The 53,435-nt window shown below is 41.7% G+C and overlaps 1 protein-coding gene across 2 annotated transcripts; it reads right to left on the bottom strand.

Moving 5' to 3' along the window:
* Window positions 1-25,352: 25,352 nt before the first annotated feature.
* Window positions 25,353-48,778, bottom strand: CRK (CRK proto-oncogene, adaptor protein). 2 transcript variants are annotated; one of them, XM_036767009.1, is made up of 3 exons: window positions 48,432-48,778; window positions 39,513-40,048; window positions 25,353-28,272 (listed from the first exon to the last, which is right to left on the bottom strand). In XM_036767009.1, exons 1-3 carry the CDS (start codon window positions 48,697-48,699, stop codon window positions 28,135-28,137), a joined length of 942 nt encoding a protein of 313 aa, XP_036622904.1. In that variant the 5' UTR covers window positions 48,700-48,778; the 3' UTR covers window positions 25,353-28,134. The 2 variants fall into 2 exon arrangements, with proteins under 2 accessions (XP_036622904.1, XP_036622905.1); XM_036767010.1 differs by having other exon boundaries at window positions 28,179-28,272; window positions 39,683-40,048.
* Window positions 48,779-53,435: the final 4,657 nt, after the last annotated feature.

The raw sequence follows: 53,435 nt of genomic DNA, 5'->3' as shown, positions 1-53,435 counted from the left end.
TTTGTAATTTGTTTGCATTTTGTTTTGAAGTTCAGGGTGCTGGCTTTTTCCCCTGAACTAACTGAATGATATTGGTATGCTGAATTAAAAGTAAGCTTGTCAACCCCTTCACCTTGCTTTCCTTAATTAAGCAGATCAAAAGAACCTGTGCTGTTGGCAGCTTTCTGGGTGCTGGCTGTGGGTGAATCTTATACCCCCACAGAAGCTGCTAGCCAGATTGTTGAAACAACAGTACGGGAAGGTTTGCAAAAATGCTTTACAAATCTAATCTCATTTGATCCTCCTAAGGACCCTGGGAGGTGTGTGCTATTATTATTCCACTAAATGTAGTTCCCATTACCCTCCTTCACACCTTCTACGTTCCAGCCAAACCAACCTATGGGCCTATGAAAATGATTGTGAAAGGGGCATCTAGGTGGCACGATGGATAGGGCACCAGCCCTGGAGTCGGGAGGACCTGAGTTCAAATCCAACTTCAGACACTTGACATTTAACTAGCTGTGTGACCCTGGGCAAGTCACTTAACCCTGATTGCCTTACTAAGAAAAAAAATGATCGTGAAAATTCATAAAATTCACCATTAAAATTCATTCCAAATCTGCACGCTTTTACACGGTTCTGTCTCCAAGGCCTGGAATGCATTCCTTCGTTATAATCAGTCTGTTTCCTTCAAAACTCAGCTCAAGCACCTACCTCTCTATAAGGCCTTTCCTCATCTCTCTGGCTGCTAGTGACTTCCTCAGACTTCAGATCTCCAAATTACCTTGTACCTTACATATGTGTCCACATTACCTCCCCTATATGTAATATAAGCTCTTGGAGGGCAGGCACTTTCATTTTTGTCTTTGTATCCCCAGCACCTAGCCCGTGCCTGGCACATAGTAGATGTTTATTGATCTTGTCCCCAAAGAAGAGATAAGAAAATTCACCTCCTTCTCTTCTTTGCAGTTCAGTGAACTCTATGTGTGTGTGTGTGTGTGTGTGTGTGTGTGTGTGTGCAGTGTTGCATAGACTGTCAGACTTCCTTCTTTCTTTCTTCTTTGTTCCAAGGATAGCTTGCTGGGTGGCGATGAGGGGAAAGAAGATGATACAATAGCAAGATGTATAAATGTATAGATGGATAAATAAATTGAAATAAAAATAAAAACAAAACCTTTTTTTATTTAAAAAAAAATGCTTGTTGATAGATTAGGCTAGGAGATAATACTCTATGTGTCTCAGAGAGGAGATTCATGTCTTAAACTGTATTAAACCAGATTATCTCTAAACAGGATTACCAACTCACGGCCCACCACTGCCTCCCTCAGCTCCGCACTCCCTCCAGCCTCTTAAGACCAAGGCACTTCAGATCAGGCACTGATACCTGCTGGATTTAGACTTCATTCACCTCCTTCAGTCTCTCAGTGAGCCAACAACTTCTCAATGATGATCATGCCATCTTCTTCAAGACGATAGAAGCCACCCAACCACTGATGTGCCTGGGTCCCTAGACCAAACTTCATAAGTCCCTGTAACCAGCCTTCAATTCCTTAGTACCAGTTACTCTCTGCAAAGACCCTTAGGTCTTTGGCCAGAGGAGGACAGGAAAACTCCTTTTGTGGGCCCCCAAGTCCCAGAGGAAGTGTCAAAATTCCATGCCTTATCTCTAGGCCAAAGCTCTTCCTGTTCATTGATCTGATTGTCAAATTGTCAGTTTATATACTTGTGACTGAAATTAGATCAATACCCCCCGCCCCGCCCAAAAGGCTCCTTTCTGGTCTTCCGTTGTCATTGTCTCTCCATTCCCCATGGTATAATTACATCTCTAGGTCACATTTATCCTTAAGAAATTGAAATGGAATCCATCTCCTACTTTTTGCTGTCTTTCAGTCGTTTCAGCCTTATCCAAATCATTGTGACCCCATGCATTGGTAACTAAGGTGGGCCTTTCTTACTGTTTTAGAAGGATAAATTCACTAAGTCTCTTTGATTGATTCTAACTAGATGCCAAACCCCTAATTACTAGGCGCTAAGCTGATGTGGGCATGAAGTGCTCAGGGCCCTAAGGGGAGTTGTTAAGACCAGAGCCAATAGTAGGCACCTAAGTTCTGGTCACTCAGATGATGTTTGATGATGTCCAAAGACTGTACAAAAAGAGAGAACAGAGCTATTTGCTTGAGGCTCTCACTCCTGGAGGAGTATTGGCAGAGGACTCTAGACAGCTGCTGTGAGAGCCTCCCAGCTCTTCTACCCACATATTGATGGTTTCTTGGTAACTATGAATTGTATTTGGTCTGTTTATGATGTATGTTTGTAATTTGTTTGTATTTGCTCTGAAGTTCAGGGTGTTGGTTTTTTCCCCTGAATTAAGTGAATGATAATTGTATGTTGGATTGAAATAAGATTGTTAATCCCTTAACGTTGCTTTCCTTAGTAAAGCAGATCAAAAGAACATGTGCTGGCAGGGTTCTTATTGTTGGGCTTGTGTTGGTCTTTCACCCCCATAGCAGCTGCTGGCCAAATTGTTGCAACACCCCATTTGCGGTTTTCTTGGCAAAGATTCTACAGTGGTTTGCCATTTCCTTCTCCAGCTCATTTTACAGATGAGGAAACTGAGGCAAACAGGGTTAAGCAACTTACCCAATGTTACACAGCTAGTAAACATCTGAGGCCAGATTTGAACTCAGGAAGATAAGTCTTCCTGATTCTAACCCCAGTACTCCATCCACTGTACCACCTAGAGGCTCTTATTTTTACCCCATCTCTTTTCTCTAATTTCCTCCTTTCACTTATCAGTGACACCATAATATGTGTTTCTATTGTACTAGCTTCCTTACAGACGACTCATTCCCACTTATGTCAGGGCTATCTATTGTAGACCACAAGCCTTTGAGAGCAAGGACGGCATTCAGTATTCTGGGTGAAGGTACAAATTCAATAAATTTATTTTTAATGATATACCATACTTGATGAGGGTTGACTCATCTACCACTTCCAGCTTCTCCTTTAAAGATAAAGTGTTCCATCTACATACCTCCCTTTCAAGAACCAACGTTGATGACTGGCAGGGAGGGCTTTAAATCCTTGCTTTATAGAATTCTTTTCTATTTATTCCATCATCATCTAATCACCCAAAGTCATAGATCATAGATAGGATCATGAATTTAGAACTGCAAGGACCTCAAACCAAGTACAGCCCAGGGAGGTGACTTTAATTGACCATAGTTCTGTTGCTGTTTGTCCTTAGTTCTTGAAGAGGACCAATGACAGCAGGAGGGAGATGACTTCTAAGTGAATTGGATTTAAGTGAGGCAGGGCTGTGCAAAGTCATCAGCCTCACTCTCTCCTCCAGAGTCATGGGAATCCAGTGGTAAGACATAGATCAGGACCACTGGTGATGACCCCGATCATGGCTCCAGAGCTGGAAGGGACATCAGAAGTCATCTACGGGGGCAGTTAGGTGGCACAATGAGTAGAGCCCTGGCCCTGGAGCCAGGAGGACCTGAGTTCAAATCTGGCCTAAGACACTTGACACGTGTACTAGCTGTGTGACCTTGGGCAAGTCACTTAACCCCAATTGCCCTGCCAAAAACCAAAAACAACAACAACAAAAAAGTCATCTACGCCAATGCTCTCATTTTACAGAAGAGCCCATAAAAATGGATTTGTCCAAGGTTGCCCAGGTGGTCAAAAACAGAAGTCTTCATCTATTATTTCCCCCACATTTTCACAGACACAAAAGTATCTGGCACTGGGTGTAGTGCCTGGAACATAGTAGGTATTCATTCAATATTTAATCTATCTGTGCAGCCTCTCAGCATGCAATGGAAAAAAAATGTGCAGAATCTCTCAGCAGGGAATCCAGAGAAGGTCAGGAATAGCAGATGTGCTGGGTTCACTTAATCGTGTAGAAAGATGCTGAGCAGGTTCCTGTAGCAAGGGTGGCAGACGGTAAATAGACGGCCCGCTCAGCTACCAGACTGGATCCCACAAGACCACACAGACCTGACAAAGATGGCCCCAGAAGTCAACGGCACAGGCCAGTGCTTCAGCCATTTGGACAAAAATTGAAACAATGAGCAGTGAGCTGATTCTGGAACTCTGATTAACACAAAGAGATCTGAGTATGATAATAACCTTGTCCCTGCTTAGCGCCTGCTCTTCTCACCATGATGCCTTATAAGAAGCGAGGTGTCTCAGCATCTGTGAAACAAGCAGGCCATGCCAGTCCATCTTCCTTAAAAACGCTGGTTTGCAAGACTCACAGACAGCAGAAAGGATGGCTTTGAAAGTTATATGTTAACTGTATCAATTTGAAAAAGAAAAGCAAATTCTACCTAATAGAGGCTCACAGTTTCACATACAATCCTCTTTTAATCTGTTCTCCTATGTATATGGAAATTCACATTTTATTCGGTGTTTAAGTTCAGAATAAAAAAGAATTTAATAAATGAATTAAATGTGTGGAGAAAAAGAAATCACCATTTTCAAACTTGGAACTAGCTATAAAATGAGACAATAAAATATCAAAGATTTACAACTAGATTAACTCCTTTATTGCCCTGTCTCACACCAAACTCTTGGCCAAAAAGGGCAGTTGAACTGAAAAATAAAATTCGCATCAAAATTAAACAGAATAGGTTTCATAATAAAAAAAACAAAATAAAATAAAACAGAAATTCATATTCTTTATACCGAGAAGTTACCAGTGCCATAATGAACCTACTGTGTTCCAGGCACTGAAAGGGAAAATTTTCCAACTACTCCCTTTCAAGAGAAACCCAACATCAACAATGTATAAAAGCCTTTATCCACTACATTCAAAATGGTCAAAAACCTCCCTCAGGGTACTAAAGTATTTGTTTTCAGTCATGCCATTTGGTGTTCTCTTGGCAGAGGTACTGGAGTGGTTTACCATTTCCTTCTCCAGCTCACTTTACAGATGAAGAAACTGAAGCAAACAGGGTTGAGTGACTTGCCCAGGGTCACTCTTAGGAAGGTGAGTCTTCTTGACTTCAGACCCACTGCTCTATCCACTGTACTACCTAGCTGCCCTAAATATGCCAGGTGCAAAACTGTAACACTTGCTCAATTTCAGCATCCCTGTAACAAGAATGCCTTTGCCACCGCCCCCCCCCAACTTCAACTCAATTTGCTTTTATTATATTGTATTATTTTCACATCATGCATCACAAAATCGATTAGAGGACCTATCTGTGCTGCCAAAATCACCAGTCACACTTCTGAAGGCTTTTTGTTTGTTTGTCTTTTGTTTTTTCTATGGCTATGTGTGGTTTTCTAGGTCCTCACGTGCGGCCCTTTGACTGAGTCCAAACTTCACAGAACAAATCCCTTTAAGAAAAGGATTTAAGGATTTGTTCTGTGAAGTTTGGATTCAGTCAAAAGGCTGCACCCGAGGACCTAGAGGGCTAAATGTGGCCTCGACGCTGCAGGATCCACCCACCCCTGCTCTAAGTCTTAGAGACTACCTTGGGTCAGAGAAGTTCAGTGATACCAAGGTCTCCCAATCAGAGTGGAGCAGAAGTGGGTTCTCTATCCATATCTCCCTCCTCTGGGCCTTTAATAGATCCATCTGGTTCCTAAAGAAGAGGTTCTTAAGCTTTTTCTGTGCGTCGTGTACCCCTTTGGCAGTCAGTCTCATGAAGTCTATGGTCCCTTCTGTCAGAAGAATGTTTTTAAATGCATAAAATAAACTACATAGGATTACCAAGGAAGCCAATTATAGGGAAACACAATTATTGAAAAAAAATTTTTTTTTAAGTTCAGGAACCTCAGATTAAGAACTTTTGTCTTCAGTATATTTTTGACTGCTAAGCAATCTCACAACTAAACTGAATATTTCAGAACTTTGCTTTGCTTTGTCTGAGTTAATTTCAATTTGTCTCCCAAGGTCCTGACAGTGTTACTCAATTGATTTGCAGTCAAAATTCTCAACGTGCTTTCAGTTCTGCCTTCCCAGGTCATTCAAATCAATTACCTTTTTTTTCTAAAAAAATACATTTTTATTATTTTCTTTTTATATCATCAAATTCTTCCTTTTCCTTCTCCTCACTCCCAAAAAACTATCCTTTATAATTAAAAAAAATTAAAGAAAAAGAGGAAGAAGCACAAAATGCATCAATACATTGTGCCACATTCATGGACACTCACTCCTGCAAAGGAGCGAAGCAAGCATCTTCCCCTATCTCTTCTTTGGGGGTGGTGCTCATTCTTTGTAACTTTGCAACATTCAAAGTCAATAACCTTTTACCAGTCACCAACAATGTAAAAGACTTACAGGGACCCAAAAAGCAATGGAGAAAAACATGATGGGCACAAATGGGTTACAGCACACATTAAGAAGGACAGCTGGCATTCGTACTGTGCTTTAAGGTTTGCTCATCTCTTTACAGATATTCTCTCATTTTAATCTCACAACTTTATAAAGTAGGTGTTATGTTATCTCCATTTTGCAGGTGAAGAAACTGAGGCAGTCACATGTTAAATGACTCAGAGTCACACAGCTAGGAAGTGTCTGAAATAGCATTTGAACTCAGATCTTCCTGACTCCAGGCCCTGTGCTCTAGCCATGGTACCACCTCATAATATATGCATTAATACATTTTTCTTCATAATGAATGAAAAAATTTGCATTAAGCAGCAACTAGAAACTCAAAGAAGTAACTAAGTTACTACTAGAAGCCTATTTTCTAAAAGGGGAATAAGGGAATCACAGAATTTGGAAGTTGGTTAGACATCTTCCATTTATCGATCATTTCAGTTTCTCTTCTGCGTATCTTATCTGTACATAGTTGTTTGTGTGTTGTCTCCCTCTTAGAGTGTGAATTCCTAGAGGGCAGAGATTCTTTTGACTTTCTTTGTATCCCCGGTGCTTAGCATAGTGCCTGGCACATATTAGGTTTTAGATTGGGAATGTGCTTTCAAATTTTTAAGTTGTTTTTATTTTAATTTTTTTTAATTTAATTTAATTTATTTAATATACTTAGTTTTCAGCATTGATTTTCACAAGAGTTCAAATTACAAATTTTCTCCCCATTTCTACCCTCTCCCCCACTCCAAGATGGCATATTATTTTAATTTTTAAATTCTATTTTATTTTATTTTTAGTTTCAGATTGTTTCCCTCCCACCTCCTCCACACATAGTAGGTTCTATTTTTTAAAATGATATTTTATTTTTCCCCAATTACCTGAAAAAACAATTTTCAACCTTTTTAAAGTTATTTTTTAAGTTTTGAGTGCTAAATTCTATTCCTCCCTAACATTTATCATTTTCCTTTTCTGTCATATTAGCGAATCTGATAGGTGTGAGGTGGTAATAACAGATTCTTAACGAATGTTTTTTGACTTACTGACTGGCTGAGTTCAGGAGCCACCTAGTCCAACTCACACAAAAAACATTCCCACCTTCCATATGAGGGCTGGGAGGGGGAAGGCTGGGGGAAGTAGTTTATATAGGTATGTCAGAGAGACAGTGACTGACATCATCTCTTCCAGGAATGGTAGTATTGATCTGATTGCTGGTATGAGAGCTAGAACTAGAAATGGGAGGTTCAGAGAGGGTGGGCACACACCAGGCATACATGGTATAGTACCAGTAGTCACTGGCCCACAAGAAACAGCATAAAAGCTAACATGAAGGGTAAAGGAGGCAGGCCAGCCAAACAGTAAGAGCCTCCGGGCGACACTGGTACACTCAGAGGCAGCTGATGGTGCAATGTATAGAGCCTGATGGATAGACCTGGAATTGAGAAGACCTGAGTTCAAATCTGAACTCAGACTCTCACTAGCTGTGTCACCCTGAGCAAGCCACTTAGTCTCTGTCTACCTCAGTTTCCTCACCTGCAAAATGGGGTAATAAATAGCACCTACTTCAGAGAATTGTTCTGAGGAGACAAAAATTTGTAAAAGTGCTTAACACAGTGCCCAGTAATAAATGCTTATTCCCTTCCCTTTCCCTTGACATGCTACAGTGTCCACATAATGTGGAAAAGTCTCCTTGAGGAAGGCCTTCAGCATGTTGGTTGGGTAGACTGTCAGATGTGAATAAGAATCACCCAGGACAAGAAGACAAGGATAGGTCGTGATCAGTGCTCTTGGAAGAAGAACAAGGATCTACTTGGATGAACTTGGGGTGCTGGAAAGATAGCCTATATCTTTTGATAGTTAAAAAGATATCTATTGATAGTTTAAAATGTGGAAATGAAGCTCAGGAAAAAAAGCTCAGAGCTGAATACTGGGGTTTGGGAGACAAGATCCAGATTTAGAGCTAGAAGAGACCTGGCAGATCCTTTAATTCAACTTCCCTATTTTATACACGGGAGAAACTGGGGCCCACTTGGACCTCTCCAAGGTCATCCAAGTGCTGAATAGTGTTGCTTTGAACCTAGGCACATTAATTCCAGACCAAAATACTTACCACTGTATCAGGCTGCTTGTCCACCCACAGTGATAATGCCATGAAAATGGATGAGATTGCCGAGGAAAGGAGAGGAAGTGATTAAAAAAAACGCAAACAAACAAAAAATGAAAAAATATTGGGCTACAACTGGCACCCCAATCAGCACATTCCCACCAAGTCAAAACTGACCTATTGATTTATAACTGTCCTTTGGATGTGGTTGTCCAGCACACCTAATGGTCATTTTAATCTAAATAATAATGATAATAATAACACATTACAAGAGAGGCAAAAAGAACAGAGAACAAACCTCGGGAGTCAGGACAACTGGGATTGAGTCCAGCCTCTGACGCAATCTGGAGGGGAGACCCTGGGCAAATCACTTTTTGGTAGCCCAAGCAACTCTTAGATTGAAAAGTGCAGAGAAGATGCTGACTCACATTGGCAGAGGGAGTTTCCTCACTGAGATGTCCCCACACCAATGAAGTCCCAGGTCCAACCAAAAACAGAAGACATTGCAGTTTCGATCCACGTTATTCTATTTAATTCTCAGAACCATATTGCACAATTATGATGATCCCCATTTTACATATGGGGAAACTGAGGCCCACATAGGGGAAATGACTTAGCTAAAGTCACACCACTAAGTGTTGGAACTTCAATTTGAAACTTGGTCATCTGACAAATCCCGGCCCTATAAAAGATGTCTGAAGATCTAGCAAAGCAGCTGGCTAGCTACAAGGCTCAGCTTCAACAAGTTGAGGCAGCATTATCTGGGAATGGAGAAAATGAAGACTTGCTAAAATTGAAAAAAGATTTGCAAGAAGTTATAGAACTTTTCCTCTCACTCGTCCATATTCCTAACTTGTTAATGAGATTATTAAATATGGTTGCTGATTGGTGGTTGCCTCAGTTTCGTGCTGCACTTAGGTCTGGGTCACTCCCAGGCTATCTTCCCAGCCATCATGCCTCCCTCTGTTTATCCCGCTAAAGGCACCCCAGTCACTCTTTCCAGTTTTCTAACCACAATCGAATCAACTCAGTCATTGTTCCTTAATGGAATGGGTCATTCTTTTCTCCCATGGATAGATTGGCCATCCCTGTAACATTCCAAACCAAGATGCTTCCATTAAAATGTAAGCTTCTTGCAAAGGGAGACTCTCTTACTTTGGTATTTCTAACCCTAGAGATTAGTAAATGCTTTATCACTCATTAATTCATATGGAATGAGTTGTTATTAAGTCATTTTCTACTCTTAGTGACCTCGTTTGGGGTTTTCTTGGCAAAAATACCAGGGGGATTTGCCATTTCCTTCTCCAGCTCATTTGACAGATGAGGAAACTGAGGCAAACAGGGTTAAATGACTTGCCCAGGGTCACATAGCTAGTCTAAGGCATGCTCTACCTAGCTGTCCATATGGAATGAGCAGGCATGGGAAATTCCTGGGGTAGATTCTCTCTCCAACCCTTCAGTGACTTAGTAGATAAGTCTTAGACAGTGGCCTGAGGTCAGAAAGATTGAGCCACTTATGCAGAATTACCCAGCTTCTAAGTTCAGAGCTTGAATTTGAACTTAGGACTTTCTGATTCCAAGCCTTCTACTCCACCCACCACCCGAGCTGCCTCTAGGTCTGTGAACTGGATTTTTTAAAAAATTTGTTTCAGCAACTATATTTCAATAGAACCATTTTTTGTGTGTAATCCTAAACATTTTATTTTATACATTTAAAAATGTTCTTCTGAGAAGGGGTCCAAGACACAAAGGAGGTTTGAGAATCCCTGCTCTAGAGAAGATTACCCAGGAGAAAAGTAAAGGTTTTACTAAAGTAGGCCAGGCCTATCGTACCTGCTGTCATCCCCTCCACCCACACTGTTTTTATGCTCAAATCTGGTACAGGTCATAGCTATTCCCTTAAGAAGATTGAAAGGAATTTATGTGCAGATCCCTACACATAAAATAAAGATTAAATAACACCTAGACCTGACTGGACCTAGCTCACAATCTAGGAGGTATGATCCCACCCAGAATGAAGTGTAGACCAGACCTTGAGGAGCCTTTCCTCTTGGCCCAGGCTGCCCCTTCCCAGATTGAACCAGGATTTTGCCTTTCGCCTGATCTTTCTGACAATTAACCCTTCCCCTATCCCACTCCCAGCTGGATGCCCATGCCTGAGGAAGGACTCCCAATGCCCTGCTCTATTCCCAAGCAGCCCCATTCCTCCCTTTCCAATGATTGTAGGCCTGGACCTCCAGTATCCTCCCTCTCCCAGAGATCCTTGCCCCCTTGGATCAGAGTACAAACTCTTTGCAAGGGGGGAATCATCTCTTGTTTTGTATTTGTATTTCCAATACCTAGCAATGCGTAGCATAGAATAGGCAAGGATCAATTAATTGATACTTAAGAAAGCATGCTCGTTGACAAATGAGCAGAAAGTTCCCGATTACAAGCCTTCTAGTTCAAGTCTTATCAACTATCCTGAAACTGAACCCTAAGGACCACAAGACCTTGCCACCTGTCCTGATTCTGCATGCTTGGGCATACAGGGCCTTGCTATGCCATTGTGCCCTCCAGAGGCCCTGGCATTACCATAAGTCTTGTAGATGTGCCTAGGCCTTGTCTAAGGACCACCTTTCTAAATGTGTTGTCTCTTCCTATTAGAATAGACCATCTCAATTGTCTATTTGTGCCCTATTTATAGATAGGAAATGTTTAATACTTTTTTCATTCATTCCTAATGCCAAATGACCCATAAAAAAGGTCTCTTCCCCCCCAACCCTTAAACCTTCTCCTCTTCCAAACTCACCTAATTCTGTCAAGGCCATTACCATACATGCTCTCAATTTCCCAGGAAATTGAAGGAAGTAACAAAAACACAGAATTTAGAGTCAAAAGCCCTGGGTTCAAATCAGTCCATCAATCAATAAACATTCATCAAACACCTACTATGTGTCAAGATTGCTAAGCCCTGGGGACACAAAAAGAGGCAAAAGAGACAAAAAGAGCCTTCAAGGGATCACAGTTTAATGGTGGGGATAACAAGCAAACAAATGTGTACAAACAAGCCCTATATAGGATAAAGAGAAAATAATTCAGAGAGGAAAGGCACTAGAAGGAAGAGAGCTTGAGCAAAAGCTAGAGTTTTGGCTGAGACGTGAAGGAAGCAGGGAAAGCCCATAAGTGGAAATGAAGAGGGAGAGCCTGGAATCAGGCCTGGGGACAGCCAGAGAAAGGGCCCAGAGATGGAGGGTCCGGTCCCTGGGTCCTTGGAACAGCTGGGAGGCCATGTCACTGGTCCAAGAGCACCCATCTCACTCTCTGTCTTACCTGGGGGCTCAAGAAAGGTTTTATTACTAAATGGGACCTAAAGGAAAGAACAAAAGCACAGACCAGAAGAAGTCCAATTTGGCTGAAGCACGTGTAGAGTAGCAGCAGCAGCAGTAGTAGTAGTATGAGAGAAAGCTGGAAAGCAAGGTTGGTGTGAGATTGTAAAGGGCCATGAATGCCAGGATAAAAAGTCGCTGAAGGATTCTGAACAGAATGCTATGTGTTTGTGAATAAGGAAGATCAATCCAGCAGAACGGGCTTCCAGATGGATTGGAAGGGGGTGAGATAGAAGGACCAGTTAGAAGGCTATTACAGCAGGCTAGCTAGTTGGTAATTTTGCTGGGTTGGTAATTACTAACTTGGTTGTTGTTTGTCCCTCGTTCTCGAAGAGGACCAATGATATCAGGAGGGTGCTGTCTTGACTTGCAAATGAATTGGATTTAAGGGAGGCAGAGCTGCCCAAAGTCCCCAGTCTCACTCTGTCCTCCACAGTCATTGGAGTCCAGCAGTAAGACATAGGTCAGGACAGCTGGCATGGCTCTCTACTAACATCAGGAACAGAGAGGATGGGGTGGATGCAAGAGAGACTGATGGTAGAATCAGATTGAGCATTTGGTTGAGTATAAAGACAAAATGGATATTTTAGACATAAAGACAAAAATAGGAAAGTCTTTGCCCTGTGGGCACTTAACACGTGTTTGAATGTGGAGGACCAAGAGGAGTGGAAACAAACAAGTCCTTGACTATTGCCACTGACAGAAACAGAAAAATTGAGGAGGGAAGGGGGTAAGATATATGGGGAAGAAAAGTTCAATTTGGGATGTGTTGAGAGAATTCAAGTGTGGAAATGCAGGCTGAAAAGCAAGCTCAGAAAAGGTCTTTTTTTTAAAAAAAAAAATTCTATCACTAATTCAGATCAAATACTTCATTTTTCCAGATTTTGTCCATTAGTTTCTTATGCAATATAACAAAACTCCAATCCTTAGTTTTACACTTAATGAAAATTATAATGGCACTGGTTAGTCATGTCATTAATCTAATCTCATAGTCATGTCTAAAAAGGTGGGGGAGGGTAGTTTTCCTTAAAAGGAAAGAGGAAAAAAAGTGGGAACACCTGATTTTGGCAGGAAAAAAGGATATGTTGAAAAAAATTGGCACTGCTCTCCCTAGGAATCCACCATCTTGAATATTACTGCATCTATGGCCTATGTATTGAAAAGAGCCAAGAGAAGAACAATCAGAATAAAGGATGCTTATTTTTTATTCTTTGGTAAACAGATGTTAAGCAATATTCATTACAACAAAATTCCATTACAGCAAAAGAACTTGACCAATGCAGCTTGTTGCAAGAGGATTTGACCTACAGAACTTTCTGGAATTATGGTTGGAATTATTTACTTTCCATGAAAACAGAAAATCAAAATTAGATTGCCCCCCTACAAAATCCTTCCATTATCGGCACATGCTTCCATTGCAAGAGGCATCTAGTCAACTCTTTGATCTGTTAGTTCTCTGTGTAAATAGACAGCAGTAGAGACAGATAAGCCCAAACAGTAAGGAATCCAAAATCCTCTCTGGTTTTGGAATGTTCTACATTCCAAACTGCAGCAAAGCTACCTTCCTAATTATGTTCTGTTTAGGCTACTAGCAAAATGAGTTTACATTCTTGTATGGCAGTGGAAGGAGGAGCCCAGAAATATCGTGGAAAACTGGGAAGGCAGCCTGATAATTAGGAACCGATGGCCTGTGTTGGACAGCTTGAGTACGTATAAACATAAGCAATACCATCAACATAAGTTTGTCTGGGGAATTATTTTTGAGCTTTTTCCTCACTCAAATTTATGTGTAGAAAGCAGGGGTTCCTGTTATGTTATTAGGGAAAAACACCAATAGCTGACATTTATATGGCATTTTACTTTTTAAATGGCTAGACAGGAGTAAGTGCTTGCTGGACCTGGAGTAGGAAAACTCGGAGCTGAGATAATATATATAAAGAGCTACATAAATATATATTATGATTGGGGCAGCTAGGTGGCTCAGTGAGTAGAGCACTGGTCCTGGAGTGAGGAGGACCTGAGTTCAAATCTGGCCTCAGACACTTGATGCATGTACTAGCTGTGTGACCTTGGGCAAGTCACTTAACCCCAACTGCCCTGCCAAAAAAGCAAAAAAAAAAAAAAAATATATATATATATATTATGATGACAATGATGATGATCATTGCTTGTATGATCCTCAGAACAGACCACTGAGGCAAATACTTGAGGTATTTTCATCCCCATTTTATAGATGAGACAACTGAGGCAACTTGAGTTAAGTCACTGAACACTTATTGAGCACCTACTATATGCCAGGCACTGCACTAAATGCATCCTTACCCTCCAGAAGTTCACATTCTAACAGGGGAGAAAGCATGCAAACACCTCTGCCTATATATTGGTGACTTGGGTGGGGTCACAGGCCTGGTATCACAGGAGAATTCAAACCTAGTTCTTGCTGATTCCCATAGTTGGGGCCCTTGCTGCTTTGCCCAACTACTCCATAGCAGTTCTCATTATTCCCCCAACTCTTCTCAGAAATATACGGATAAACAACAGCCAGTCCAATAAGTAAGCCCGGTGGATGTGTGACTTTGGCTTTTGCCATTAGAGCATCAGGTTGCTGAAGGCAGGCACCTCGTCTTATGTTTGGGCCTAGCTAGAATACACAGAAGAATTATACAAGAAAAGATCTGAATGTCACTGACAATCATGATGGGGTGGTTACTGATCTAGAACCAGACGTCCTGGGGAATGAAGCCAAGTGGGCCTTAGGAAGTATCAATAACAAGGCTAGTTGAGCTATTTAAAAATCCTAAATGATGCTGTTAAAGTGCTGCACACAATACACCAGCTAGGTGGCATAAGGCATAAAGCACCTGATCTGCAGTCAGGAAGATCTGAGTTCAAATCCAGACTCAGAGATATTTATTAGCTGTGTGATCCTCACTTCACCCTATTTGCCTCAGTTTCCTCATCAATAAAATGAGCTGGAGAAGAACATGGCAAGTCATTCCAGTATCTTTGCCAAGAAACCCCAAATGGGGTCACTAAGAGTTGGGAACAATTGAAACAACTGAATAGTACAGTGGAAGGGATGTAACTCTAATTGAGGTATTTAAAATCTTAAAAGATAATGCTGTTAAAGTGCTGCACTCAATATGCCAGCAAATTTGGAAAATTCAACTGTGGCCATTGTATTGGAAAAGACTTTTTTACATTCCAATCCTAAAGAATGACAAAGCGTGTTCAAATTACTAAACAATGGCACCCATTTCACACATCAGCAAGATTATGCTTGCAAGCTAGGTTTCAGCAATATATGAATCGAATTACCAGAAGTGCAGGCTGATTTCGAAGAGGCAGAGAAACTAGAGACCAAATTGCCAACATTTGGTGGATTACAGAGAAAGCAAGAGTTTCAGAAAAAAAAAATCTACTTCTGTTCCATTGACTACACTAAAACTGCTATGATACCAGTGTGGTTGCAGAGGTGGGGAATCCTGCTGGCTGTGGGGGTACTTGTAGAATCCTCGGTTTTGGTTCCAGGGCAGAGAGGTGAGCAGAAACTTGCAGCTGGAGGGACCAAAGGGAACAAGAGCCCTTGGTTTGTAGAGACAGCATTGCTGGGGGCCCTGGTCATGGCTCAGGGGCAGAGAGAAATACCTGAAGTCAGGTCCCCAGTGGAGCTCAGAAAACAACATCACAAAAAACCTGAAGCTAGATATCATCCCCCACATCTCTTGACTAGAGCTCGACTCTAACACAGTTAACTGACAAGAAATAAGCAGCTAATGATAATGATAATAAGTAAGCAAAAGAGAAAGAACCCAACCATAGATAGCTCTATGGTGACAGAGAAGATTGTGGCCCAAAGTCAGAAGATAGTGAAGTTAAAACAGCTATTTTTATCTCAAAGAAAAAAGCAAAGTGGCCACAAGCCCAAAAAGAATTTTTGGAAAAGCTTAAAAAGGACTTTAAAAATAAAATAAGAGAGGTTGAGGGGAAAAATTAGAAAAAAAAATAAGAGCAATGCAAGAAAATCAAGAAAATTATGAACAGAGAGTTAACCAATTGGAAAAAGAGATCCAAAAACTTATGGAAGAAAATAATTCCTTAAAAATTAGAATTGGGAAGGAAAAGCTAACAACTTTATAAGACACTGATAAAAAATGAAACAAAATCAAAACAATGAAAAAGTAGCAGAGAGTGTGAAACATCCCGTTAGAAAAACAATTGACCTGGAGGTTTGAGGAGAGACAATACAAGAATTGTTGGACTATCTGAAAGTTATGACCAAGAAAATAGTGTAGATGCTATACCTCATGAAATTATTAAGGAAAATTGCTCTCAACTTCTAGAATGAGAGGAGAAAACAGAAAAAGAAAAAACCCACCAACCACCACCTGAAAGAGATCCCAAGGTGAAAACTCACAGGCACTTCATAGCTAAGTTTCAAAGCTCCAAGGTCAAGGAAAAAATAATACAGGCAACCAGAAAAAAAAATTTTTTTAATACTGTGGAACTACAGTTAGGATAACACAAGATTTAGCAGCTTCTACATTAAAAGATCAAAGGTCATGAAATAATACATTCTGAAGTGCAAAGGAACTGGACTTGGAATCAAGAATAATTTATCCAGCAAATCTATGTGTTATCCTAAATGGGGGTAGTGGTGGTGGTGGTGAAATGGACATTTAATGAACTAAAATGCTTTCAGGTATTTGTGAAGAAAAAACCAGAACTGAATGGCAAGTCTGACCTACTTGACTCAGGAGAAACACCAGAAGGTGAACATTAAAGACCAACTATAACAGAACTTAAGGAAGGTCAAAATTTGGGGGCACATAGGTGGCACAGTGAGTAGAGCACCGGCCCTGGAGTCAGGAGGACCCGAGTTCACATTTGGCCTCAGCCACTTGACACATTTACTAGCTGTGTGACATTGGGCAAGTCACCTAACCCCAATTGCCCTGCACCCCCCCAAAAAAAAGAAGGTCAAAATCTTTACTTCTTATATAGTATCTGTAACTCTTAAGAATGTTATCATTACTTGGGTAGTTTGAAAGAGCCTCCATAGATAAAAAGCTTCGGGTTGAATATGATGGGATGATGCTAAATAAAACTGGATAGGGAGAGATAAAATGGAGCAATTATCTCATACATAACAGGTGTGAATGGGTAAACTGCTAGAATAGAGGCAGGAAGGGGTGGAGGGTTGGTAGTGGGGGAAATTTATTCTCATCAGAAAAGTCTTCTTAACTTACAGAGAAGTAGGAGGTCTAGGAAACAGGATAAGAGGGGGAACTTTTGGAAGAGTGGGTAAATTAAGGAAGAGGAGGGTAAGGGGAGAGCATAAGAGAGGGATTCTTAGAAGGGGTACAGATCAAGGAGGCAGTGGTTATCAGTCAACTAGATGTTTCAGGAGGGATAGGGAAAAAAGAGAGGAACAGAAGGACAGAAAGTGACAAAGAATAGGATGGAGGGAAATGCACAACTAGTAATTATAACTTTGAATGTGAATGGGATGAACTCACCCATAAAATGGAAATGGATAGCAGAATGAATTAAAAACCAGAATCTGATAATATGTTGTTTACAAGAAACACATTTTAAAATGAGAGATACATATAGAGTAAAATTAAAGGCTGAAAAATTTATTACGCTTCAGCTGATGCAAAAAAAAAAGCAGGGGTAGCAATCATGATCTCAAAGTTAAAGTTAAAAAAGATTTAATTAAAAATTAAAAATAGGGGGGCAACTAGGTGGCACAGTGAGTAGAGCACTGGCCCTGGAGTCAGGAGTACCTGAGTTCAAATCCAGCCTCAGACACTTGACACATTTACTAGCTGTGTGACCTTGGGCAAGTGACTTAACCCCAATTCCCTGCCTTCCCCTTGCAAATAAAAAAAAAATGAAAAAAAATAAAAATAGGGAAACTATGTCATGACAAAAGGTACCATAGATAATGAAGTAATAATAATACTAAGCCTATCAGTACCAAACAATATAGCATCCAAATTTTTAAAGGAAAAGCAAAACGAACTACAGATGCATGAACTACAGATATCTCTCTTTGCAGATGATATGATATATTTGGAAAATCCTAGAGATTCAACTAAAAAGTCAGCTGAAACAATTAATAATTTTAGCAAAGTAGCAGGATATAAAACAAACCCACATAAATCATCAGCATTTCTATGTATCACTGTTGAGGGTTGAGATAAAGTCCAGAAACCCCAAGACTAGAGTTCCCAGACAGGGTGGTTGAGGAGGGGGTACCCTTCAAGGACCAGAGTACTAGAGAGGGTCGGGACATTTGAAAAGAATTCACAATCTCAAGTATTCTTTAAATCAAGGTAGCAAAGATTTATTGTGCTTTTCAGCAGGCAAGAGTTCTTAGGGAACCTGCAACCTTACAGGGGTACAGGTAAAGTTTATATAGTTTATTCTATAGTAAAACATGTGCCAAATACGTTAATTAGGTGATTCAGGGTGCGATTAGGGAGTCGTTAAGGAGTGGTCAGTTCTTAAAGGAACACGTACTTTTTATATCTACTGCACAGGCATTTTACCCAGAGTTCACTGGGAAATAGCCCAAAGCAGGGCTATATGGGGGTGTGGTTTTAGGCCTGAAACATCACTAAGCCAACTAATGATCAGGGCTGACTGGGAAATACCCAGGCTGCTCCCATCAATGTCTTGTTAGGCAAGATAAATGTAAGGGAGTATACATATGTCTATGTCTAGCATGCGTATGATAGGTCAGATAGTAAATGTCTCTATGACCCAGTACACAGCCCGTTCAACCAATACACAGCTGGTTTGAACTAATAAATTCTATAGGTACAGCTGGCCACTGTATCAGGAAGAGAGATAAGTGTTTTGCTAGGGCATGCTGTCCTATTTTCCTAGAGAGAAACTACCAGGGACAGTGTTTTGAGGCTATGGAGAGATGTGACTTTGGAACTGGATGTGATTTTGGAACTGGGGTCCAAGCACAGGCACCCAAGCACCCCATCATCACTAACAAAACCCTACAGGAAGAGATAGTAAGAGATACCCCCATTTAAAATAACTGTAGATTGTATAAAATACCTGAGAGTATACCTACCAATACAAACCCTGGAACTACATGACCATAATTATAAAACACTTTTTATACAAATAAAGTCAGATTTTAAAAGTTGGAGAAATATTAATTGTTCATGGGTAGGCAGAACCAATACAATAAAAATGACAACTCTACCTAAACTAATCTACTTATTCAATGCCATCTCAATTAAACTACCAAAAATTATTTTATCAAGCTATAAAAAATAATAATAAAGTTCATTTGTAAGAGCAAAAGTATAAAAATTACAAAAGAATTAATGGAAAAAACATAAAGGAAGGAGGTTTAACAGTGCCAGATCTTAAACTATAAGACAGTAATGATCAAAACTATCCGATGCTGGCTAAGAAATAGAAAAGTGGAACAGAGTAAACATACAATACACAATAATAAATGATTATAGTAACCTTGTGTTTGACAAATGTAAAGAGCTGAGGTTTTGGGATAAGAATGCACTATTTGGTAAAAGTTGTTGGTAAAACTGGAAAGCGATCTGGCAGAAATAGAGTATAAATCAATATATTACACCATTTAACAAAACAAGGTCAAAATGGATACATGACTTAGGTATAATGGGAGATATCATAAGAAAACTAGAAGAACATGGAACATATTACCTATTAGACTTATGGATAGGATAAGAATTTATGAATATACAAGAAATAGAGAGCATGGCAAGATATAAAATGGATAATTTTGATTACATCAAATTAAAAAATTTTGTACAAATAAAATCAACATAGCCAAGATTAGAAGGTAAGCAGAAAATTGGAGGGGGGGGATTTTATAGATAGTTTATATAGAGAGTTTTGTCAAATTTACAAGAATATGAGTCATTTCCCAATTGATAAATGATCAAAGGATATAAATAAGCAATTTTTCAATAAAGAAATCAAAACTACATATAGTCATATGAAAAAATGCTCTAAATTATTATTGACTAGAGAAATGTAAATTAAAACAACTTAGAGATATCATCTCACATCTATCAGATTGGCTAAATGATAGGAGAGGAAAATGACAAATGTTGGAGGGAATATGGAAAAAATGGAACATTAATACACTGGTGGTGGAATTGTGAAATGATTCAACCATTTTGGAGAATAATCTGGATAATGCCCAAAAGGGTTATAAAACTGTGATCCAGCAAGGCCACTATTAAATAGTCTGTTTCCCAAGGTGATCAGTGAAAAAGGAAGAGAACTCATATGTTATAATTTACAGCAGCTTTCTTTGTGGTGGCAATTGGGCAATAGCTAAACAAGTTGTGGTATATAATTGTACACCACATTGTAAAAAACTATGAGCTCACTGATTTTAGAGAAATGTAGAAAGACTTGCATAAAATAATGAAAAGTGAAGTGAGCAGAACCAAGAAAATGTTATATAAGGTAGCAGCAATGTTGTTCGAAAAATTGTGAACAACCAAGTTATTCTAAGAACTATAAATACTCAAACCAACTATAAAGAACCTATGATGCTACACACCTCCAGAACTGAAAAATTTATAAATCTACATCAAATAGATAGCCTTCTCTAGTGCAGAGGAGGAGAGAGGGAGACAGTTTGGGGCTTTAAATGTAACCAAAAATAAATAAAATTTTGAAAAAATAAAAAAGTGTTCCATTATTTTTTTTTAAAAAAAGAATTAAGAAGCCTTGGTGAGAGTGAAAGAGGAGAGTGTAAAAGCTGTCTTGAAGCTTAACATAAAAAGTAAAATAAAATCTTGGCAACTGGTCCCATCACTTTCTGGCAAATAGAGGGAGAAGAAATGTCAGATTTTAATATTCTTGGGCTCAAAGACCACTGCAGATGGTGCCTGCAGCCATGAAATTAAAAGACGCTTGCTCCTTGGAAGGAGAGCTATGGCAAATCTGGACAGCTCACTAAGAAGCAGAGACATCACCTTCCCAACAAAGGTTCACATATTCAAAGCTATGGTAGCTGTGTATGGTTGTGAGAGTTCGGACTATAAGGAAAGCTGAGCACTGCAGAATTGGCACTTTCACATTAAAAGTCCCTTGGATAGCAAGGAGAACAAATTAGTCAATATTTAAATTAATTCAGGCTATTCACTGGAAGGTCAGATACTGATGCTGAAGCTTAAGTATTTTGGCCACACAGTGAGAAGATGGGACTCATTGGAAAAGACCCTGATGTTGAGGAAGATTGAAGGCAAAAGGAAAAGGGGACGGCAGAGGAAGACACGGACAGTGTCATGAAAGCAATCAACAAGAAGTTGGACAGACTTACAGAGATAGTGGAGGATAGAAGGGCCTGGCTTGCTTGGTTCATGGGGTCATGAAGAATCAGACATGACTGGTCAATTGACCAACTAGAGGGCTTTTGTAATATGGTTATCTGTTGTACAGAGGACACCCAGAACACACACTATAACCATCAATATGAAGTAAGTAAGTTTAGAAGGAAAAGACCTCCCTCTAGTGATACCAGACAAATACTTCAGATTTGTAACCCACTCTTGTAGAGTCATGTTGTGATTTAACATACTGCCCCTCCATTAAGGCCTTACCTTGATGCACCTGGGTGACATGCAGTTGACCCTGGATCCTTGAGGACTATGGCAGTAGAGTGTGGGCTCTCTAGAAGGTCCTACCAAGTTGGAAAGGCTTTGACTGAAGGTTGGCTGGTGATGAGTACTCATTGTCCAAGAATTAACCTAAGTTTAGAGAGGCACCCTGAGGTTAGCCACAGGGTGAAGCAAGCATATTTTGGCCACAGTAACTTTTGAAGACAGTTTAGTCAGTCACAAAGGGGTCACCTGTATTGGTGAAGGGAAAACTCAAACTGACAATATCTTTTGAAGTAGGAATCTTCTGCAATAAAACATTACTCAACAAAAGAAATCAAAAGGACATTATAAGTACTGATTGAATGTAGACATCCCAAACACCCAGCACACTCTGGAAGGCTAGTTATTTTCTGTTAATCCTGTCTATACATCTTGCATTATATATATTTGTTGACATGTGGTTTCCCCCATTAGATGGTAAGCTCCTTGAGGGCAGGGATTGTCTTTTGCCTCTTTTTTGCCCCAGGGTTTTAGCACAGTGCCTGGTGAGTAGACACTTAAAAATGTTACTTCATTGATTCCTCTCACCCAAGCTACACCCCTGCCATTCCCTCTTGCCATCCAATGGTTGTTCTAGCTAAACATCCACAAAAGCACTGAAGTCTTCAGGAACTCCCTAATTAGGAATACTGATGGTGATAATGATAGATACTAACATTTATTAAGCACTTACTGTGTGCCAGACACTGTGCTAAGTGCTCTAGAGTTACCTCATTTGATCACCATAACCCTGGGAGGTAGGTGCTGTTATGATCTCCATTTTACAGATGCAGTAACTGAGGCAAACAGATTGACTTGCCTAGGGTTACTAAGTGTTTGGGGCTAGCTTTGAATTGAGGTCTTCCTGTGCACTCAGGCAACACCCAGCTGCTCTAACAGCGGTGGGTTCAGGCAGGCCACTCCCATGCATAGCTTGCTTTGGCTCAGGCCCCGCTTCAGGGAGATGCCTTAACAATTTGGGAGTCTGAGAAATCTGGATAGGGACCTTCTCCTTTCATTCCCACTTTGGCTGCAGATTGGCTGCCTGATCAACACCAGGTTGGGGCTTTGGGCTGGAAGGTCTTGGGAATTCCTACTGCCCTACCTATACACCCTATACTACTTTGTAGGAGCAACAGCCAGCCACCCCTCACTTCCAGAAGCCAATGCAAACACTGATTTGTGAGTTCATGTGTGCCTAGTAGGGGTAAGGGTACAGATTCTCTGTAACCATTACTGCCTGTAAGATATTTAAGGGGAAGACTTACTATATGGCCCAATGGCCATACCTAGCCCACCCTATGCTCAGTATCTGCTCAATCCCCGCTTTAACTTGACAAGGATATTCATTCATGTCACCCCACCTCTCACCTTAGCACTGCTCAGAATTTAAAAGGTTGGGTTTGGTTTTTGGTTTTTGGGGGAGGGGGCATGAAATTCAGGTGTCTGGATTTCTCTAGTTTTCCTGCCATACAGGACAAGGACTTTACATGAGTATTAGGGTATAGAATAGAAAGCAGTTCCTTCATTCCTCCCTAGTTTTTTCTGCAACATCAGTAACTCCAATTGACTCCTAGAGTTGGATCCACTGGTCCAATTTCAAGGCCATCCCGAAAACCTAAGGTAAAAAGGTAAAGCCTTTCTGTTCCACCTTTTATTATCAGAAATGTTTCCTCTGGGTACTTGAAGTGCCCCCTCCAAAAAAATAAATGTGTGTGGAGATGTCAGGGGTTGCCATTTCATCCAAGGTTTCTGTGTTCTAGTTTCCTACTGGTTTCCATGGAAAGGCAGAGCATCAAAGGTCACTGAGCCAACAGTACTTCTAGGCTAGGTTAAGGGGTTCCGTACAGTCCATCAATGATTCCCCCTATAGAAAAAAAGCTTGGGCTAGAAGCCAGGAGACCGGGGTCCTAGACCTTGTTATGATGAATAACTGCGAGTCCCAACAATATAAACTGTCTGCATATAAAATGTAAGTACTTAATGGTTAGCAAGCCCTTCTGCGCATTATCTCATTTGGTATAGCGCCAAGTCATCCCAATATTGTAATTGAGGAAACTGAGGCTCATGATATGGTTTAAGTAACTTACCCAAGGTCACACTGCTAGTAAATAGCCGAACAGGAACTAGAGGCAAGGTGGGTCCCTGGCCCTCATTTCTGATCCATAAAACAAAGGGCTTGTGCGTACTGAGTGATCTCAGAGATCCCTCCCCCAGAGTCTGAGGACAAGCCTGACTAAATCCAGAGGCCATGGCATGGTACTATGAGAACAAAGAAGCAATCTGGACTCAGAAAACCTTGGTTCAAATATGAGTTCTGCGATTTCCTGTGTGACCTCGAATAAAGTCACTTATCCCAAACCTTATTTCTTCACCTGTTCAATGAGAGACTGGACAGGGCAATCCATAAGGTCTCTTCCAGCAGTAAATCTACAATATCAGGTTAGGAACAGGCTGATAAACATTTTGTCCACAGCAACTCAAAAGATCACCTCAACACAGTCTGCATTGGCAGGTGTAGCCACATGGATAAAACCGTGGCCCCTGAATACACCTCTCTGCCCAGCCTTGTGGCTCATCTGCTGAAGGCTTCTTGAGGCAAACAGATTCCACAGCAGTACATGTACTTCAACTGTGCCCTCCCCACAACAGTTGGACTAATTCAGTATGAATTAAACATTTGTTATAGATCTATAATAAAAAAAAAGGTCATTGGACTGTTCAAAATTCAAATTAAAAAAAAAATCATTTTACATAACAAGTTTTCTCCAGTGGGAAAAAGAGGTTTTTGAAATTTTAAATTCGGAAAATGAATTTGAATTGGTTTTTCTGTGAATGCTCAAAGGTCTTAGAAACACAAATCAATCTTCCCAATAATTAAAGGGAATTTGAGGGCACATTAAATGGCAGAATTGAGACAGGCAGGTAGCGCCCCTAATGATCACCCCAACTGTGCTATGGGAAGTTGGCCCCTATCCAAGCTACCCAGAAGCAAATCTTTGTTAAAAAATAACAAAAAAAAAAAAACACAAAAAACCAACAGCTTATTTGTGCTGTATCCTCCTATTTCGGCACAACCAACTACGCTATCTACAGCAAAGCAACTAGATGTATATAGGATGTAAAGTCAGAAAGGCCTTCCTTTTATAGCATGTTGTTGTTGAGGACCAAGGAAGCCTAACAATTGATTTGTCTGCTTTCACATCATCCCCTTAAAAACAAAACCTCACTATCCCTTTGCATGCTGCTAGTCCTTTATCACATCCCTGCCCTTCAAATGACCAACTCTCATAACTACCTTCACAAGCCAATTTAACTGCAGCCTTCACGAGTTCTCAACTTTAAGGTTTAATTCAAAATAGGTCTTCCAAGAACCCCCTAACTAACCTAATCTTTAATCCATATTCCTTTGACATTTTTATACTGTTTGCATCACGCCAGAGAAATTCAGAGTTGAGACCTCAGCCACTTCACAGTGTATCCCAAGCCCTTAAGAATCCCTCCTCCAAAAGTGGCTGTCCAGCCTTGACTCAAAGACTTCCAGGAAGGGCTAATCTATTGCCTTCCAAAGGTTTTGTTCTACTTTTGAATCATTTTCTTGTGATGGAGCTTTTTCTTCCACTGCGTCTAAATCTACCACTTGGTAACTTCTGTCCATTGCCTTCAGGGGGCCTCATGTTGCCTGTAGGTCCTTTTTGACACAGGGAAGGCTTTCACGTACTTCATGGCAACTATCATACACCCCCAATTCTTCTCATGATTAATTTGTATTTAAAATTACTAAGTTGTCTTGTTAATTGTACCAAGGTTGTTTGGGGACCATTTCCATCTCTCTTCAATACTATGCTCAAATGTTGACAATGCATTTGTATGTATAAACTTGTAAAGAACTTCAAAGATAACTCTTCACTCAAAAGATCACCAAGCCAATCATTTGGCCATATTTTTATTTACTACATATATAAACATATACATTACATGCTACAAAAAAAATTTTTAAAAAAAGATTTTAACTGTCAAGAAAGTGTATAGTGTTATAATACAATGGCACATGTTTATATTTTGTTTCAAATTGGTTTGCTTATCACCCTTTCCAAACCATTAACAGTGAAATGTTACTAATGGATAATTAAAAATTATCTATTTGCAGTATTAACAAGAATTCCAACAAATTAACCAGAATTAATCATGTCAAACATTAATATTGAAAGAATGGGCTTTGCTGAAAGGAGATTATATAAAACGATAGCAGCCAATTTAGGTTTACTTTTGCTCTGTGATGTAATGCACATTTGCAATTAAATAGTGTACTAATATTTTGCTTCCAGAGAGTATTTATAGAAGACATTTGATTTCTTAAGGTCCAGCAACTGCCCATGCATAACCAAATCTTAATGCTCCAATAGAAGAATCCCTGCTTTTATGGTCACAGACAACTCATCATTAGAAATGCTCATGATTTGGGCAAAAATGTGGGTCCCAATAATTTTACATGTGACAAAATTATATAACCATTACAATCCAATTTGAAAGTCAAATGCAAAGCAAAATACAAAGTTCCCCATCAGGTCTGACAGTTTTCTCCACAAAGATTTCAAATACCATACTTTCGGGGAAACATCACTGAGTTAATATGCATTTAGGTTTCACCAATCTGTGCTCATTCACTGAAACCTGACTAACCAATGAGACAAAGCATAACAAAATGAGTTAAATCTAGGAATTCAATCATTTACTGAGTGCCTATGTGCATAGCACTGTGCTAACACATAAAGAAAAACTGAAGATTCAAGGTCTCTCAAGTTTTACTGTAGTGTGAGGTAAAACTATTATCTTAATTATAGTCAACTCAGATATTTGTATTGGATTCTCTCACTAACCCAAGGCTTCCCCCCAAATGTCACACAGCATGATTCTGGGATGCTTGCTTTTCCTCTACCATCTTTTGGCATGCTCAGTGATCACAAACTCATCTTTTATTAACCTATGAAAACATGATTAAGAAGGTAAACAATTAAAAAATTTCACAAAAAAATGTTACAAAGCCAAATATAAATGTTTTTGTCATCCACACCATTGCTCCCTGCAATTAAGCAGGGACAAGTGGGAATCGATTGTCCTCCACTGGCTTCAACTCATATCCCTTCTGCAAGGAACCTTTGAAGAATTCGGGTCATCTCAGGGGAAATACTTTATAAAATCACTTCCTTGTTTTGGGGGGTGTGTCTCTGACACTTTTTAAACATCTATAAAAGCCTCATGATCGATCAATAAGAATCTATTAAGCACCTTCATGTACCAGGCACTACGTTTTGGGGTTTGTGTGCTCGAAGTGTTCTGGAACATTTTTGGTCATCTTGTGTACTTGCTACACCTCACCCAATAAGAATATCACCAATATCATGGTTAGTAAGGTTTGTAAACTACATCTGAACACAAAGAAAAACAATGATGGCTGATAATTCAGCTGGTTTACAACGAGAGCTACTTTAAGCATGGATCTGGCCCATGTACAATGGTTTGTCCACAAGTTGTTGTCATGACTGGTTCAGAAGCACTGCTCTAAGCACTAAATCCCGCTGCCTTGACTGCAAGTTACATATAAGTAGAAGATTGGACTTGGCCCCAAAACCTTTCACGGAATAATCTTAAGTGATTGGTCCTTCCACTCCAAAGACTATATACAGGAATTCAAGAGACTCCCTGTAGGCCCCAACTCAGGCCCTGACTGGGCCAAGTCAGTGTAACTTAAGTACCTGACACTTGGGACCCTTTTTTTCCCCTCAGGAGGGAGGGCAGGGCCTGTCTGTCCACTGAATCAAATACTGGCATAAAGCTGTGTGCTAATGAGTCTGGTGCTCTGCACATTCTATTTCACAACTGGTTCTTAAACCTACAATTCTCTTAAGTTACATATGTGCAGATTTAGGGGAAAAAAGGATGCCATGTGTTAGCAGAACGAATTTAATATTCAATTAATCCTAAGAAAAAATAAGAAGCATTGACTAGAAAGGAAGACATATGCCTCAAGTAGTGTCCTCAAAATTCTTAGGATTTGAAATGTCAGAATATGTCTTAGAGTGGTCATTTTCTGTAAATTATAAAGCAATCCCAAAGGGCAGGGGAACCTTTTAAAAGTTCCTAATCACACTGTGCACAGTTTCTTCAAGATGAAAAAATACAGTCTATAACCATTTATGGCATGGATTGAGAATGAAAACACAAAACCACAAAGTAATAAGGATAATAACCAGGGTGCAACACTCCTACCTGTCCATCAATTTTCCTAAGGTTGATTAGCTTTGCCTGAGAGTAAGGGAGCAAGCTACTTAAACTATACGACCGGTTTGGGGGAAAAAACCAAAATTCAGTGTTGAACATAGTGTGATGTTGCTTTCTCTCCCTTACACAATATGCAGGCAGGGTGGAATGGTATGCCTGACCAACAGCCATTACCACCTACGATCAGTGATTTTATAAGTTGACCCAGAAGCCATCCAGTTTCGTACCCTGAATATTTTGAACCAAGGTTAGGCATGGAGTAGTTCAGTCCCAGGAGATCATGGGTAACAGAATGCTTATATATAAACTATACTGCTTTTGACATCGGTAGGAAAATTGTATAGATGGCAGTTGGAAAAAAAACTGAGATTGTTCCCATCTGTCAGCAAAACTGTTGAGCTACACTCAGCTGAAGTCCTCATCAGGATTCTGTTGATCCAGCAGGCGGACATGCGTGAACGGAAAGTGCCCGTGTTTGCCATTACACTCCCCTTCCCACTGGCCACTCACATTAATCTTCGTGACCTTTACCAGCTCACCGACCTGCAGGATGAGAACAAGGAAAGCACTTTATTACAGTTGAAGAATGGATGCTAACAATCTCAGTACTCTGGTTAGGAAGACCTTCTCATGTGATTATTTTGGTGCTGACTTGACCAAAAAAGCTTAGACACTGCCTCAGACAGCCAGTTGCCAGCAGCTCAGCCTCATTCACCAGGCTGACTTCATATGGTTAACATAAAAGGGGTATGTCTAAGAAATATCAAGAGCAGAAAAAAGGAGAACACAATCCTGGAAAATAATACTTAGAATTTCAAACGTTTCAAGATAAATTCATTTAACAAGAACTGTGTCTTTCAACTACATTAACCTGAATTTCTAGTCTGTACTTTCACAGTCCAGTGTAGAATGAGGGCATGTGTGTGCCTATGCAGCCCCAACTGTAAGGAACCTGACCACTGTCCCACTTGAGCAAAATCTGCCAGGAGTAATCAAAGGAAGCAATGCAATTCACTGCCACGCACTCCTGATTCAAACACAGAAGGATAAGATGGTCTCCCCACCAAGCTTCATTCCATATCAGCAGGTGGGTAGTAGTCCTTCACCCTCCTGTGATGGCTGCATCCCCCTCAGCCTGGTACTTCCTGCAGCCCTGCTGTGATGTATCTTTGAGGCTGCTTCCTAATGTGACTCCTAGTCTCCATACTCTCATTTTCCGGCAGAGATAAATAAATTGTTGCTCTTCTTGCCTTGCCTTTTTAAAATCTTCTAACATTCAGATGGCTTAATGGATAACACCACACTGTCCTGCTTTGAGACAGAAATCTTAGTTTAGACATATGCCCATCCCTGGGCCGGGAATACTAAATGCTGGCAAGATTAAGGTCATACAATCTGTTCTGAGAACACAACAGTCAATTACTGATGTCTTAAAAGAGAAAAAAACATGGAGATCTATAGGTACATTTTAATTTTCTAACCATGTATAACAAAGGGTTCAATTCAAACTAAACATTCAAATAGTGGCAAACGCTACAAATAATTCAATGGCCCAGAAGGTAAAAGGTGTTCAATGCTGTCAACTTTTTAGAAATTCAGCCAAAACTTTTTAATCACCTACTACATACTAGGCACTATGTGAAGCGCTAGGAGCACAAAGATAAAACAGTCCCTGCTCTCAGACAGCTTCCTTTCTACCAGGGAGAAACAATATTAATGTGGATCAATACATACAAAGTAATTCCCAGGAGGAGAATCAGGATGGCCATTCAGGGAGAGACGGTGCTTAAGCTGAGTTCTAAAGGAGGCTAGATATTCTACAAGGAGGGATGAGGAAGGAGTCATCCTTGACACAGAAAAGAGTCTTGGAAAACAGAGGTGGGGTTTCCACTGGTAGTTTTTTGAGCAAGGAAGTGACATGTTCAGACCAATGCAGAGAAATTGGTTCAGACCAATTGTAGAGGTTCTCTGCAATAATCCAGAAGAGAGATGAGAGCTTAAATTAGTAGGGGCTTTGTGAATGCAGGGGTTTCAGAGGTGAGATGCTGCAGAGGCAGAACCAACAAGCATTGGCACCTGACTGGATTTGTGGAGAGGGGAAAGGGAAGAGTGAAGGGTAACTCAGAACCTAGGTAATTGGAAGGACATACTTATTAATTAATCCTTAACTGGGTTCAAGTCAATTACCTAAATGATTAAACAGCCACAAAAGTTGGCTCATTGATGACTTCTACAGAATGTTGATAGGTAAGTATTGGTACAATACGCCTAGAGATTTTGAAGTCTGGTGGGTGCATGTGGGGGAGTGGGAAGGGAAGAGCTAGGATTTAGGGGGAAGTTTTTTTTCCATATGTGTACATATGTATATACAAACACACACAGAGTACTTTTTAAAAAGTAACTAGCTCTATAAAAGGCAGTTTTATTAGCTCAAGGACCCCAAATATTTTCTGCTTATAAAACAGATGGTGCAATAAAATGGACATGGGCTCAGGGGCAGTATGATCACAGACAAGTCATTTGTGTCTCTGGGCCCCCTTGCCTCACCTAAAAACAAGGTTTAAACTAGAGGAACTCAATCACTTATGTGCCCAGTACTGTGCTAAATACAAAAAGAGGCACCAAAGAGTCCCTTGCTCTCTAGGAGTTAAGTCTAATGGGAGGAGATAATAGACAAAAAACTATATTCAAACAAGATTAATTGGAAATAATGTCAGAGGGAAGGCACTAAGAATAAGGAGGGCTGAGAAAAGCATATTAGTGAAGGTATAATTTTAGCTAGCTTCAGGGAAGCCAGGAGTCAGGAAATAAGGAGAGAGTTCCAGCCATGGGGGAAGTCAGTGAAAATGTTTGGAGTCAGAAGACAAAGTATCATATGAAGAATCAGCAAGCAAGGAGGCCAGTGCCCTTTCTAGTTCTAACATTCTAGCAGCCTGTGATTTAAGAGAGGCAAAGGCCTAAAAGGAGAGATGAGGGGGTTGTTATGAGGAGCTTAATCGCTAATATTTTCCAATCTGTGGTGAAAAAACAATTAAGCCCACCTAAGAAAATAAGCCACTGTCCACAAATTAACATTTTTTGACAAAAACAAATCTATGGATCCTGTTGTCACCCTTGGAAACTGACAAAAGAGTGAGGATATCACAAGACTCTGAGTCCAGTCTGAATCAATAAAAGCAAAGAAGCAATACTCACACAGTGCATCAAAGGAGCCAGACAGAATATGGGCCTCAAGCCTTTCCCTACCTTAAGCCACGATTTCCCAAAGAGCAGTCCAGGAATCCTGAAATGTGCTCACAGGGATATATATAGGAGCTAAGGCTTAGGATTATAGGCACCAAAGAGGAATGGGGCATAGACTGGGAATATAAGAGATGACAAAATGAAACAGTTCAATATGTAGATATGGAGAAATGAAAAGGAAACCCCGGGCAAAGGAAGAGGATACTTGGGCTGTACGTCTGCTAGGCTCAGGCCACAAACAGTACTCTGACTCTCATTTCTTCCCATTTATGTTAGCTCAGTCCTAACTCACCAAGGTTTTTATTGCTGCCTTTTCACCCCTTTAGGGAGCAATTCTGCATTGCAATCCCAAAAGACTCCTCTTAGTCATCCCTCCCCAAAATTTGTGATTGTTAGATACAGCTATGCCTCCCCCCACTCCCACCCCCACACAGAGTGCTTACGCACAAGCCATTGAAATTGATGCCTCTGGTCTGACAGTCACATGCTGTGTTAAGGTCAAACTACCATCAAGTACATTCCACTTTCCCTTTTTCATTTGTCATTTATTTACAGCATTTGACAAGCACCCACTGGATGCCATAGGCAGAGTAATATAAAATGACATCCATCCCTTGACTCAGAAGGCTCACATTCTGAAGGAGGGGCAGAATGGGGCAGTGGACAAGAGGGCAGGAATGACCAAGAAAACAGATGATAAAACACACTTCCCTCCCCTGGCAGCAGGGAGGAAGAGATGGAGGAGGAGGGCTGTCAGACACACACCCCCTTACTGGTTATATTTGCTTGCCTTATTTCTTTTGTCACAAGGGAAGGCTGAGTGGGTACCGTGAAATGATCAATAAAGCTTAAAAAGAAAACTGGGTTCAAATTTTAACTCTGACATTTACTAGCTGTGATCCCACTAGCTGTGTTTCTTCTTGACACCCAAGTTTAAAGAACAGGTATATACTTTATGTTCCAAATTCTGTTGTTCTGGTGTTGTAAAACAGAAATCCAAAGACATGCAGCCCACAATACTGTGGAATGCTGCTGAGCCAGATAATATTCCACAAAACAAATTTTAAAACACCAAAACCTTGATCATGTTAATATGTGGTTTTCTAAGTCAATATGTGCCTGCAGAAATTCTTATGTATGGTTTAATGGCCCTCATTTCTATTTGCTGTAAAATATTCAAAGGAGTTCTTAACCTGGGATCTGTGAGCTTGTTTTGTTTTGTTTTTAAATATTTTGGTAATTTCATTTCACTCTAACTCGTTTCCTTTGTAATCCCAGGCATTTTATGTCACGCATTTAAAATCATTATTTTGAGAAGAGGATCATAAGCTTTATTGGACTGTCCAAGGGGTCCACAACACAGAAAGGTGAAGAGCACTTGCCCTAAAGGGTCTATCTGTACTCACAACTTTAACATTCACTTTACCATTTCTATTCATTTCCTAAGGGGAATGGCCCCAGAGACCTTGGTTCAGGCTCCACCTCTGCCACTAACTACTTGACCCTTGCCACTTTGGACTTGGCAAAGGCCGAAGTAACAGTCCCAGGTAACAGCCCTAAAGAAATGTTTCTACTTAGAAGAAGAAAAGGAGGTGAGAAGTTTGCTGGTGGTCTTGAGAGATTCTGGAGGCAATTTGGGACTGAAAGAACCACCAGAGATCCAGAACTACAAAGGCAGTCAGAGGGAGTGGCTTACTTAGCCTACCTAGGAGCCAAAAATTCACTAGCAGATACCAGAATGAGTTCTTTCCCTGAGTATTCTCCCTTCAATCAGTCTCTCCCTCCCTCCTTCTCTCCCATGACTGCTCATTAAATTCTTTGCTTGTTACTAGTTTAGCCTACCTAGGAACCAAAAGTTAATGAGCAAAGCACTTAATGAATACTTATTCTATAACCAGAGCTAACCACTCTCACAAAGTAGAACTTTTTCTCTTGTTTTCCCCCAGGGAGTGTGAGAAAGAACACTTCGTTCTGGTAAGGGTCTTCCCTCCCCACCCCCCTTCCTGTCCTATCCAGTCCTCCTCACCAAGGCAGGAAAGGAATGGGGGAAGAAGGAGGGGGGAAAGGAGGCCTGGAGGAAGATAAGGAGGATGTATGTGGTTTGGAACCATGTGCACCACTTCCTAATTCAGCACAGACAAAACCTTAAGACACAAAGGAATGTGCTCTTCTATGAAAACTCCAACAGCTACTTGTGGTTGCTCTGGTATCCAAATGCAGGTTACAGTTAACAGAAAGGCTACTTCACATGATTATTAGGGGAGAGTCAGAAACATCACGACTAATTCTGCTTTCACTGCTGAAGACTACCAAACCTGCCCAACAAGCTGGCAGCAGACCTTTCTCCTTTCTAGTTTGTTAAGTGCGCTGGACCATATGCTATGGCAGAAGAGCCCAAGTAAGCCCTTATTAAGAAAGAAATGTATGATCTCACTCCACACAGTCTCCAGGGAAGGCAAAGGGAAAAGGTTCCCTACTGTCACCTGCAGGAGGCTCCCAGACCTAGGGAACATTTTGCCTTCCCTAGGCTCTGGCACCTCCAAAGCTTCTCATGGCCCTACGTTCAAATGTGGTCAAATGTAGGCTGGCCTTAGGGGACAACGATATCTAAGGGGCTCTTCAATAAAGAAGTAACCCAGATGAGACTGGTATTGAAAACCCTGAAGAAAGAAACTGGGTGGTCTTGGGCAAGTCACCTCTCCAGACCTGATCCTCACTTATAAAATGAGATGATCTCTAAGCTTCCTTCCTACTCTAACATCCATGAGGCTGTGAAATTAAAACGTCATCTGTGATTAACTGCTCTTCTACTCCCTCTATCCACAACCCCATCTGACTCTTCTACTTTCCGTCCCTAACTAAAGGCTCACCCATTGTAACATCCATGTTTCTATGATCCAGTCTTACTACATACAAAATGCCTAAGTCTTTAGGCACAAAAATGTGCATAAATAAAAGTCACAAACAAAAAAGCAACGCAGTACATTTTAATGATCTTGTTTAGAACACCACATTTAAGAAATAAAAGAACCTGGCTGAAGAAATGCAAAAACTACAACAATCTAAAGGATATGCGAAATTTACGGTCCTTCTTGAAAACAAACGGATCTTCTTTGCCCCTCACTAAAAATAAATAGGTAAGAGAATAAATAAGTAAATAAATAGTATCTGCTAACTCTGGGGCTCTATCTCATACCTATGTGACAGGCAAAGATGACCAAAAAGGAAAATGGAAGCTTTGGGGAAACAAAAGCATTAATTCCATGGATGGATTGCTGGCCAGGCTGTGAATTGGTTCGGCCACTATGGAAAGCAATTTGAAATTATTTCCATAAAGTCACTCAACTGTGCCTATAAGCCAAAACCATAAAGAGATCAAAGAAAGAGGTCATTCTGTAATAGCAAAAAACTGGAAATTAAAGGGAGTGTCCATCAACCAGAGGATAGCTAAACAAATTATGGTCCATGAATGTAATGATGATACCTAAGAAATAACAAAATGGACAGTTTTATAGGTAACTGGGAAGATCTCTATGATCTGATGTAAAGTAGCTCAAGTAAAACTAGGAAAACAATTTATACAGTAACAAGATTATAATGAAAAACAGCTTTGAAAGACTCTGATCACTGCAATGACAAACCTCAATTTCAGAGAAGTGAAGATGGAGCCTGATGCTCCCCACAGTTCCTGGCAGATCAATGGACTCAGGGTGCAGAATAAGACTGACATTTTTGGACACGGACGATGTAGGAATCTGCTTTGCTTAACTAGGCATATTTGTTATGAGGAGTTTTCTTTTTTTGTTGTCCAAATGGGAGAAAAAATGAAAAATTTTTAAAAAGATATTTTTTGTCAGTCCTTACTGGCCTACCTCTAGGGCAGGGCTGTCCAAAATGTGGCTAGCCTACAAACAGAAATTTACATAAATGCTTTAGTAAACTAAGCCTAGCTACCGCAGAGCCCTCACTAAAATGGCAAATCAAAATACATTGTCTATGGTTTCAATAAAAACCTAAGGTTGGACAGCCCTGCTCTAGGGGAAAGTGTAAAAGCATCACACCAAACCTCCAATGAGAGGACGTGGGTTGGACAACACTGTCCTTGCCTTGGCAGCTAAGACAAAGCCTGCCTCTCTGGGGAAAAAAAGAAAGACAGCATCACACAACCTGCTGGGACAGCGTTCATCTTAATATTCTAACTCAAGCAGTCTGGAGCCCCTTACCCGTGCAGGTATTCTAACAGAGGACTAGATAACATCCTCTGAGACACAGTATACTTGGCAAATAAAGAGCTTTTTACAGTATAGCTTAAAGATGTCCCCTAATTTCATATGAGGAGACTAAGGCCTACAGGAGGCTAAATGACTTGATTAAAACCCGGAGAAGGATTTAAACCCCAGCTAGTACCCTTTCCACTCTGTGGCCTCCAATCATTTACCAGGAGAAGGTTCCAAAAGCCAGCAAAGTAGAACTGCCCAAGCACTGACCCAAGCTCAGTCCTGGTACCCACAGCAACATCCATTCCAGAGGCAGGTAACTCACAACTGCCTTGCAACAGCTAACTCTGAAGCACCAAGGACTTACAGACCACACAGAGATTCACTCTTTCTTCACAGAGAGAAATCCCTTTCATTTGTCTACCCACTCCACTAACTTTCCACAAGGTACATGTGACCCAAAGGTCCACAAGAATGTGGGTGACATTCTCCAAGGAGTTCATTCTTACATTGTAGGACTGACCTCTTTTCCCTGGGGCCTATGAGGCTATCTAGTCAGACAGGTCACACTCAATCAACGAAACCTTTTTTTTAAGGCCTAGGATGTGGAAGTGGTAACGTGGATACAAAGGCTACGAATGGAACAAATCGCTTCATTTTACAGATGAGGAAACTAAGGACCACAAGGGTTCTTATTGTGCTGATTCTTCTCCAGGTGATTCCTGTTGGCTGATCCTATAAACAGGTTTAATGATAAGCTTGCCAGAATCCTTACCCTTTAAACAAACAGAAGCTTTGTGACAGAGCATATTAAAACAAGGTGCATTTCTTCAGGAAGATCTGCCAATGCCCTGTTATCACCTCCCATTGTTCCAAATGAGTCCTGGCTGTTAGGGTGCAGTACCTTCCTCACCTCCACCCCTAAGAATACCTCTCTTAAAGCCAGCACTGCCTTCTACATAAAGTATTTCCTTCCTCCATACCTTAGAGTTCCTATTTATTCTGTATTATTTACACATGTATGTTCATGTCTTCCCTAAATTTAAGCTCTTCGAGAGCAGGGACTGCCTCTTTCTTTCTATGTGTATCACCAACACCTAAGCCCAGTGCCTAGCACACAGCAGGTGCTTAATAAGTGCTTGCTGACTGACGGCCCCTTATCTGTATGCTGGAGACCTGGTCCAAGACGCTGAACTTTTCTACAACTTATGTCCAAAGAAGCCCCACTCCTACAGCAGTCTTGTAATTTGTAAGCTTAAATAATACCAGCTACTAAAAGCAAAGTGCCAGGGTGTGGCCCCTCTCCAGGATGTTCTGGTACAAAGCCAAGGGAACTGTTAAGAAGCCAGGGCCACCAAATGCCAATGAGGTACTACAAGAGTAAGATGTGCTCTCAATATATACCAGAGGAAGAGTACCATCTGCAAACCACAAAATAAGATGTGACGATTACAGCAGCTACTTTGCTATGATTCAAGGAAGTGAGCAAAAAAGAATGAAAAACTTCCTCTACAATGGCTTTTAGGACCATTTATAGGGCTTGTCAGACAACCACATCTGTAGTTCTAGGGAGGGATAGTTAGGGTTGTTGGTTTTTAGCACAAGATGCCCTTCATCTTACACACACACACACACACACACACGCACTCTCTCTCTCTCTCTCTCTCTCTCTCTCTCTCTCTCTCCCCCTCTCCCTCTCTCTCCCCTAGGTATCTGGTGAGTAAAAAGAGAGACATCAAACACTGGATAACAATACTCTAATAAGAAGTCATTATATCTGATGTAGCTATAAAACAAAGAACTAGATGATTTTCTAAGGTCTTTTCCAAATCTAACCTCTCCTCAAGCCTTGGCTCAGGTGGCACCTTTTCCACTTGGCTTTCAATGATTCCTCCTTCTATTCCCTGACTCTCCCAGTTGTTAATGCTCTCCCCTTTCTCAAATTACCTTGCAATGGCTAATCTAGGCATTTGTTTAATTTCTCAGCAGAACAGAAGTTCCTCATGGACAGGGAATGCCTCAATTCTGTCTTTGTATAGCCAGCACCTAGCGTGGTATCTTACACACAACCATTGGCTGAAAGAAACTCAAGTTCCTCCCACAAAAACAGAATTACAATAAAGCCCCATTCTAAGGTACCTCGCCATTCCAAGATCAGCCATCCAGAGGGTTACTATGACTGATCAGAACATAAGACAGAATCATAGGCCAGATAAATAACAGTGTAACAATGAGCCAGTTTTTTTTTTAAAGAGCTCTAAAGTTAGCCTCATATTTAAATATACATCACCAGCATTTATCATACTTTGGGATGATGCTCTCTAGCAATCAATACATGTGTCTCAACACTAACACTCAAGCAAACAAAAATAAAATCACGGACTCTCTTTATACTTTTATCCCTAAAGCTAAATATTTATTACTCAACATTCACCTTCATTCTGGCCAACAGCAAAAGAAAGTGTTTACATCACCATAAATGCTCTAATTTAACAAGATTTGTGTTTCACAATAAGCTAGACTGTTTTTAAGTGCTAAAGATTTTATGATAAAAGCCAAAACTCTTAAACAATTATCTTTACAACTAAATAACATGGAAATAAAAGCAATAATTTATTAATCTATTTCCTGGACATAAGCCAGTCTGTGTCATTACCATCTTTATCATTTTACACATTCTGCCTAGTTCTAACAGGTCCTACATCCAGTACCCTGTCTACAGCTTACTCTAAATTCTAAAGCCATATGAAACCAAAGGCTCCTGTCCCTAAGGAGCCCACATTCAAGAAAACACCCAGAGAACGTGAGCTTTTATCCCCTTTTCTAAACTTTGGACATTTCTCTATTACCATACTGGAAGGATAATTTCTAGTCAAAGTCTGGGTCTCGATGAAGTGATTAAGCTAAAACCAGCTATAATACTCTAAAATTAGGAAAAAGTGCTCACGAATGAGAAGCAGTCCTTTGGTTTTCCCCAAGTCAGGACTGATATCATTCCAGCACTCTTCTTTTGATTACACAGCCAATTATGTATTATACCATTCTGTAACTGATGAAAATAAAGTAAATCAGAAAACTTTTTCACTTTTCAGGACAAAGCTAAATAAGAAAAGTTTACCAGGCACTACCTTCCATGCACACTCAAATGCAGACTATAGTGTTGGAAAATCAAACGAAAAGCAACAATTTTTCATATCTAAAAGCTTTCAGCAACAGGGTTTGATTCAAAAGTATCCTGGTCCTACCCTATAAGCTACTTCAACTTCAAGCACAATGATATCATCTTGAAATTAAAGGCATCTGAAGATGCTCCAGTTAATGTGACCAATTAAACCGGGAACATTTCTACTATCAACAGCAACCAGCCTTTCTTTCCCCCCACCCCACAACTGATTTCTCTTTCAACCGGTCACATGTAAACCCAAGTTTTATCTCAAGAACGGATACTGAAATGCAAGTCTCTTCTGCAGGAAAGGTAGTTATCGAGAAACTGTGTTGGCCTTGCTATGAACTGCCCCCAAATGGCATGTACAAGGATCCCACAAGATAAAGAAAGGCATCAACACAATGCCCTTATTGGTCAGAAGAGAATGTACTACCAAGGATAACACATCACTACAGGAGGGAATTTGCCTTCCTGGAGAAATCTGCAAACACCTGAGAAATACAGAAACAAGCAAAATTAAACAGGGTCGCAGCCAAAAGTTCTTTGAAACCAAAATATATCCTTCTTTTTCTAGAAATAAGTACCCATGGGTCACCTTACCTGTCTGACAGGCTTTATAGTTTCCTCCTGACATTCTTACCTGGCTGCTTGGTTAATACAACCAAATTTGGAGAAAACCAACCCCTATGATGTTAAGACTATTGTATTTGGGGAAAATGTGACATTTAATATTTTGACAATGCAGTCTGCCTATTACATTCAAATTTGTGAATGAACCCAAACCGTTTAAAAAGAACAAAGAGAAAACAAGGAAGAAGTTAGAATGTAGAAGAGAAAATTCTTAGGTTATTTCTTGTAAAGATAGGGTTATTATGAAATTAGCCCAAGTATACTTAGTAGAAGAAATCGATCAGAATGAAGAACAATCAATAGCCATGCTTCAAGTAGTTATATGGTTATTCATTCTAGGTTAGGCTTTCTACGAAGATGTATTCATCTCCAACATCAAACTCCTAAATCATTAGTTATTGGTTTGACATCTACAGTAACATCACAATGCTGGTGCTCTCGCACTGCACGGCTACAAAGCTGTAATATGTCTGAAAGGGAGATCCCTGGAGCAGATCTCTTCTTTCTACGTTTTGCCCATTATGTACCTCCAAAGCCAAGGCTGTCTTGTCGTAGGCATTAGGGACTCGCTTCTGGATAACCCTGGCATAAATGGGCCCATTCTGGAGGTTAGGGAGCGGAGTGTTGACGCTGGGTTGGGCATAGGGCCCGGGCTCCGGCCCACCCAGTGGCTGTGGGTGGGAATTATCCTGGTTACCTCCAATCAAAGCTGATACTGAGGCGGAAGCAGGTCTATACTTCTCGACGTAAGGGACTGGTATCATTCCCCTCTTGCCTTCGCTGTCCTCTGCATTCCACCACTGCTCTTCAGGCTTATCCCGGATTCTCAAGATGTCTCCTTTCTTAAAGGGAAGGTCTTCTTCATCATTCCCATTAAAGTCAAAGAGAGCCCGCACATACTCTGCCTCCTCTGGCCTGAGAATTACTCCACTATGCTGCCTGGATCTGGAAACGGGCTCTATCAAGGTTGTAGTGTCCAAATAGTGTATTTTGTAGAATTCCAGTAAAGCAGGCAATGAATCAAACTCTTGATCTCCTATTCGGAGTCTGGAGGGGTTCAGCCCTGAAAGAAATACAACAAGATATTATTCAAAAGAACCCACTGCATTGAAAATAAACTTTAGATTTCAAATTTAAAATACAAATGTGATACCCAAGAAACTTAGTAAAATAACTGACTGAATACATGACCACGTGAAAAGAGTTCAATGTCCACAAAATGGTCTATGTTAGCTTTAATAGTATCAGAAATAGTCAAAACCTGGTACTCTGAGAGACAATCCCAAGACAGAACATGTTTCACAGAACCTACACTCTTTGATATTTCTGCCCCTAGTATTATCTGTGAAAACTCGGACTCTCAGTACCTGGAAAAATAAATTTAAGTGTCTCTGTTGCAATCGCACACGGAAGGTTATTATGGAAAATCAATTCTGGAGATTCCACAGCTCAATGTGGAAATCAAATTGACAGCAAAGGACTGAAGAGACATTTAAACTAGGAAGTATGGGAAGACTAGTGAAAGCTACAGTTAGATTACAACAGCTACAACTAAAACAAGAGATTTAAGAAAAGAACTTTCAAGCTGAATTTTCATAAAACATGACTTTAGCCTACCAGAAGAAAATGGATTTTAGACCATACTCCCTTTTCTACCCTCAGGTTCTAAAATTCAAGGACAAAGAACACTCAACCACGTAAAACAAAAGACAGAGCTGCCACTGAATGAGAAAATACATGCTTTTCAATAGTATTATAAAAGATTCAGAGGGAGACAGAACAAATGTTCTGTTTTTATCTTGTTTAGACATATGGTACTTATATTCAAATCAAATTAAAGTTTAACTTTAAGATCCTTAATTTATTTCACATTTACCTTTTATCCATTATTCTTTGATATCAATGTTACTTTTAATAAGAAATTTAAGGAAATAGAGGCCTTTCTCCTATAACTGAGGCAACACTGCATAGTGGTTAGCTGGAAGGTTGGCCTTAGAATAAAGAAAATCTGGGTTCAAGTTCTGTCTTGGACAGACTATGTGTATTTCCATCATCAAAAGCACCAGCCCCATCCCACACACTGCCCTAGTCTGATATAGCTTTCAACCAGCCATATGCAAATCCAAGTTATCTCATAAAGAGAGACCCGAGCTTGTCTATGTACCCACAGGAAAGTTACTGAGTGTCTCAGTGTACCAGCTAGCTCTCTAAAACTGTTATCAATCAATCAATAAACATTTATTAGGAATCTATTATGTGCCCGGCACTGTAGTAAGCCCTGAGCATAGAAAAGAAGGGAAAAGTCAGCCCTTGCCCTCAAGGAGCTCACAATCTAATCAGGAATAATAACAGCTAACATTAATGCAGCACTTACAATGTGTCAGGTTCTAGGCCAAATGCTTTACAATTATTCTCATTTGATCCTCATGACAACACTGGGAGGTAGGTGCTGTTATCTCCATTTTACACATGAGGAAACTGAGGCAAAGGCTAAATGTCTTCCCAAAGTCACACACAACTAGGAAGTATCAGAAGCCACATCTGAAATCAGGTCTTCCTGACTCCAGCATTGTAAGTTATATATTGGGGCAAAGGGGTTGGGGGGAGGGAAAGGATGATGATTTCAACACCAAGAAGGAATGAGCTGATTAGGAATGGTAAAAGAGCTCCTTGGATGCCTCATCACAATGGGGACATGTCCCTGGATTCTCATCAGCAGAGAACAGGTTTGGGCAGGTCCTACAAGTTGGAAAGACTTCAAACAAACCTAGGTCCAGAGACAGACTGCTAGCCTGCATGCCTGTTGTCTGAGACTCAGACTACCTAAATTTGGAGAGGCTCATAATCAGGTTGGCCAATGTGATGAATTTTTCAGTCATGTCTTTCTATGTCATGGAGACACTACATTGATAGAGTGAATGCCCAAACCAATGAAATTTCAGATCCTTAAAACCCTGAATTACTAAAAAGTTACAGAGATGAATGCCATAAGTGTAGAAAGAATAACTAGAATACAGAGACGTGCCTTTAAAACAAAGTTAGCTTCAGTACTAGGAAGAGGTGGAAAGAAAAAGATGAACTCTGAAAGGACTCATGGATTTAAAAGCCCACAATTCAGAATGAGTCCTGCAGTGCCTTCTCTTTTCACCCCAGCTGAATAATGGGAGAACAAAGACCTAATTTAAAGCACAGTGCACTTCTCATGAGTAAATACACATTCCTTGCACAGCACAAAGTCTATCTGTGGAATTCAGGGCTGAAGCTGAAACAAGTTAGTTAGCAGGCAAGGTCCAATCCAAACACTGGAATGTTGGGTGCCGGCCCCAATCCAGGACCAGGAAGTGGATCAATCCCTAAAACCTTGGGCTACAGACCTATAGCAGACACAGACCAAGAACAAACAACAAGTGGCCCCACAAAGCCCCAAGTGCAGAATTCAAAATTATTCAGACAATAACTAGAACCCAGGTCTTTCTTATAGCTGGAGAGGCTGTCAACAGACTGTCACTCTAAGGTTCTGAGCACAGGAGAGAACAAGGCCTTTCCCCCTTCATCCTAAACCGTTATACACCTCTTCTCCAAGTTGAAGACACAAAATTAATAGTAATAACAGAGAGCTATGCTCAGCATTTCCTTGTCTGTCAGTCAAGACTATGGTTTATAGAACAGACCTATTGAGGGAGAGCAGTCAAAAGATAGGCACTGCTTCAGACAAGCCAAGGTGAATGAATGGTTCCTATCATTTTCTCAAGCCCTCAATCAACTACTTACATGCCAAGAAAGTGTTGTCACCAGCCTCCCTTTCCACTTGGCGGAGGGAGGGTCTGGGTACATTTGCAAGTATCCCAGAATGAGATAGGTCACAGGATTAATTCCTATTTTAAACACTGAATCTCATTTTGCCACTGACTTCCATAATGTAATTCAAAGAAATTTATGAATTTTTAAATGAATAAAATCACATGTAGTATAAAAACTTGAGGAGGAGATCATGTGTGTTACTGTCTCCAAGTATCAAAAAGTGACTCCTTCTGTTAGGGGTATGAGATCACTGTCACCCCTGATTTTCCTAAGGACTCTGATAAAGTAAGATGTGAGGTGCAGGCAGTGGGAAGAGGAAATGTCTTTTGTAAAGATCAGACCCAGACTGGCTCCTACAATTCCCCAGGACATGAAACCTGCCCTATTCATCCACTTTTTCTATCCACCACATATTTTGTCTTAAGGTATGGGCTGGTCCCAATGTGCAACAGCAACATCAACAGACATAGAAACAAAAGCAAGGTTACACAGGCCAAGCAGAATTATGGAGAACTTCCATGTCTATTGGCAGCTCATCTCCAAGTTCTGGTCTCAGGAGAGCTGCCTGGGGCACTAAATAATTTAAAGGACTTGCCCACAGTCTCCTGTGTCAGGGAAAGAACATGGACTCCAAGGCTAGGCCTTCCTCCACGTGGCTGGGGAGCTCTAAAAAAAAAAGGATAAGAAACCCAATGGATGGTAAGTCACAGAGAAGCCTGTGACTCTACAATGACTGGTTTTCAACCTCCCTTCTCTTCCTAAGAGTCTCAGGACCCCCAAACCACCTCCTCCTGTCACACCAAAACAACCAGAAAGCAGAGGACAGAGGAGCTGCGCTCATGCGTGTGTGTACATACACTGGTGCTAGCACTCTTAAAGCCAAAATCTAAACCCTATCACCTGAGATTAGCATCAAATGCTAGATTCTGAACAGGTTGCTGGAAAGCAATGCATCTCCCTCTCTGAAAGTTCACCTTTTGTTTCACCGGGCAGTGTTTTCTCAAGTTATCCACCAGGACTTCATCTGAACATTTGAGCCTTCAGGTTACAGGCTGACAGCCCCAGGCACTGGAAGGTTTATGGAAACTATCTGAGACTTGTGCTGAGAACAAGCCAGGACAGCAGGCCCAAAGGGTAGCCCATGAAGAGAACGCTGGTAGCACACCATCCTCCTGGCCCTATCTTTATCTCCCAGGACATTCTTTTCTCTCTTCTCCCTCCCCCCTTATCTACAACTCCCCTTTCTTTCTTCTTTCCTGCCTATGCCTTAAGCCTGCCAATGGTAGTCACAGACATTGGTGAGGCCCTTACTGAGGATGGACACTCAGAGCCACAAGGATTGCTCATGGAGTCTAAGGTCTAGCGTGTTCTCTTAAGCAGACTCACATAAATTTTTACATAATTTAAGTTTCTTAAAATGCAATCTTCCTTAAAATGGCAGTCCTACCCTAACAACACTTGACCCCTACCACTGAAGTCTTTTTAGAAACCTTCCAATTACCTCACAGGCCAGAATGTACAGAATGACCCAAGGGCACTTTCTAGGTCAAAAAGACTGCAAACACACATAAAGAATAAGAAATGAAGACTAGGTTGCCAGATAGCCAGAGGTAGTTTTGCTGGAGGACAAAAAAGGCCACTTAAGTGGCCCACAGAGGTTGAAAGGTACAAGGGAAGGACTTTTGCCTTACCAATGTCATGAAGAGCAACACTGGCTACCTAACAACACTGCCAAAGACCCAATGCTAATGCAGTAGTTGAGAGCAGTCAATAGTCTCCCTAATATTTATATCTGGCACAAAAATTTTAGTCACACTCATTCATCCTCATCCCCGTGCCTTCAGATATGCTAATGTAACAGTTAATGAACGCGTCCGGGAGAGGTAGGCATATGAAAATGAGGAAGCCCTGCTTCCCGCACTCAGAGTTCACAATCAAAGGGTGCAAAATTCTTTTTGCCTATTATGCCAATGTGCGCTACTCCACACATATCTTGCTTTCCTTCAAATGTGATGTACGATTCATCTTTTCCATACAACCCAAATGGAACGGCCCCATATGTTATGTCAAAGAAAAGGAAACAGTGAGAGTGCCTATCATCTGAGGAATGACTGAACCGTGGTATAGGAATGGAATGGAACAGGATTCTACTTTTAAGTAGAGCACCAGCCCTGGAGCCATGAGGACCTGAGTTCAAATCCGGCCTCAGACACTTGACACATGTACTACCTGTGTGCCCTTGGGCAAGTCACTTAACCCCAATTGCCCTGCCTTCCCCCCACCCCAGAAATGATGACAGCGTTGATTTCAGAGAAATTTGGGAGACTAGTCTTAACTTATGCAGGAGAACAACTTACAGGATGAGCATAATAATATAAAACAATTTTCAAAGGCTTCAAAACACTGACTTAATACAGTGACCAATCATAAAACGGATGAAGCATAACTCCCACCTCTTGGTGGACGATAGGTTCAGAATGAGACAAACATTTAAGATATGGTCAATACATTGGTATATTCCACTTAGTTATACTTAGCTGTAGAGGAAGTTTTCAGTTTGGGGGTGGGACTGACTTGATGTGAAGTAAGAGCGATGCCCCTCCCCCCAAAGAATGAAAAAAGCACCAACAAAACATAAAAACCCCTATGTTATATAAAACCCAAGAGTTCAAAAGGGAACACAAACAGGGCAATTTAGTTACTGCTTTTTAAATGTAAGATATACTTTTAAAAATATACATAGGTCAGTTTCACATAAAATTCCTTTTTTTCTCCTCTTCTTTGTACATAGGAAGGTTTGTAATTGCTGTTAAGGTGATAAATATTTACCTATTTCAAGTCTTCCTAGATTTACACTGACCTTGGTTCTGTCTATTATGCATCATTTGTACAATCTGTCTTTGTTACTTTCTAAATGTACATTCAGCCTGCCCAATTAAATCATAATCTTCTCAAGGATGGAGACAGTATCCTCCATTTTCCACCCTAGAATTTGGCACTCAATATTTATATTTACATTAAGATGAACAGGTAAATGTCCAAGGATAGAAAGTCAAACTGAATACTCAGAGGCTGGAAATTGCCTGGGAATGAGAGGACTGTTGCTCTAAATCATCTCTAAGGGAACTTTCAGCTTTAAAATCCTGTAATTCATTTTCTATATCAGGGTTGCTCAACTAGAAAGCCCAGCCTCAAAGAGTGAAGCCAGAAGATTTGTATTGCTAACCCTACCTTCAACCCTTAATACCACCCTAAAAATAGTTCTCTAACTAGAAAAGTGTGGAGCATAACTATACTTATTTAAGTTAACCTAAACTGCTGCTGCTTACGTTTCTATTTGCAGAAGAGCAAGGCAATCATTTACATAAATCTTTCTAACTGAATTCTTACCCAATCTGCCAAAGATTTTTAGAAGCTCTCAATTTCCTTCCCCACCCCACCTTCCTGCCCTAAACAAAGGATGGCAGGGGGCTGGGGGCAGCTTTTCTTCACAGTCCTCCATTCCAAGGCACACAGAGAGCAAGGGCACTAAACCATTCACATTCCCAGGTGTTCTTTCCTCTATTGCAATGTTCTTTGGAGCACTACTGGAATCCTGAAATGGGCAAGAGAGTTTCTAGATTCCCCAACACCATTCGAACCAACTTCCTATAAGACTTCAAAAAATAACCTTCAAACACAGCAGCTGAATCAAATGTACTAAGTGGAAAAAAGAGAATGTGGTAGAAAGCAACACAGCTCCTTTTCACTCTGTGAACTGTGCCTTCCTAATCATACAACTGTACAATCTTAAAAGTCCCTGGCTGGGCCAGAGAAGTGTCTGAGTTGCATTTTATGTTTTGAAAAGGAGGGGCACATACTGATACTGAGATTTGAAACCCTAAGTCAAACCTAACCTTCATTTCCACATCCGGCCATCAAGTCAAAGTACACAGAGAAAGACCAAAGTTTTGCCCAGTTTACTATGTAATGGGGCACCCCAAGACACACTTACAAACTGGCTCAAGGCTAGGGGAAAAAATTGACTGTGGACAAACATTAGCCATGTGGTATAATACTGTCCCAATACTGAATTACTAAGACACTAATCAATCTGGAAAAGGTGAGATGTTTTATGAACTGATCTAATCAGAAAAAACCTCAAAAGCAAAATTTAAAGCGAGAAATTTTCAAACTTAAAAAACTGCTTCCTCATTTGAGTCACTTATTCCCTGTGTTAACACGACAGCATTCATCAGTTCTCCTGACTTCTGGCCTTAGATGGTCTACATTAGGAACATTTAAAACTTTAAAAGACTGATGATATAAAGGATGCCTTCCGAAGAGATTGGCTTGGATCCAGCATCAAGACACATAGCAGTTAACAGAACAGAGAAGTCCACTTTGTCCTGTTATACTAATAGTAACATCAAATGAAGATACTGCTACTGCGTAAGGATTTCTTTAACTGTCAACTATGACAACAAAGGAAGTGTTGGGCACCAAATGCCCAGAAAAATCCAGTTGTGTCCTTAGCCTACAAACCCCAGGGCTACACAGGAAAAGGTATCCTGGTGGTAGCCAGCTAGATTTTAAGTTAGAGAAGCAGTGTGGTGTAGTAGGAAAAGGGCAGTCTCTGGAGTCAGAAGAACTGAGTTCAAGTTAGTCCTATCATACCTGTATGACCTGGGAAAAGTCAATTAACCACTTCAGGCCTAAGTTTTCCTCATTCGCAAAAAGAGGGACTTGGACAGGATGGTCTCCAAGATCCCTTCCAGACCTTAAATCCATAAAGAGAAATTCAAGTCCACTAACATTCTTAAGAGGGCTGTCTCTGGAAGAACACTTTGAACTTTTTTTTTTTCTGATAAAGTGTCCACCACTAAAGTTTGTTCCTGGAATCCCTAGCTCCACCTCCACAAAACAAACTGAAAACCACGACCTTTGCTGCTGAGACACTCCTCAGACTACCAATTTGGCCCAAGCAGAAAAAGATCAAGTCACTATGACCCCCCAATTAAGCCTCTCCGGAGGAGTTAAGTGGAACTCATCCTTCCCCGCTATGGAGAAAAAAAAAGCTTTACAAGTATTTGAGAAATAATCTGGGGGCCAGAGTGGGAGGGAGAGAATGCAGATCTGAAAAGAAATGCTGATTTAAAAAAAAAAAGCATTTGGGAAAAATCATCTAAGAGAAAAATCATGTCGTGAAAAGTCAGGACCCAGTAATCTGAAGGACCAAGCTATGCCAATTGATACAGTGCAATGGAAACAGAGACTGGATGAAAATTTTCATTTCAAAGTAAAACTACCATATAATTTTGAATCAAATGATGCCCGGTCATTGCAGCGTCAAGCACTTGAGGCCTCAGTTTCCTCATTTACCAGAAGCCCTCCAGGCCCCTAATCCAAGGACTTGGGTTGGGGGAGGGGACGCTCCCAGAAGCCCCAGGCCAACAAGTCGCCCGACGGTCCGCAAGGACGTTTGGGCGGGTCTGTGAAGCCTCAGTTTCCCCACTTGTAAAAGTACGGGCTCGGCATGTAGAGGCTGTGCCCGGGGCCCGCTCCTCTCCACCCCGACCCGCTCGGCTCCCCGCGGGGAGGGGCCCCCTTGCACTCCCGGTCTCCGCGCGCCCGCCCGCGCCCCGGCCCCCGCGCCGCTCCCTCACCGGGCCCAGGCTGCGCGGCAGCCGGCGGCAGGGGCAGCGGCGGGGCGGCGGCGGCGGCGGCCGGGCGCGGGCCGCTGCTGTTGATGATGTAGTGGGAGACGCGCGAGTTCTCCGAGACGCTGAGCACATAGTCCCCGGGGCTGGTGCTCGAGTCCCGCACCAGGAAGACCCCGTGCCGCTGGCCCTGCAGCAGCGCCACCGCCTCCTGCCGGCTCAGCCGCCCCCAGTACCAGCTGCTCCGCTCCTCCGAGTCGAAGTTGCCCGCCATGGCCGCCTCCGCCCCGACACGCTGGGCCTGGGCCCGGGCCTGGCCCGCAGAGGACGATGCCGCAGCCGCAGCCCCTCCGCCCGCGCGCGCGCCCCTCCACGTCCGCGCGCCGGCCGGCCGGCGTGCCCGCCCCGACCGACGACCGACCGCCCGCCCGCCGCCCCGCGGACCGGCTCCGGCCTCCGCTCCACAGCAGCGCCCGAAATGGCGGCGGCGGCGGCGGGCCTTCCCCACCGGAAGTGACGCACCCCGCCAGGGGCGGGGGGAGAGGAGGCGGGCGGGTGGCCTGCCGGGAAAGGAGACGGGAGGCCGCCATTGGGAGAAGGGCAAGCGCGAGTTTGCGTGCTGCCCCTTACGCCGTCTGCCTCGGTCCCCTCCCCGGGCTCTCGGGTGTCACTCCTTGGCCCGGGCCGGGACTGCAGCTGATCCTAGGGCGGGGCAGAGGAGGAGATCAGGGGGCGGGGCTTGCCTGGGGGTGTCCCTGTCACTCTTCACCCATTTCCGCCTTCGAGTCACGGAATCCTTGAACCACAGAATGGAACGTTGGGGCTGGAAGGAAGCTTTGGCGTCCTGGAGACTTCCTCTTGGGGCCCCCGTTTTCCTTCACCTCTCCTCCCTCTGGCCGTCCGGGATCGTCTGTAGAGGCCGTAGTGTCCGGCAGAGAAGTCCAGAGACCCGTCCGAGGCCACAAGCCAGCGAGCGTGATGCCCCAGACCTTACTTCCTTCCCCTGGAGGATCGATCTGTCCATGTTCACTGACTCTATGATAGGCACAAAAGACCCAAAGACCACAGTCTTCTGTATCAGAAGAATGGAAGCTCCGTGGGGGCAGGCACAGTCTTCCCTTCCGAATTTATGTCACCCTATCTTACTATAATAATCACCCTCTCAATGGGTGGGGGAGGGGCTGGAAGGAGACAGCGAATTTGGAACTCAAAAAATAGATGTTCAAAATAAATACAAAAAAAAACTTTTTAAAAGAATCTATATCACTAGTATTTTCTTACCACAGTGCTCGGCACATTGTGCTTAATAAATGTTTTTTTCATTCATTCATTCATTTTTAGTTCATTTATCTAGTTCATCTCACCCCTTTGCCCACTGTCTCACTTGTTTTACAAAAGATTTGTTCACTCTTCTGACCAAGTCATTTCTCAAGGACCTTCGGGGGCTCCCCATTGTCCATAGCCTTCTGACCCCAGTGTTCCGGGTCCTCCACAATCTGAGCCCAACCTACTGCTCCAGCCACTTTTGTCCCACTACTACTCCTTCTGGACGCTACAGTAGGAGTCAGTCGACGAGCATCAAGTATTTACTACTTGTCACCACTGTACAAGGCACAAAAGATACAAACACAAAACAATCCCTGTCCTCAAGGACCTTGCGTTCTATGAAGGAGACACACACATAAATCTCTCTCCTACACGGATACATACATAAATATATACATATATTGCACTAATATTTTTGGAAAACCATGTATGTGTAGATACATACACATACGTAACCACAAAACACACATGTATGTATACATATCTTTGCATACGAACTACATATATGCTGCACTGGTTTTTTAAATTATGTGTATGTACAGCATATATGATAACATTTACAATCATGTGTGTACCACATATATGTGACATACAGACAACACATAGATACATATTTAAAATAAATACAAGGTAATTTGGGGTCCAGACCAGCCGGACTATTTCTCCATTCCCCACCACACCGAACCGAGTCTCTCCCAATTAGCTCACAAGCCAGAGATGTACTCCTGCCTCCCTCACCCCGATCTTCTCTGCTGTGGTCCCTCCTTGCCTTCAAGGACTCAGTGACCAACTAGAGAGCTACCTCCTCCAGGAAGTCTCAGGCACCCCTAATCCTAATCTTCCGTCCTCTTCCCAGCTCAAAGCGATCCTAACAGTGAGTGTCGCCTCAAATTTTAATTCAATAAATTAAATTCAACAAATATGTAACAAGTCCCCTCTCTGTATGAGGCACCTAGCATGCACAGGGGGAAAAACAGATGACAGTCTCTTAGTTCTGCGATTATTTCTCATGCACAAATTTCACTTCCAATTGGAGAACTATTTGTGCCCTTCCTCCCCCTCTCCCTATCCCCCAGCCTCATCTCCACTACCAATAAATTGGGGGCTTCTTAAGAACAGGGTTTGAGCCCTAGCTTCATCTCAGCAAATTCTAGCACAGCCTTGAAAGCACTTAGGAACGTGTTTCTGAATAGAACTCAGCTCTGCGGGTGAGCCATTTGCCCCACCTCACATACAGCTAGCGTGGCTCCCCCCACCCTCCCATTCATTCCTCTCATGCCATTAAAGCTTTGCAGAGCCGGAATGCAGTGATTATACAGTATTCGCACTGAGACCAGAACCTAACCCCTTTGGAGAAATGGGTGGAACTGTTCTAGGCAGTGACTCAGAGGGCCAGTGCTAGGGTGGGGATCGAGGCAAGAGGAGTCAGTGCTGGCAGAAACTACAGGATCCTATGTATACACTTACTCCCTAAACTCTCCCATCAAATTGGACGGGACTGCCTCACCCCACTTCAAACCCTCCTGGGGCTATAGCTTCTATTTTTGTACCTTCCTTTCCTTTTTCCCCATGACCTGAAGTGAGCCAGAAACACAGTGTGTTTGGTGCTGTGTAAGTGGCTAAAGACTTGGACTCGCGGGTCGGGAGGACTTGACTCCAAATCCTGCCTCAGACACTAGTTGTCTGAGCCTGGACAAATCACGTAATTTCTCTGAGTCTCAGTCTCCTCACCTATAAAATGGCATAGAAACACTACCAGGGTGGTTTTAAGGATCAAACGAAATAGCACGTGGGATGCCCTTTGCAAACTTTAAAGCCCTACAGAAACTAGAGCCATTGTGATTAATATAGCCCTGGAGTAGGGGGCCGCTAGGATCATAGAGGGTCAGCTCCTAGTCACGGGTCCCAGGCCCACCAGACTGCTGCCAGGCCTCCCCCACAAGCACACTCCTTGCCCTCCCACTAAAGAAGGGATGGTCCTTTATTTCCTTAGCTCGGCTTAACTCAGTCATGTTCCTATAATGTTGAGACTTTATTATTGCAAGGGAAAACTTGTGACATGCCCCCCCAAAATCTGCACCCCCTTCTAACCAGAGAACCATTGCATTCATTATATGGCAGGGGCTGCCTCCTCCAATCTCCCATTCTTCCTCCTAGTCGCCCTTTCAGTCTTGAAGTATGCCCAGGGGTAATCCCAATGGCATTCACTGAGTGACAAGTAATTTGACCTATTCAGGCCTCAGTTTCTTCTTCTGTAAAATGATATGGGCCAGGCTCAACGTTTGTGATCAAAGGTTCTTGTTTAAATATGGAATAGATGGCCTTGGACATCCCTAGGCTGGGTGGTGCAATGGACAGAGTGCTGGGCCTGGAGTCAGGCAAATCTGAGCTCAAATCCAGCCTCAGACACTTACTAGTGATGTGATCCTGGGTAGACACCTCATTTTTGTTTGCCTCAGTCTCCTTAAATGTAAAAAGGTGATCATAACAGGCCCTATCTCCCAGGGCTGTAGTGAGGCTCAAATGAGATAATATTTGTAAAGCATGATATATAAATGCTAACTAAAATTAGTATTGTCCTAACTCTGAGAATCTGTGACTCTGCAAAGAGCCACTGAGGAAGGAGAGAGCTTTCTTCCATGTCTGGTATTGTGATCTCCTTTCACAGGACAGACAGAAATGCTCCTGAATCCCAGGTCCCCAGCCCCTGCTTCAAGCTTTTCAGACTTTCCATACTCTCCAGCTTCCTGCTGGCGGCTCCCCTCCCTCCCTGGCCTTCTAGAAAGCTGCTTTAGCCCTGTTTCCTGACTCACTCCCCCCACCAGCTGCACACCTGCACCAGCCTCCCCTTTCACCCATTGTTCTGTTCTGTTTCCTCCTAGTGTCTTTCCCAAATGAAATTTGACATTTGCCAATGGACCCATGGACAGATGCTGGCTCCCTCCAAGAAGTTTCCTGGAAAGACCATGGAACATAAAGCCCAAGTGGGCTTGAATGCCAGAGCTGCGACATACTGGGTGTGTGATCTTGGGCATCATCTCTCTAGGCCTCGGTCTCCACCTCAATAAAATGTGAGGACTGGGCTAGATTAGAGGCTAGCACTCACTCTCTCTTATTGTAAGGGGACACTTGTGACACTGCCCCCCCACCCCCAATCTGGTCCATCCGAGTCTTCAGTCCATGGATAGCCAGAGAATCAATGCGTTTATTAAATGGTCATAGCTGCCTCTCCCAATGTCCCATACCTCTAACAGTATGTGTCTAAGAGTCTAACGGGGAGGCCATGGAATGAGGTGGATAATAAGTAGGCCTCGGAATCAGGAAGACCTCTGCCGCTCACTAGCTGTAGGACCCCAAATTACTTAACCTCTCAGGACTATAAATGCTAAGAATGTAAATTACAGGAAGGTGCCAATCTGCACCAGGAGAATGGGTTTCCACATTTGGGAGATCTGTGTGCTAGAGGCACTAGCCTCTGTCTGCTTCAGTTTACTCGTCTGTGAAATGGGGAGAATCCTTGCACCTGCATTACAAGATGGTTGTGAGGAAGAAATAAGAGAATATTTGTAAATTGCTTGGCAAACCCTAAAGCGTCATACAAATGCTAACTGTTATTATTTTCTTCATGTGAAATGAGAATGGATTGGCTTGTTTCGGTTTTCATGAAAAGCAACAACTTGGGTG

This window comes from Trichosurus vulpecula, chromosome 7, assembly GCF_011100635.1.
Source record: "Trichosurus vulpecula isolate mTriVul1 chromosome 7, mTriVul1.pri, whole genome shotgun sequence".
In the NCBI taxonomy this organism is placed as follows: Eukaryota; Metazoa; Chordata; class Mammalia; order Diprotodontia; family Phalangeridae; genus Trichosurus; species Trichosurus vulpecula.
Note: the sequence above shows the minus strand (reverse complement) of the source record. Positions and strands in the feature narration are given on the sequence as shown.

What these genes read in the sequence shown, in the direction of transcription:
- CRK (XM_036767009.1), bottom strand. Translation starts at nt 48,699, where the DNA reads ATGGCGGGCAACTTCGACTCGGAGGAGCGGAGCAGCTGGTACTGGGGG. An exon ending in TGCCGCGCAGCCTGGGCCCG is followed by an intron (nt 40,049 to 48,431) that starts GTGAGGGAGCGG and finishes TATTTCTTTCAG; the next exon opens with GGCTGAACCCCTCCAGACTC. An exon ending in AGACAGCCTTGGCTTTGGAG is followed by an intron (nt 28,273 to 39,512) that starts GTACATAATGGG and finishes CTCATCCTGCAG; the next exon opens with GTCGGTGAGCTGGTAAAGGT.